This window comes from Beta vulgaris, chromosome 8 (genome assembly GCF_026745355.1).
Source record: "Beta vulgaris subsp. vulgaris cultivar EL10 chromosome 8, EL10.2, whole genome shotgun sequence".
Classification (NCBI taxonomy): Eukaryota; Viridiplantae; Streptophyta; class Magnoliopsida; order Caryophyllales; family Amaranthaceae; genus Beta; species Beta vulgaris.
Genome location: NC_079209.1, coordinates 3,247,358 through 3,319,446, shown reverse-complemented (window position 1 = coordinate 3,319,446; position 72,089 = coordinate 3,247,358). Strand labels below are relative to the sequence as shown.

The window sequence follows — 72,089 nt, the reverse complement described above, 5'->3', positions numbered from 1 at the left end:
CATGCAGGAATAGCACTACTTTCTCACCTGTACATGATATGAACAACACACTTATCAGAATATTATCACAGTAGAAGTATGTATATCTAACTTAAAGTTACATTCATTTGTTCACTATTTTGTAAACCTGTTCCGATCTCGGCTACGTGAAGCTTTAGATTTCCAACTTGTACATGTTTGTGCTGTATCTGCTCCATTGATTCCAGCCACAATAGTCACAGATTTTTATTTTTGATTGTTCAAATTTAGATGATAAGCCAAGTAGCTAGTAGAATAGGACTATTGAGCTACTGAACCACACTTCCTGTTGATCTTTCCTACTCTGATTATATTCGAGAGAGGTGGCTGTGAAGACTATTGCTAGTCGGTATTATTTTGCTTTCTTGTGGTAGTTGTCAAATGTATCTGGCTCAAAAACAAAGTTATCCTTGAAATTTGGTACATCTTTTTGGAAAATAGGAAAAACAGAAAAGAGGAAAAGGTATATGGAGCACATTGGCAATAACTTTGGATTTTTCTTGGTTGGTTGCTGACTCTTTGTAGATTCCGTGTATTACCAAACATGTGGGATACATGATTTGATGATTCTGATTCAATGGTAATTGATTTGATAAAATATTGGCTTACAATTTTGTCTAAATTCTTATTAAGGGGTTCTCAGTGAGGGTCCAAAAAAAAAAAAAAGTAAAGTATTTACAATTAGAGGCGGCAATGAATCTTGAACCCAATCCGATCCTTTTTTAGAATTAGATTCCTAAAAATTTAGATCCGACGGATTTATATCATGTGATCCAAACAAATTATTTTAGAAATAATGGCCTATGGGCCAAAAGTTCCATTCATCATCACAAAAAAAAAAAAATTCATTCACCAGGCTTTAAGTTCCAAACTCCTCAATACCATTTCCCATGTACATTAATAACTTGAAGTATTATAAAGTTGAATGATCTCGCTTCAAAACACAAATTAATACACACAATTAGACTTCTAGCATTTTAGAACCTTCAACAATAAATAATGAACTTCAATCTTGAACTTGCTACAAATAGGATATTGTCACCCATCGAGTTATAGGCCACAAAAATGACAAAACATACTCAAACACCAACAAAGCCAAGTACAAACCTATAAAACACATTTTAAACATGTTGTGTTGCTTCTTTACTTGAAAATTGTTCAATCACAATAAACTTCTCAGCCAATTCTCCTGGTGATTTCACGATTTCTTATAGAACAATCTTTGTTTCTTCCGTCTTTACATACATTCTACATTTTCCGTTCATTTAAACACAATTGTTTGGCAATAGGTAAGAGAATGAGGCAAAGGTGGCAACACTAGATCGCAGACATATCGCTTGTCGGAGGACGTCTTCCCGCTAAATAATAAAGATATACCAACTACAATAGTCTTTAGTTTATACATCCTTAAAGCAATCAACCAGAAATAATACTTTCAAAGCGACTCTCATAATAACTCATCATCACATGCTAAAATGCAAAATCGTAATATTTTTTTCGTTCCAAAAACATGTATTCTTTGCATAACTTTATAGTCAAAGTTCCTTAAGTCCAAACAACTAGTTGTGTCTTAAGAACTGTCTTAGAAACTAGTTTGTTCTGAACAACTATGTCTATGTTAATAGTAAATTGACCCTATTCTGAAACAGAAGCAAAGGATTATAAGTTTATCTTGCAAGAGACTGCCTATTTTAAAAGTAAAAATTAGACAATGATAAGCCAATATTAAAAAGAAAATTAACTCAATAGCGATTAAAATAATTTCTTTCGATGACTAGTTTAATCCATTTAGTAATTAGGTCTACTTTTATATTAAAATTATACGTTCTTTTAATAATTTTTGAAGGATTAGGAGCTGTATGACCCGAACGAGGGGCCCAAAGAAATGCACCACATATTATTATGTTGGGCAGAACCGCAAGTACTTATTTATGATATGGGCTCATAAAAACTACAGGCTCAGCTCAAACATCAAGATAACCAAAACCATAACAATTCAATTTTAATAAGTCCAAACATATGTGTTGACTGCTCAAACTCCTTATCCATAATAATCCACATCAATTTTACACGTGTCAATAACCCAATTCACGTGGCATGCAAAGGAGTTGCCACCTTCTTTCACCTCTTCCAACTCCAAACCCTTTATAGTTAACATCTTCATCAACCAATTTTTGATCTTACTAAACATTACTACACACCAATTCAAACAGAACAAAAAAAACGTTGAAACTTCATCAATTAAATCAGTAACCAAAGTTGTAACAATGGCATCTATGTTCATGGTGAAGAACACCTTTTTAAAGGTCTCAAAAGCGAGTTTTCCTCCTCAAGTTTCTCCTCTTTATCCTCGTAAAGTCTCACGAGTTTGCTTTACTTCTGCGTCCAAGTTTCATGAGGTAATTGTTCTTCAACTTCTCTATATTTTCTCTTAATTTCGTTTGAGTGTTAACTTAGTTTGTCACCAACAGTATGGCCAACAGGTTCCACCTTCGGTAACTACGTAGCCTTAGTAATATGGAGAACACGGAAGAGTTTTCGTATATAATGGTTATACCATGTGACAATACAATCCTTTCAAGATTCTTGATTATAAGAATTTGTTATATGATTCTTGATTATAAGAGGAATTTTAGGAAATCGAATTGGATTTTGAATAGTTTAAATCTTTTGTCCTATTTTTTGTACTCATTATATATGGTAAGTTTATCCCTCAAACTCAACACTACATTTCAGACTCTGCCACATCAGTTTTTTACTAACTCAAACTCACCTCAGACTCTTTATACTTTTAAATGTTTGTTTTCCAGAATCAATATGCTAGAGAGGATGCAGGGGGAGAAGAAGATGCAAAAGCAGCAGAAAGAATCAGGCAGGCACGCCAAGTTTACGAGAGCGACGAAGAAGCGAAAGAAGTAGAGAAGAGGTACTCAGAAATGAAGCAAAAAGCAAAACACACCGTCGACGAAATGAAAGACAAAGCCAAAGAAGGCACTCAACAAGCAAGCGATGCAATGCAAGAAGCCAAAGACAAAGCCAAAGAAAGCGCGGAGAAGGCTAAACAGAAGGTGCAAGAAGGCACAAACAAGGCAAGCGAAACAATGTACAAAACAAACGAGATGGCGAAAGACAAGGCGAAAGAAGGAGCTGAACGAGTAGGTAACACTGCGGAATGGACAGCCGATAAGGCGAAGGAAGGGGCCGGGAAAGTTGGCGAGGCGGTGCATAATGTAAACGAGAAGGTGAAGGAGACGGCGAAGGGAGCATGGGAGACGGCTAAGGGTGCTACACAAAAGGTGAAAGAAACGGTTGTTGGTAAAGATGAGGATGATAAGGTGGTTGATGATTATATGGAAGATCATTTGCCTAAACGTCCTGGGGATGGTAGGGATCAGAAAATGCACCGTGATAGGCCTTAGAAGTTTGGAATCATGTCATGTGTTGAAGAATGAAGAGTAAATTGTATTAAGCTTTTGTGTTTTGTGTTGTGGTAGACTTGATTGGGAGAAATGGTGTATACTCCCAAGTTAAATTGGTCTAAGCCGTTTGCTGACTTCGTATTTAACTAATAAAATTGGTTTATGATCTGGCCTTAATTGTATGTTGATTGGTATATGATCGTTTTAGTAAAATTTCATCATAAATTAATGAATGTTTGCTGCGAAGTGGTGATCAATGTTTAATCGTTAGATGCTTCTTTCTTTTGAGATGAAAGGCAGGCTATGATATTAAGCAAGTAAAGTCTAAGTAAGTAAAGTCTCTAATTATTGACTATGGTATAAATATCAGTTTGTTGAGTAAATAGATAAAAACTGATAGGTTTTTTTTTTTTTTTTTTTTTTTTTTTACATCAAGAAGGTGTGCATTAATAAAAAAAAAAATACAATTTATGCTTAATACAAACAAATGAATATAAAACTAAAATAAGCTTTAATCTTTCTTACACAATAACTACAAAAACATAAAGAACTTGAACAAGGATAAGATTGCTTGATCTGAAGGTCTGAATTGGTAGATAGTTGTAGTGAGCCTCTTCTTCAGGTGAATGACAAGCGCCAGAATCCTGATGTAAGGAGTGGGCAGAGAGGGCTAATTTCATAAGCGAGACAACCAAGTACCAACGAGAGTAGGATCTCGCAATAGGACTGTTTGGGCTTATTTCCTGGGTTGAGCTTACCAGGGATAATCCAGCCCAATACGGGTCTTAGAACCTCCAGTGGGTCCCACCTGTGATGGTGCACTCCAGCTGTCAGTGCCCCCAGCTGGCCTACAGTTGGGATATCCCCAGCACTATAAATACTCAACCCCCTCATCAATGAGAAGGTATGGAATTCTTACCTAACAAACCAGAGCATCTCTCTCTAGACTTTATCTCTCTAAGCTTGATCACTGACTTGAGCGTCGGAGAGGCGATCCCGGAATAACCCCCGGGGCAGTCTAACCGTTACTTTTGCAGGATTCCGGCGTACGGACTTTGAACTCAGGACATTCGAATCTGACCCGGTACTCCCTAGGCAAAGGAATCGGAACCCTTAATTTCTAGACAGAAACAGTTTGGCGCCGTCTGTGGGGATAGTACAAAAAGTTACTTCGCCACCACTCACTCAGATTTATTCATCCAGCTACTCAGCTCAGAACGCCAATTGACCCATGGCACCAACCAAAAACACTCGCGGCAAGCAGCCTCCGAGCAGGTCTCCGGCCAGAGAGAGGCCACTCGCCCGCACATAATCGGGATCCCCAATCCCTCGACCGGAGCGAGGCCATTCGCCTGCGCATAACCAGAGGCCGAGCGGACTCCCTCACCAGCTCGGAGGTCACCTACCGTCCAAACTTTGGACCCTCGGTCAGTATCCCAGCATATCCAGCATGTGGAGCCTCAGCCGCTCTTCGCGTCTGACCTGGCCCTTATCACGGCTCAGCTCCAGGAGACATTCCAAAAGGGTATGATGGACATGATGGCCATGCTCCGCAGAGGCAACCACAACAAGTCGTCCCGCTCAATCAGCATGAACCCAGGGAGCGCACGGTCGTCCGCTCTCAGAGGGACAACTCTCGTTCTAATCGAGACCGCAGCCTAGCCGGCCACGGTCCGATGCGAGAGACCCGAGCCACCGGGAAAGGAAAAGTCGCGCGACAGGGGTCGGCCCGTCAGCATGCGAGACCCATGTATCTAAATCCCCAAGGGGGGTGCGGGTCGGAAACCCCAAGATGCCCGGAATTCCTTAACAACAAGAAGCGCCTCAGCCAAGGCTATGACGCTCGGGAGTTCCTCAGGAAGAAAGCAAATGACCGAGAGGGCCAAGGGGACTCGGCTCATTCTCAGCCCCCTAGGCTAGCTGGAGGAGGGCTCAAGTTCCTGATCCCCTTCAGTCAGGAAATCCTAGGGACCCAACCTCCGGGTAAAATTAAAACCCCCCTGATCGAGCCATTTGCGGGCCTAACCGACCCAGATGATCATATGGCTAGTTACAAGGCTCAAATGAGCGTGCAGACAAGCTGCGAGGCCACTTGGTGCCGCTTCTTCCCTACCACCCTTAGAGGGTTGGCTCTGAATTGGTTCCAAGAACTGCCGGCGGGGGTCATCACTGACTTCGCCATATTGGAGCACCTCTTCATCCATCAGTTCGTAGCGGGAAAGAGGCAAAGAAAAACCAGCCTTCACCTCATGGGGGTGAAGCAAGACAAGAATGAATCCTTGTCGGACTACATCAAGAGGTTCAACGAAGAGTCTCTCAAAATAACCGACCTACAGGACGCTGTAGCCTTCGCTGCCCTCATGTCCGGCCTCCAACCGGGTCGGCTCAGATGGTCATTGCCGAGAATGAAGTCAAAACTTACTCGGAAGCCATGGCTCGGGCCAAAGATTCATCCAAGCAACGGATATCTGCCGTTACTCGGACGAGGTTGGCAAGAAAAGGAAGGATGAAGGGAGTCACGCGGGTCAGCCTAAGCATCAAAGAACAGGGGGCCGAGGGGATCGGCTCACTGATAATGGCAACGACCCCCGATTCAATAAAAACCGGAAGGAAATCTACTTTGGCATCCGGGACAAAAATTGGCTTCCCAGGCCAACGCCCATCCGGACGTCATCGTCTCGGAGGGACAAAAGTTTGTGGTGTGACTACCACAAGGAATGTGGTCACACCACCAATGACTGTCGGGAGCTCAAGAAATCCTTGAACGGTCTGGCCGACCAGGGCAAGCTCAACCACTACCTCAAGCCTTCGAGCGAGGAAAAGGGAAAGCAAAAGGTGGGTCAGTCGAACAGTGGGGACCCGAAGGCTTCATTGGTGTCATCGCTGGAGGATTTGCGTCGGGAGGCCTAACCGGCCGAGCGCGCAAGGCTCACCTCCAGAACCTTAAACATCAGGTGCTTGATGTTCAGCTCCCCCGAGCTAGCTGCCCCGTCATGACTTTGGGGAACCTAGTCGGACGTTGCGTGTCCGCACGACGACCCCCTTGTCATCGAGCTCAAGGTAGCGAATACAAAGGTGAAGAGGGTATTGGTGGATAGCGGCTCATCCGCTGATATAATCACCCTTGACTGCCTCAAAAAGCTGAAGTACACCGAACGGGATGTTACCCCATGGCTCAGCCGCTCATAGGCTTCGGGGGCAACTCTGTCCACCCGGTCGGATCAAAAAATTACCCACTCGGATGGGTGAAAAGGGTAAGGGGAGAAGCCTACCGATCGACTTCTTGGTGGTAGACATCCCTTTGCCTTACAACATAATAATGGGGAGGCCCATGCTAAACAAGGCCAAGGCCGCCATCTCCACCTACCAGCTCCTCTTGCAGTTTGAGACTGATGACGGGAAGGTAGGAAAAATTCAAGGCGACCAACAGGCCGCAAGAGAGTGCTATGTGAATAGCCTCAAAAATACCGACGTCCAAAAGGACTCGGACAACGACGTCCAAAAGGACTCGAAAAAAAGAAATATGAAGGGGGTCAGCCCTCAACGAGCCTCGGGGTGTACATAACTGAAAACCCCAAGCAATACGAACGCTCCTCACCAGCCGAGAGACGAAGAAGTCGCGATCGGCCAGGACCCCGGTCGGACTGTCAGGGTAGGCAAGGCCATGGACCCGCAAACAAGGCAAGATATCATCCAAGTGCTCACGGAGTACCAAGATGTCTTTGCCTATGAGGCCACAGAAATGCCGGGGCTCGACCCGAAAATCATGTGCCATGAGCTTAACATCAAAGAGGGGTTCAGACCTATCAAGCAGAAGCTCAGGCACCAAGGTCCCGAAAGAAATGCCGCGGCAGCAGCAGAAGTCAAGAAGCTGCTCGAAGCGGGTTTCATAGAAGAGTGTCAATACTCGGAATGGCTGCCAACGTGGTCTTGGTCAAAAAGCCGAGTGGGGCATGGCGAATGTGTGTCGACTTCACCGACTTAAACAAAGCCTGCCCAAAAGACAATCACCCTTGCCAAAGATCGATAGGCTGGTCGATTCAACGGCAGGGCACGCCCTTCTCAGCTTCATGGATGCAAATGCCGGCTATCATCAAATTCCCATGGCCGAGAAGGATAGGGTTCATACGCGTTCATCACTCCTCAGGGTGTCTACTGCTACAAAATGATGCCATTCGGCCTCAAAAATGCCGGGGCGACATATCAGCGTACCGTAACAAAATCTTCAGCGACCAATTGGGTCGGAACATTGAGGTATATGTTGACGATATGATAGTCAAAAGCAAGGCCCAGTCGGATCACCCTGCAGATCTGAAAGAAACGCTGAGCACCCTAAGGAAATACCGAATGATGCTCAACCCTAAAAAATGCGTCTTCGGAGTTAAAGGGGGAAAGTGCCTCGGATTTCTAGTAGATGAGAGAGGTATAGAGGCCAACCCGGACAAAATCAAAGCGGTCTTAGAAATGAAATCGCCTCGGAATGTTCGGGAAGTACAGCGCCTAACCGGCTGCTTAGCGGCACTCGGTCGGTTCCTCTCCCGGTCGGCCGATAAAAGCTTGTTGTTCTTCAAGGCCCTGAAGCGAAAAGAGTTCGCATGGGATGACGAAGCCGAGCAAGCCTTCGCTGACCTCAAGAATCACTTGGCATCTTTGCCCAAACTGATCTCCCCCTTCCGGGGGAACCCCTGTTTATCTACTTGGCTGTCTCGGACTACGCTCTTAGCGCCGTCCTGATAGCCGAGCGAGAAGGAAAGCAACATCCGTGTTACTTCATCAGCCACGCCTATAGGGGGGCCGAGGCGAAGTACAGCGATGTTGAGAAAATGGTCTTTGCCTTGGTGATGGCGAGCCGGAAGCTCAAGCCCTATTTTCAAGCACACCCATCAAAGTCCTAACCGGACAACCGCTCCGGAAGCTTATTGAGAATAGAAATCACTCGAGTCGGATGAGTGATTGGGCAGACCAGTTAGCAGATTTTGGGCTCGAGTTCGAGCCCCGAAGAGCCATCAAGGCCCAAGCACTCGCTGACTTCATCACTGAATGCGCAACTCGCCCCCGGTCGGTTCGCAAGAGGAGTGGGAATTGCTTGTTGATGGTCATCCACAAAGAGTGGTTGTGGAGCCGGTTGGTCATCAAACCCCGGTCGGAGAAAAAATTGAATATGCTGTTAAGTTCGAATTTCTCGGATCTAACAATGAAGCCGATATGAGGCCTCATCCTCGGAATCAGCTATGCATCCTAGCTGGGGCAACCTCAATCTAGCCAAGTCCGACTCACAACTCATAGTGGGTCAGATTTCGGAGACTATGAGGCCAAGGAGTAACATGAGGATGTACTTGGCCAAAGCCCGAGCTGTCATTGCAAGGTTGTCCGGATTCCGGATACCCACATTCCTCGCTCGGAAAATCAGCAGCTGATGCACTGGCTCGGATGGCTAGTTCTGCTGAGGGGTCGGCCCCCAGAACCATAACTTGGGAAGTGTTGAAGGACCTAGCATAAATGCTAAAGAGCAGCTCGTACTCAATCGATCCTCAAACTGGATGGGTGAAATTGTGGAGTACTTGCGAGACGGGACCTTACCCAGTGATCCAAAGAAGCCGACCGGATTAAGCATAAGTCTGGTTGGTTCCTTTGGCATGAAAGGCAGCTCTATAAAAAGTCTTTCACTCATCCCCTCCTCAAATGTATAACTCCCGAGGAAGGAAATTATGTCCTCCGGGAAATACACCAAGGAGCTTGCGGAAGCCATCAAGGGGTCGGAACTATAGCCGGAAAGGCGCTAAGAGCAGGGTACTATTGGCCTACTTAAAGCTGATGCCTCGGACTTAGTCCGACGGTGTCCCTCCTGCCAGATTCACTCGGACATACCAGGGCGCCGCCACTCCCCTACCACCATTCAAGCAGTCCTCCTTCGACAAGTGGGGCATGGACCTGCTCGGACCTTTTCCCCCGGCTTCTGGGCAAAGGAAGTTCCTAATTGTGGCATTGATTATTTCACCAAGTGGACCGAAGCCGAGCCACTGGCGTCAATTACTGACAAGCAGGTTCAGTTGTTCATATGGAGGAAATCATTACCCGGTTCGGAATTCCAAGAGCCTTGGTATCAGACAATGGCCGACAGTTCAACAGCGGGCCGACTCGAGTATTTTGCCCGGTTCGGCATTCAAACAAGGTTCTCGGCGTCTCCGCCCTCAGACCAACGGGCAAGCCGAGTCGGCTAATAAAATTGTCCTAAAGGTATCAAAAATCCCTTGATGCAGCTAAAGGGGCATGGGTAGACGACCTACCTGGAGTACTCTGGTCGGCTCGAACAACGGTAAAGAAGCCACGGGGCACTCCCTTTCGGCTTGGTCTATGGAAGCGAGGCTGTCCTTCCGGTCGAGGTGGGAATTCCTCCCCTCGGATGACATTCTATGAGTTCGACCAAAATGAAGAAGAAAAGCCCATCAACTTAGACCTATTGCCAGAAACCCGAGGCAATGCTTTGCTACAAGCCATCCGGTACAAGCAAAGAATCACAAGGCATTTACCGGCGAGTAAAGCCTCGGCCAATCAGTCTAGGCGACTGGGTCGTCCGAAAGGTCGAAGCCACTGGACTTTCCCATCTCAAAGGGAAGTTGGGGGCAAATTGGGACGGCCCTTACAAGGTTACAGAAATCATCAAGCCAGGGACATTCCGACTCGAATCTCCCGAAGGGGTCCCCCTGGCTCGGCCTTGGAACCTAGACAATCTCAAAAGATTCTATGTGTAACTTTTTTTTCTTACTTGCACTAGGGGCATGATGTAAGGCCAGCAGTACTTGGTCGGGTTAGCAAGCAAATCAAATTGTAACTCGGACTTAACCAGTCCATGTATCAAGTCGGATACCCCAGAAATGAAAGAGACTTAACCAGTCTAATTATTTTGAACAAAAAGGCAAGCAAAACTTAACCATTTATTGTCTATTGAATGTAATATTGCAAATAACGAAAAATATGCGACAAATGACGAGTTGCAAAATAGTAGTTGTATTCCAATTGATCAAAAAAAATACAACCAAAAGTTTACAAAAGCAGGGTCGAAAGCAGAAAAGCTAAAAGGCCGACAAGGCCAAAGCTAAGAAAATAAAAATCCTAAGGAAGCTAAGTAGAAGGACCAGGCAGGTTGCTCGGCAGGTGGCTCGGATGCTCTGCTACAGCATCTTCCTTCTTCATCATCAGAGTCGCTTCCGAGCTCATCTCTTCAGCCACTGGCCTTAATCCCGCGCGGCTCGGCCAACTCCTGGTAGCGAGACCAGACTGAATTCCAGTCGGCCTCGGGACAGGAATCAGCAAAGGCTACCTTAAGCCTAGCAAGCGCCTCGTCCTCGCCCATCTTATGGGAAGATTGGCCCACGTCGGCGCAGAAATCGGTACAGTCGTCCGACTTCTGCCAGGCGTTGAACCATTCCTCCTGAGAACGAGAAACGGCCGCTTGGGCTTCCTTCAGTTGAGCCTCGGCGAGAGAGTTTGAGCCGGACCTCTTCCAAGTCCTTCTCGGCCTGAGCCTGCTTGGTCTCGGCCGTAGCTTTGGCGGACTCAGCGTTGTCTTTGGCAAGAGTAAGGTTGGTCCTTTCGACCTGCCAGTCCTCCCTCTCTTGCTTCCAGGTCGCCTCGCCATCATCAATTTTCTTGTTGGCCTCCTCCAAGCGGAGCTCGGCCAGGCGCTTAGCTTCCTTGGCCTGGTAGACCTCATCGAAGTGCTTCCGAGCCGCCTCCTTCAGGCTCTGAACCTCCTGCACCAGTGTGAGCCGGTCCTCGGCTACCTTGGTCATCCGGATGGAAAACTGCAAAACAAAGACAAGTTAGAAAATAAAAATGAAAAAGTAAAAGGAGGAGTAAGGCTAAGGTACTTACATCCATCCAGGAGCGAAAAAGTTCGCTCGATTCGTTTCTCCCATTCACCGCGTTGATATGATCTCGGTCGGTTTGGGTAATCAGTATTTCCAGGGCACTGGCAATCCGTTCTTTCTTGTCCGTCTTGGACATTTGGTAAAGGGGACCGGCGCCTCGGATAAGGTCTGCTCGGTGTGCGAGGTCCCCTGTACGTGGTTTGGACTTCGCACCGGCTCGAAATCCTCTGGGTGAAGGGAAATGTGTGTCCCCTCGTCCCCAGAAGCCGGGCGGGGGCTGTTCACCTCAACAGAAGGCTCTTGCCTTGCCTTCTTGGCCGAGGCCTCCTTCTCGGCTCGGGCCTTCGCCAAAGCCTTCTCCGTCATCTCCACCCTCTCTTCAGTGCGCTCCTTGCGCTTTCTCGGCTTGGGATTGGAAGGATCCTGTAAAACGTATGAAAAGTTGGTGAGAACAAGGAAAGAAGGATTAAACCGGGTCGGATAGAGAAGTATCTTGCCTTCTGGTTAGAAGGCTTGTTAATTTTATTCGCCTTCATCTCGGCCCTAATCCGAGCAGCCTTCAGAGCGGCGGAGGTAGTCGTTCGGCCATGTCCGGGTCTGTTTCCTTTATGTAAGCAAGAGAAGCCTCTGAAAAAGACAAACAGTTAGCAAAATATAGCAAATAAAGCAAAAACAAGTCAACCGGACCCCCTTGTTGCCGAATTACCCTTGGGAAAAGCCGGGCTCAGACCAAACGCGGCCAGGAAGTGCTCATCTTTAAAGAACTTGCAGCTCGGGAGCCAGTTCCCCGCTACAAAAACTTCCCCGCCGTCCACTATTTTAGCCTCTAACTGCATGTATATAGCAGCCACGGCTTCGTCTTCCGACAACTCGGGCACTTTGAAATTGAGGCAGTGATTTGGGTCGTCAGATGGAGGCACGATCGGGATGCCCCATTCTCCCCCATAGTAGACGAAGGCAAAGCACCGGCGAAACCCCTTTTGAGAAGTGGGTAAGTCAAGAACGGTTCGGTAGCCACGCCGAGCTTGGAAACACCACCACCCAGGTCCGTGATCCCCCGCTGGCATTTCAAAAAGCTTGTACAAATAGCGCCAGAGCGTGAGGGTCGGCCTAACGCCGATGATATCACATATTACCTGAACCGCCAAGATTCCTCCCCATGAGTTTGGAGAAAGCTGACCCAGGCATAGGTTATAAGCATTCAAGATATCCTTCTCAAACGGGGTCAGCGGGAATCTTAAGCCCATCTCCATGGCCTTGTAATAAAAGGCGGTACATCCAGGGGGTGGGCTCAGAATAGTGTGACTAGCATCGGGTCGGACCAGTATGTAGGGGTCCTTTATTTGGAACTTCGCTGCTTGGCCTCGGGCATCCTCCAATAAGGCCTTTATTAAAGATGGAAGTGGAAATTTGGCCCCGGACCGCCTTTGGGTCGATCTCGGGATACGCGAGCCGACCCGATGTAGAAGCTTCGCCTTCCTCTCCTGGCATAGCTATCCTAACTACACCATCAGACAAATATTTGTCTAAGTAACTCCTCGAAGAAGGTAGGCCAGGGACACCTCCCAGGGTAGGGGGATGGTACCCTCGGCCTCCTCCTCCTCGGCTTGCGAAGGAGTACTTGGGAGGGAAAGCGCCTCAGGCACGCCGAGGGATCCGGGCAACTTATTAAAGTTGACACCAAAACCATTCCCATACCCTCACTTCCTCGGCTAAATTATAAGGAGGTGAGGGAGGGGGTGTCACTGACTCGGACGAGCTCCCCATTATTTATCAACAGAAGGGGTCGGCCGATTTTATTAAAAGAAAGAGAAGAAAAACTTAGTAAAAAAGCAAAACAAAGGCGTACCTGGTCGGACGAAGAAGATGGGGCTCGGACTTAGAAGAGAAAATGCTCTAAAGTAGAGAGAGAGAGAGCAGAAAACTCAAATTTAGAGAGAGAGAGAGAATTGTAAAAGTGACAAAAATCTCTCCCTCTCTCCTACTTATAGGCAGAATCCTCGATCTCCGCGTCCACGTCACAACTTGGACCGGGCCTTGTGTCTTCAGCACCTTAATGGGCCTCCCAACTGCCCAAAACTGTTCAAAAGGCACAACCCCTCGGAATATCAATCGTCACAAAAGTCATAAATAACCAGAAGTTGAATCGCCACCATGTTTTCAAGCACCCCAATAATCCACCGTTGCCACGTGGCATTTGGGTTCCCAAGAAACTATTAAGTTCACCAGCTCAATATTGCCAGTTCATCAGCTCAAGGTTACCCACTCGGTCACCTCAGCCAGTGGTCCAAAACCTTAGGCACCGGCTCGGACAAGCATGGGGCTCATTGGCCCCTCATCCGAGCCGCGTCCACCTAGCTCGGCCCTTGGAGGCACTCCTCCTTGGTTGAGTAAGTCTCCTAAGTCCCAGATTGACTTAGCGAGAGCAGGCACCGGCTCGGACAAGCATGGGGCTCATTGGCCCCTCATCCGAGCCGCGTCCCACCAGCCGCCCTTGGAGGCACTCCTCCTTGGTTGAGTAAGTCTCCTAAGTCCCAGATTGACTTAGCGAGAGCAGGCACCGGCTCGGACAAGCATGGGGCTCATTGGCCCCTCATCCGAGCCGCGTCCACCTAGCTCGGCCCTTGGAGGCACTCCTCCTTGGTTGAGTAAGTCTCCTAAGTCCCAGATTGACTTAGCGAGAGCAGGCACCGGCTCGGACAAGCATGGGGCTCATTGGCCCCTCATCCGAGCCGCGTCCACTAGCTCGGCCCTTGGAGGCACTCCTCCTTGGTTGAGTAAGTCTCCTAAGTCCCAGATTGACTTAGCGAGAGCAGGCACCGGCTCGGACAAGCATGGGGCTCATTGGCCCCTCATCCGAGCCGCGTCCACCTAGCTCGGCCCTTGGAGGCACTCCTCCTTGGTTGAGTAAGTCTCCTAAGTCCCAGATTGACTTAGCGAGAGCAGGCACCGGCTCGGACAAGCATGGGGCTCATTGGCCCCTCATCCGAGCCGCGTCCACCTAGCTCGGCCCTTGGAGGCACTCCTCCTTGGTTGAGTAAGTCTCCTAAGTCCCAGATTGACTTAGCGAGAGCAGGCACCGGCTCGGACAAGCATGGGGCTCATTGGCCCCTCATCCGAGCCGCGTCCACCTAGCTCGGCCCTTGGAGGCACTCCTCCTTGGTTGAGTAAGTCTCCTAGGTCCCAGATTGACTTAGCGAGAGCAGGCACCGGCTCGGACAACCCTGGGGCTCATTGGTCCCTAGGCCGAGCCGTAAACTAATCACACCTCTCCTAAGGGAGACCGGGTCGGCACTCAAGCCACCCCTCTCCTTGAGTAGACCAGGTCGGCACTCAAGCCACCCCTCTCCTAAGGGAGACCGGGTCGGCACTCAAGCCACCCCTCTCCTTGAGGAGACCGGGTCGGCCCTCAAGCCACCCCTCTCCTTGAGGAGACCGGGTCGGCACTTAAGCCACCCCTCTCCTTGAGGAGACCGGGTCGGCACTCAAGCCACCCCTCTCCTAAGGGAGACCGGGTCGGCACTCAAGCCATCCCTCTCTTTGAGGAGACCGGGTCGGCCCTCAAGCCACCCCTCTCCTTGAGGAGACCGGGTCGGCACTTAAGCCACCCCTCTCCTGTAGGAGACCGGGTCGGCACTCAAGCCACCCTTCTCCTCGAGGAGACCAGGTCGGCACTCTAGCCACCCCTCCTCCTTGAGGAGACTGGGTCGGCACGTGCCCTCCTTTCCTGCCTAAGAAGCAGGGCAACCTGGGTTCCAAACTGTCTAGGTTCCGCCACGAACGGGAAACATTTCAGCAAGGCCTCGATATTTCCCACTCCTGGCGTGGGGCTAATTGTTTGGGCTTATTTCCTGGGTTGGGCTTACCAGGGATAATCCAGCCCAATACGGGTCTTAGAACCTCCAGTGGGTCCCACCTGTGATGGTGCACTCCAGCTGTCAGTGCCCCCAGCTGGCCTACAGTTGGGATATCCCCAGCACTATAAATACTCAACCCCTCATCAATGAGAAGGTATGGAATTCTTACCTAACAAACCAGAGCATCTCTCTCTAGACTTTATCTCTCTAAGCTTGATCACTGACTTGAGCGTCGGAGAGGCGATCCCGGAATAACCCCCGGGGCAGTCTAACCGTTACTTTTGCAGGATTCCGGCGTACGGACTTTGAACTCAGGACATTCGAATCTGACCCGGTACTCCCTAGGCAAAGGAATCGGAACCCTTAATTTCTAGACAGAAACAAGGACCAAAACCAGTGACCTCCTGTCACATGGAATTCTATGGTCATGTTTTTTTGAAAGAGTCACATTTCTGAGTGACTTAATACTCTTTTGGAAGGGTATTTCTGGCTTCTCCTTAGCTTTAAGGAGAAACGCAAATTAGTTGACGCACTATAAACCCAATTAACAAATTAAGGAGCCGTCTTCAGATTTCGTTTTGTCAAGGCAATGATTGAAAAAATCATTACCAAGCGAGTTTGAGATATAACCAAAGTTAGAGCTCGAAGAACCGTTCGATTATTAAAATCGGATAAGACAAACTCCAAACATGAAATCATTTGCCACACAAACCCTAACCAATCACAAGAAGTAGAGCCGGCCTTTTGAAGACAAAGACTACCTACAAGTAACAAAAAAACCACGCATACTGAATTAACAAACAACAAGACCATACTAGTCCAACCAGGAACACAATAACGAAAACAAAAAAGTAAAGGACGCACCTCGAAGAACCACCGGAGTACAGACTACACAACACTAAGACGGAAGGGGGAGGGGATGCCCTGCAACTTTAATTACTGCCGACACAACACTAAGGGGGGAAGGGGAGGGGAAGCCCTACAACTTTCTTTGAACCTGACACAACACGAAAGGGGAGGGGGAGGGAAGCCCAAAACTAACAAGTAGGGGAAGGGGGAAACCACAAAAACGGGGGGAAGGGGAGGGGAAACCCAAACAAAATGACTCACGGTGGGCGGTGAAGGGAAGAAGCGTCCAGGAGGCGACGAGGCAGGTTGGGAAGCAGCGCCGGAAAATGAATCGAAACCGGTCAGTCGTGACGAAACTATGAAGGGGACGAGGATGGTGATGACGAACCGAACATAAAATAGGAAAACAGACTGAAAAGAGATAAAAAGCGAAGAAAAAAACATACGAGAACTCGCCGGAGACTTGCCGGAAACCTGCGCGGCGCCGGATCTCCGACGACCTCTAGGGTTAGGAGGGTTGTGTGTGTTGTATGTTTTTGTAGAGAGAAGACAGAGAAGTTATTTCCTAGAGAGAGAAGTTGTTTAAATTAAACTTGGTTAATTAAGAACTGATAGTTAAGGGCTCTTTGATTGTAGTTTTGTGTTTTAAGTTTTAATTTTTTTTTTAAATAATCAAAAATAATATGAAAACTAGGAAAAACGTGTTCAGTTTTCAACCAAAAATTTACGATGATGCTTGAAGACGCCCTAAATCTATGCACTTGATACATACTTCTTTTTTGGATTGCTTGCAACATTTTTGAACAAAAATGTGAGAATTTTTTGGTCAAAATGTTGCAATTATATGAACGGAGGAAGTAGGTTAGAATAACCTTAGAAAAATTGAAAACTAATCGAAATCGGATGTTGCAAAATAATCGAAATCGGATGTTGCAAAATCTGCATATACGTCTTGAGCGTATTTGACATTATAAAAAGTTTGTGATTTTCCAAAGCTTATATGAAGCATGTACACGCCCTCTACCTAACATCTTCGAGTTTATAAGAGACGACACGATCATATGTTTGGGGCTTTTCATTTATGGATCCAATCTCTATTATATAAGGGAATGGGGGAGATATGATGTTCCTATTTGAAGAGACTATTTACCCCTCTTTTCTTTCTAAATTACAAAATTAATTTCAACCAAAACGAGACTTCAAAAAAAAAAAAATACCGAAAATACAATTATAACAATCAGTCACCATTCAACTGAAATCAATAGAGTTGCAAACTTTACAATGCAAAAACAAGAAAATTCAATTACAAAGTATAACCCATTAGCAATTATATAATCCGTTCCCAAGAACCATTTACAATTTCATACTAAAAAAAAATACCGATAAACTACAACGTCAATACAAATTACAAACTAAGAAAAACGTACAATTTTGACGGGGAGGTTTACATTTGTCCATTAGCAATTTGTAAACTTCTAAAAAGGTACATAATTCCTTTTAATCTTGCAAGTTATTTCAAATTAGTTGGAAAAAGTAAACTAACAACTCTTATATTCGAATTACATTAATAATTTATGTTTGAATTGTATGGTATAAATTTTGAAATAGTTATTTGAAAAATCAGTACATGATTGTAGAAAAAAGCCATTATAAAATATAGATCAATTTTGAATATAATAACAATGACACAAAAATCAAACTAAAAATTAAAATACAGTTATTTGCCAAAACAAATAGTGTTTCAAAATTGATGGAAATGATTGATTTTACTGAAATTTCTATGAATAATTTAAAACCCATAAAAGGAGTAGAAGAAGCGAGAATGATTAAAAACCTAGAAAAAAGAGTAGAAGAAGTCTTAAAAAAAAAGGGAAGAAAAAGGAAAAGTGGATGAGTTCAAGACTTCAGTCACAAAATTGTTAAAAAAAACCTGTCTTCACCCATAAAAGTTCAAATGAAATGTAACCGGGTCTTTAAGAAATTTAGTTGACAATAACATTTTTGGGACGAAATCAGGATCATAAAACGTAAAGAATTACCTTCAAATTTGATGCCTCACATTAATTCGTCAACCAAATAAACTCCAATGTCAAACCCATTCTCATGAACGTTTTGAACATTACCACCCGATCAAAATGAAAACCTAAAAAGACCCACAAAAACAGAGACCAAAATCACTTTAAAAACTAATGGAGCGTTGATTGGTTAATTTTGATACTAGAATTGGCTTATTATTGTGGTGTTTGGTGTGAATACGAATACGAAATCTAAATCTTTTTGAGTGAGCGAGATATGAAAGATATATAGCGAGGATAAGGAGATGAGTCGTTCTAAATTTTTGAGGGAAGGGAAGATATAAGGTTGTAGGCGGGAAGATGAAAATGTGGAGGATTAGATGGAAAAAAGGTGAGATACATCAATCATATGGTATATGGGGTGGATAGTTATATGGTAGATGAGATTGATAGTCACATGGATAGATGCGTAAAATTATATGGGTTTGTTACTTGCATGTAGGTGCTTTTGTGGCTTTTAGCTACAAATATTTTTCCTATTAATAAACAACTAACGTTAATCATACTTAGTAAGTTATAAGTGAAAAACCAAATATTACATAAAATCATGAAAACAAATTATAGTTATCTTGGCTCCTTTGTACATGATTTGGCATGAACCTCAATCCATATGAATCTTGATTAGACGTATTTATCTCCTCTTACATGGTTTGTTTCGATACTGAGTGGAGGTGGGCATGGGCCGGGCTGGCACGTGGGCCGGTCCGGCCCACGACGAGCCCGCTCGAGGCCCAGTCCGGCCCGTTGTTTGCTACGTGGGCCGAGGGCCTGTCACGGTCAAAAAAAATTATTTCCGGCCCGCGTGGGCCGGCCCGCGAGCCGAACGCTCCTTTTCTTTGTTTTTTTACCCTAAAACTGTCAAAAATACAACATAAAACATGGGCCAGGCCGTGGACAATTTTTTAAAATTTCAAGCCCGCCACGGCCCACCACTCATGGGCCTGGGCCCGACCCGGCATGCCATTTACTCAAACCCGTGGGCCAGGCCCGGCCCATGCCCACCTCTAATACTGAGTAACACTTATGCCCAAAAATATCTCGCGTGCATAAAAAAAACTAGTATGATGATAAGTGAATCCTAAATTATACGGATTTTCAACCATATACCCCTACAATTTCATTCCCCATATACCCTCGATGTTTTCAAAATTCATCGTATACCCCTCAATTTCTTAATAATTCGCCATATGTCCTTTATGATTAACGATTATCAGCTTTTTTGATCATTAATCCTAATCCCGTACCAAATCTTAGCTTAATTAACCCCCTATTTGAGTCGTTAGCCTTAATTGAACACCATTGAAACATCACAAATGATCCCGTTTAGCTCTTTTCCTCCATAACTCTTTTTCTTCTTTTTTGGATTGAGGTGTTGTTTAAATGCTAATCTATTAGGGTAAATGAGTGAAATAGGGATTAAATAAGGTTTGTAATGGAATCAAGGGTTAATGATCAAAAAATTGATAATCGTGAATCATTAAGGGCACATGGCGAATTATCAAGAGATTGAGGGGTATACGGTGAATGTTGAAAACATCAAGGGTATATGGTGAATAAGAATTTTTGTCGAGGGTATATGGTGAAAAATCCATATAATTTAGAATTCCAAATGAGTAAAAAATAGTCTCATGTATATTACGTACTTTTTCTTTTAAATAAAGGAGAAGACACCCTAATCGATCGGACCATATAGTCAACGAGTCCGGGTTTACAGGCAAGGTCCCTTGAGAGTAGGGGAAGGGTAAGGGGAAATCCCCACTCCCCCAAAGTGTCTCTAGTAGGATTTGATCCTTCAAGATTATGAGATACAAACTAAATTACTAGACAAAATACTACTTGATATATATTATGCAGAATTGCACATATGATTGATATATCCGACTATTAGAGTGTATAATAAATACACTTTGTAAGTCGTACCGACATGAAGCAGGTTTTATCCAAAGTAATTTGAGTAAAACTAATAACTATATAAATTGGACCACATTAGTGGGCCCGAATATCTATTCACCAGTCTTTTGAGCTCGAGACTCTACACCATTCCCGTGCCAGCAAGTACTTTTGAAGTAGGACCACATCATGGGCCCAAGACTTACTACAAACGTAATACTTCTAACTAACATACACCACAAAATAAACATGGTACTACTACTTTTTCTTTTTCCTTTTTTTTGTAATGGTATGGTTATATGGTACTACACCTAAGTTACTAACCAATTCTAATAATGCCTACTAAAATATAAATATACATGTCGACCGAAAAATACTACAACATAAATATATGTCGACCAAGAAATGACTGGTTCTTATTCCTTTGAGAATGGACAATGTTCTTAAAGGAGTATTTTGGTAAATATTGTTCATAATCCAAATTCCCCCAAAGTAGCATACAGAATAGCAAAAAAAAAAAAAAAAAAAAAAAAAATCTATTGAATCAAAAAAAATAATGTGTTGATCTCATACCTATTTATAAAAATAATTTTACATTTAATCAAAAAATTAGTATATTGGTGCAGATGTCCAATAAATATACCAAATTAAGTCTTTTTTATCTGTCATGGTTTAAATTGCACGTGCTTGCCAATAGTACAATATTATTTGACAATTAATACCTATAATTATCTATAAGTAAGAATTACGAAAAGTTTATATCTTGAAAATATATATTGAAATGAGTCTAACAAGATTTCACTAGCTATATTTTTCTTTACATGTAAGTGATCTAAGATTGTACGTAAAAGTGAAGTATATATAAATAGTGCAAAAGTTAAACATTTGCATTAAAAAGAAAAACAATATTAAGTACTACTATTTTGATAGATTTACCACTTTTAATTTCATCGGAAACGATAAATATTCTAATTTTTGTGAATTGCGCACTACTCTATGGAGATTGATAAAGCTTTCTAATCCATATAATCGACAACAATTAATGAATGTTGTTTTACAGGTTATGTTAGGTCAGGTTCATGCTCAAGTTGATAATAAAAAAGTAGAGATTTAGGATCAACTCATATGATAAATGGGTTTAAAATACTCAACTTTAATCGGACCTATACATTTTTTCCTTATCAAAAATTTAATGTGTTACTCGTATAACTTGTCGAATTATATAAATGAATCACACTACAAAAAAGATGCACATTTTATAAGTTGATCAAAATAATAATTGATTTTATATTTACGGAGCTATATGTTTTTTAACCACATCATTTCACATAATGTATCAATATAATGTTTTAAATTATTATTTTTATAACAGGTCAATAAAAATCATCTTCAGATTTTAGTTTTCTATCTCAACCTAACCTCTTTAATTAAATAGGTAAATTGGATCATTCATTTTAATATAATGGATTAAAATCTCAACTTTAACTAATTTTTTTGGAGTTAGGTTGAGATCAAATTATGATGTCATATTAACTTTTTCAAGCCCTACCAAGCAATAGCCCACTTCACGTTGGCATGCAAAAATAAATATCAGTTGCCTGTTCAAACTCCATATTCCTTATAAATACTCACCAATACTTGATATCTTCCTCAACCAAAAGTTATCTAATAAAAACAGCAACTGAAAAAAAGAAAGTTGAACAGTACTTATCATTTCAACATTAAGCAAAGTTTAAGTAGCAATGGCATCCATGTCCATGATGAACAACACCATTTGTAAGGTCTCAAAACCGGGTTTCCCTACTCAAGTCTCTTCTCTTTATCCTCGCCAAGTCTCACGCGTTTGCTTTACTTCTGCATCCAAGTTTCACAAGGTAATAAACTAGCTCTTTAATTTGATCTAATTTCTGAGGTCTACCATTTTTTTTGTTTGGATTCAAATAAAAGAGGAAGCTTCACATGAAGAAACATATGAATTACCTTACCACCTGTTTGGTAGTTGTTCCGGTAATGAGAATGAATTTTAAGTGTAATTTTATTAGGGAAGCACATTTAAAATCTCCACGGAGATACATTTTTTCTCCATGGGCAAGCAATCTCACCCCAAACTTATGTCTTTGTATCCAATGGGAATCAATTTTCATTACCACCTACAAGGTGGTATTGGATGAGAATGAAAATTCAAGAATAAAAGTGACACTTTAGGATAAATTAGCATTACCATGAAAATGGACAATAATATTCTTTACAAATTTACACACAAATTCATTCACATCACTAGCATTTATAAACAACTACCAAACAGGCCGTATCAGTCCAATTTGTGTTAGTAATCAGTCCTCTAACTATTTATGTGTGAGTGGCCCTATAGAAGAGCAGCGCAGAAGAAATTCATCTTACCATGAGTTTTCAAATTAAAAGGGGCTCAAAAAAAAATTGTGCTTCTAACCTTTAATTTTTTTCTTAAAGTAATATAATTACTCATCATTAGTCTTCAATTGGTTTACTATTTCCTCCATTTCTTTTTATTCTTCCTATTTAAAATCTATTTTAGAGAAAAAAAAATCAAAAGTAGGAATAAAATCTGGAATCGGAGGTTGTACTTTGAGTTTTGACCATAGAAATTTTCGATTATGTATCAGTAAAGATTATAAACATTTGATATCTAAAAACTACTAGCCTATATTAAGATAAGTTTCCATATATATGACTATTTTTTTCTTAATATGATGGTGAATGAAAATATATGGTCAAAGTATAAAAAAATGAAAAAAAATGTAAAAAAAACCTTTTATAAGTTCAATTTTGCAAAAAAAAACTTTTTAAAGCATTCTTTGAAAAAAGAAAACCACAAACTTAATTTTCTTTACAAGATGAAATTAATCTATTCTCATTTTTTGGCGTGGTTTTGTGATGCATAGGGGTGATCTTTCTATTTTTTTGTCAACCCTTTATTTCCATTAATTGCAGCAGTATCCCTATGCATCTCAAAAACCACGCCATAAAATGGGAATATGTTTCGTCTGGCAAAAAATTTTATTTCTGGTTTTTTGTTTACAAATAATGCTCTAAAAGATTTTTTTCCGCAAAATTGAACTTTTTTTAAAAAAATTGGCAAATTTTCCTAAAAATATTAACCTTAAAATCGCAAGTATTATAAAACGGATAGTATTAGTCAATCTTTAATTTTTTTTCTTAAATTTTAGTTGTCTATGTTGAAATATGCATTGAATTATTTGGTGTTAGTAAGTTAATTAAAAAAATTACTACACAAATCATATAATTATAACTTATGCATGTCTCAATTATTCTGTAATTTGTACTCTCTATCCTGAACCTAAAAAAATCAGTTCTCCTGTTGTGTGGACGTACATAGCTAACATCCAATTAGTGAACCACGTTAAATTCTTGTGTAAATTGTTTTCACTATTTGTTTCACTAATTGCTTTTCTTAAGGGTAAATGGATGCATTAACTAAAGTCACAACATCTATGATTAACATTTGGTTTTCTTAGAATCAATTTGCCGGAGAAGATGCTAGGTTAACAAGAAGAATAAGACAGGCACCACTAGCTTACGAGAATGATGAAGAAGCTAAACAGGTAGGAAAGACGTACGCAGATATTAAGCAAAAAGGAAATGATACTATTGACAGTATCACAGAAGGTGTTGAAACAGCAACACAAAAGGCGCAAGAGGATATGAGTAAGGCAACTGATACATTCAACAAAACAAACGAGACAGTAAAAGATAAGGTGACTGAAGGAGCTGAAAGAGTTGGAGATACATTAAGCAATGCGAAAGAAAGTACCGATAAGACGACGGCGTGGGCAGCTGATCAGGCGAAGGAAGGGGCTGAAAGAGTAGGGGAGACACTAAGTGATGCTAAGAAAAGTAGCGACGACACGGCGGCGTGGACAGTCGATCAAGCGAAGGAAGGGGCTGGGAAGGTGGGAGAGACTATGAAGAGTGTAAATGAGACAGTGAATGAGAGTGTCAAGGGTGCGTGGGAGAGTGCTGTTGATGCTACACAAAAGATGAAAGAAACAGTTGTGGGAAATGAGGATAAGTAAATGAGGAAGTGAAGAGATGGCAAAAGATAAATTTGGTTTTTGTTAGTCTCATGTTATGTACTTAATCTTAGCCCTAAATCTATGTTAAATTGCTAACATATGTGGTAATAAAGTTTATATATATCTTTGAACATCAACGGTTCATTATACAAATTCATATTATTACTTTAAAGCCACAATTAAAGTGGTAAAGGCTAGTAATAAAATGTTATAAGAAAAAGAGGTACTTGAGAAGTGAGACGACAGTATAACACCTCGTCACTAATCTTAAACTCCTACACTCTATGACCTAGATTTACTTTATTTCTATCATTACTTTTACTTCCGTTCACGCGCCTATGGGTGGATGCGTTCCATCTCCCTAGCAAAGTCATCGGTATCAAATTAGTTCTAACTCCTTCTATATTATTTCGAGTGGAGCCAACTCTTTAATTCCTATGGTTTTTCTATACGCAGAAAAACAATCCTTACTATGTTCACACGAGTTTTCACATTCTCCATGCTACTCGGTCGTGTGAACTAGTGATGTTTTCTTACTTCCTCCTCCTTACCATTCGATCGTGCCATGAGAAGTGGTATCATGGACTAATACAAGCAAGGATGATTCTTAAAAAAATTACAATTAAATTTAGGAAAAAGTGTGAACAACTATCAAATATATAACACATTTAGAAAACGACAACGTAATATTATTTTTTTAATTAAAAACAACCTCATATTAAGTTCTGATTTAGTATCACTTCCGAAGACGAAAAATTGCGAAAGACACTCGAAAACATTACCTTCCCTTCCAAACTTGATTTATAAAACGACCCCAAATAATTTCCAAAAGAAAATGAAGTTACGTTGGGTAAAAAATAAGTTAATTTAACTATTAAATTCATCAAATATAAGTTCGGTAATAGAGACTCTAAGCAATCTAAACTATCTTGGCATCGAATTGAGGTACCTAGGATCTTTATATTCCTTTTATTGGAAAAAGCACCATGAAATTCTTTTTCTATATATGTTTATTCCAACTTAGAGTGTCATATATTATTATGAAAACAACATTGATTTAGGTTAGGGTTTCATTCGATGTATATTTACTTGCTTATCTACAAGCAGTTTTTTCGCTTGAAATGATATGATATTAACCCTAACCGAGAAAAGAAAGTTCTTTCATTTGAATTTGAAATTGAAGGTCAAATATTGAGGGGAAGAAGGAGATAATTCAAAGTGAAACGCGAGAAGGAAAAACAAGGAAAAAAAAGAAGTAGCAAATAATAAGAGAAATTCAAGTAATTTTTATTGGATTTATGCAATATTTTATGACTTTTTGCTAGTGGTAATAAATCAAAATGTATAAAAATTATATTACTAGATAGAATTGTTTTCTAAAGTGATATAGTAACGTTATTCACAAATTTTCTTATATTAAAATTTTATCATTATTATCACTATATTCATTACCACCTATATGGATCGTTTCAAGAGACTTCTCAGCAGTTGGATTTGCTAGCATGATGCGGATAACATAATGTTGTTTGTGTAGAGTTAGGATCCTATTGCCATTTTCTTCAATGGTCGGAAATTTTTGAAAGAGGAAAATAGTGGAGGTTTTGAATAGTAACTTTTCTTAACTTAGGCATCATCATCTTAAGATAGGAAATCCACGAAAATAAATAAAAAGGATCCTAATACATTTATATGATAATCCAAATACTGGACTATTGCACCACTTGTTCTTCATCTGTATACTATAAAAGAAATTAAAATTTCTTTCTTCTATTACTGGACATGATTTTCAATTTTCAATTCTTCATGGTATCAAAGTCCCACTTCCTAGTTAATTCCTACATTCAAAAAGAAGAAAAAACTCAAATAGTCAAATATAAGTAAGCCATAAACAAGCTTTTATCGCGCCAAGGTCACCCTCATTTTTGGACGCGACGACGTCCGCTGTCAACCATGTATTATGTGACTTATGTCAGTATGTGGACCTTCTTATTTTCGATAGACCACCCTCATGTTAGTTTTGGGGCTATTTTACTAAGCCCAACGTATTTTAAGTATTATAAAATATTAAAATGTGCCCCCATAATATGCTCTTTTAAGTTAAAAAAAATTGACATAAATAATCTCAATTTTCACCTGTCTTCTCAAAATAAGTTTAACTTCATATCATTTTAGAATAATTTTAATTTAAGGGGGTAACTTCTCAAAATAATCTGAATTATAATTTTTCTATATATTATGGACCTAAAATAGATTAATGTAGGCAAGAAAACTGGTAGTTTAGATTATTTTGACAAGGTCCCCTCATGAGTTGAGATTATCCGAGAATAATCTGAAGTTGGGATTATTTTGATAACATCGGTGCAATTGGGATCATTCATATCAATACGACTAGCATTGTTGTTAAAATCCCGATCCGAATCTTACGGCCCTACGATTTTACGATTCGAAAGTTGAAATAAATAATGAAATCTAAACCTACAAGGAAAAACATAATCAAATAAATCAAGGAAAGACACTAATAGAATTCATGAATTAAGGAAGAAGAATAAAAACTAGGGTTTACAATTAAATAAACTAGAGAGGAAGAGAAAACTAAACTAAACCTAGAAAAAAATAACGTGAGAGGGAGAAGAGAGAGAGAGTGAAAACCTATCTAAATAATATTCACCTAATATGACTAGGAAAGTAATTTTACAAGATAAGAAAATTCTTAAATAAATCATTAATAGGCGGACTAGTGATCCGCGCGTACGCGTGGCAGATTCCATCAGAAATAGTGCAATCTTCCGAAAGGCATAACTCCTTGACTAGAAGTCTCCTCGGGGCATGCCACCTATCGTTGGAAAGATCTTCAAGTCTAGTTTCCAGATCTAGTGGAATTACTCGATTCTAAGGATCACATCAAAAGTTATGATCAGAAGAGTAGACGTGACTCTTTTTTACATTTCTTCTAATGATTTTCCGCTTCGTTTTTGCTCAAACTCGTACTATGACATATCCATACGATCCTTATTCATTGTAGCTTCTTTCCAAGTGCTCCTAATCATTAAGCTAGCTATCATACTCCAAATAAGTGTTCAATGCCTGAAATTCATCAAAAACAAGAAAACATACCGAATAGGAGTAGAATAACATAACTTAAGAATGGGCTCGTAATGGTCGCGGTGCGGCGTTTTGCGGCTAGGTGGGAGGTACCTATGGCGGCTCGTTGTGGTGTGAAATGGGCTCGTAGAATGGGGTTCTCCAACATTGAGTTGGAGGTAGATGCGCTCAACCTGGCAAAGGCTATTGCTCGCAGGAAGTTTGGCAGATCTCCATTGGATGATGGAGGATATTTGTGTGTTTAGTGATGGTTTTCTCTCTTTTAATATTTATCATGTTAAACGGGAAGGCAATTGTGTAGTCCACCTTGTTGCTAGACTTGCTCCGCTGGTAGGTTTATAACAGGTATATGTGGATGATTTCCTGCAAGGTATCTTAACCTTGGCGGACATTGATATTTCTTAATAATATTATTGCCTGTTTCCCCTAAAAAAAAAACATAACTTAAGAATATGATGCAATAATGAACCTAGATATGAAACTAAATGCTCTAAAATGCAACCTAAATGCACCTAAAAACTATATATAAATATGACTTATCAAAAGTACCTCACCAATGTGGATCCTACATAAGATCTTAATTTGGTAGGATCTTTCGATCCCAACCACAAAAAAATCACATGATAGGATCTTAATACGATTATACGATCTTACGACTCTACAATCCGATCCTATAATAACAAATCATAAAGTAATTTCGCATATGATATTTCTCCTATTATAATTTAGTTGCATGTTACTTCAATCTTATAGTATTGAAAAACTATCACCATTTGCTAATGAAGAAATAAGTCATTATTAACATGTGTAAAATTTTAACACGATGTTCTCACAATTTTCTACCATGATTATTTCTATTTCACCGAATTGTAGGATCTTACTATCCTACGGTATTATCCCATCGATTCGATCCTACCAAACCTTACGATCCAAAGTAGGATCTCGATTGTGATGACATTGACAACTAACATATTAAAGTGAACCTACATTAAACAACTAAATGCGTTAATGCCATATTTGGTGTGGTATGGTCTGAAGCATTCTAGTCTGATTTGGTTTGACGATCATGTCTTGCAGTTTAACATAACTTTAATCATATTTCTACGTCAATTTATAATGAAAAATGTATTTATGTGGAATTTTGTTGGTTTTGTCTTTAACATATAGTTTTCAGAATTCTAAATTTTATGATTTTACTAATAAAAATTAAAAATATATAAAAGAAAAATAAGAATGCCTCATCTAATTTGATCGGAGGATATGATTATATTAAAATAAATAATAAGTTCTTGAAATAAGGGGAAGAGAATTACCTTTAATAGTAACTTTGTCATTTGCCAATAGTTTATGACAATGTTTAATTATTGTTTATCAGTCCTCGTAGCATTATTATGCCATTATCTCCTTTTTCAACTTTCTAAGACCAAAATGGCCAAAAGTGGCCATGGCATAAATTCTAAGTTTAATATAGTGGCTAGATTAACCAGGCCAAGTGTAGTCAGCATCTGCATTATATTTCCTGGTTTTCCACTCTATGACTACGAGAAAGGAAAACAAAGCTATAGCTTTGACTAGAAAATTGGAGCAGGATGAACTATTGACCGACACCAATGTGGATTATGCTTTACGTTCATCTCTTTATTCGGCTGTCATAATTATACCATGTCACATATCAGCTAATTAACAACGATATTGGGATTTTTTTTTTGTTAAAGAGCATTTTTACATAATTATGGTGTAACTTAGAATTAACCGTGGACCTGGGATGGGGCGGGCTTGTTCACGAGTTTGGCACGTGGGTTTTGGGCACCGACGGACCGTGCAGTGTCGGATTTGAAATTTTCAGATTTTGTCCACAGACCTGCGGGTCGAGCTCATGCTTTCCACGAGATTGACCTGTATTTTATGTTGTTTTATTGATTTTTTGGCAATTTTAGACTAAAAAACAAAAAAGGAGATTTGGCCCGTGGGTCAGCCCACGGATCATATGGGCGGACTCGTGTCGGATGAGCTGAAAATAAAATTTCTTGACCGTGGTAGTCCACGGCCCATGTAGGGGATAACAGGTCGGGCCCACGCGTCGACCCGCGTGCTGGCCCATGCCCACATCTCAATTAAGGTACATGTTGAATTATGCATTACCAAAAATCTTGGCCTTTCTATCATGTTCACCAATTTGACTATTTGAGCTTCGATAGATGAAAATTTCTAAAAGATATCAAATGATATGCCACTCGCAAGTGGCAACCACATTGTACTTGTACGACTAACAAATAGTTCCGACATTTTTTCACAAGTACAGTCTCATGCTAAAATTAAAGCTACAATATGCTTGTAAAAAAATCAGCCACAATATTCTTATTAGAAAACAAGAACATTAGCTACAATTACATTAGCATTTGTTGTTAGGAAAATATATACTTCTTCCATTTTAAAATAAATGAAACGCTTCTCTCTGTTATGGGAGAGCTCTTTTAGAAATTCATTTCATTATTTGAGAATGGAGAAAGTATGTAGTTCTTGTTTGAAACATTCGGAAAGTTAGAAATCTTTTATCTTTTATCTTTAAAAAAGGTAAAATTTATGTCAATTAAATATTTGCTAAACCTTAACATATAAACTCTGTATAATATAATATAAGTTGAATTGATCCAATACCATTCCTTTTCTACCATGGAATTAAAGGTGAAGACAATGAAATTAACTGACTCTTTATAGTAAGGTACTGCCAATTCACTTAAAAGAATAAGTATGGAGATTGGAGATGAAAGTCTACTTACTTTAACGATATTGGCCCATTCTATAGAAGAATCTCATGAGAACCCCACTTACCTCATGGCTGATTTCTCATTTGAGGCTATCTACTCGTCTTTCTCTTTAAGGAGATCGGTCTTCTAGAGCTTCACTTCAAAACATGTACCGATAAGACCCTGGGCTTAACCCACACCCGGGAATGCTGGTAATGTACGCCCGCTGGCCTCGTTCTTTCATTCAATAAATTGTGAGCCAATAGATCATCTTTCTTACGGATGAGGGATTTCATGGTCTAATACGGATGAGAACTCCTAGCCGATAGCCCAGAGATCTTTCCTAAGCGGATATCCCCGAATTCATTCATTACAGTAAGAAAGAGATTTTCTTTGACAAACTACGTACCAAACAAAGGTGGCGAAGTGGCCAGGGAAGAGCAGCCTTCCTGACACAGGCAATAAAATACGCGCTTGGACGCGATGAAGAATCCCTATTCTATCTATGAATAGAAAATAGAAGGAAGAATTCCACGTATAAATATAATGTGTTAAGCATGAGGAATATCCACCTATTCCAGGGATTTGAGCCTACCGCCTGATTTTCGAAAAACCTCCTCCAAAACCATGTCTGGAGAGCCCACCCAGTGGCCCAATATAAAAGACACCAAAAGGAGCAATCCGCAAACCAGCTAGTCAGTTATTAAGGCCAAGTAGCCAACCGCCTAGTCGAGCCCATATACCGATTATTCTCCCTTTGCCTATGAACATAACCTTTCTATAACCCTATACCCAGCATGCATGTGCATCTAGGCTCATTTTTTTGCGTTGGACTTGTTAGACTTTATACACTCACGACTCATTTGGTAGTCGTTAATAGATGGTGGTAATGTGAATGAATTTTAAATGTAATGTTACAAGGGAATAAGCACCTTTCAAATCTCCATGGGGAGACAATTTCAACTTCCAAGTTTGTATTTTTTTTCCATATTGAATTATTCTAACCCCTAAGTTTGTATTTTTTTTCTCCAAGAGTAAGGAATTTTCATTACCATTCATTACCATTTACAAGGTGGTAATGGATGGGAATGAAACTTTAAGAAGAAAAGCAGACACTTTAGGATAAACTTGTATTAACATGAAAATGGACAATGATTTTCCTAACAAATTTACATATAAAATCATTCTCATTACCACCATTTATAACCAACTATCAAACGGACTATCAACCCACAATAATAATCTCGAAGAACTTGAAAGCTTTAATTCGATCATCTCACCAGCAGCAATAAATGGAAAATCTTTATTTTGGAATTTGGAATTGGAACATCTGTTTGGATTTTGTCACCAAAAGGATATATTGACTAATTTCACATGTTCCCTTAATTATTTAGACGAATATGCAAAACTATAACTAACATAGATACAATTGGTGCCTTCATTCGAATAGATACCACCTTTACCCAAACCATGTATAAAGTTATGCATCATGGACAAATACATAACTCTAAATCTAACATTTTTATATATAGTACGCAATACCAATTGGCAACCGACCTCAATAGAGATATGTTGCAGGTAGTGGTGCAGATTGTAGTGAAAGCCACTATAAAAATTATGAGTGTCAATGATTTGAAGCAGCATTGAAGGTGACAACACATCCTCATGACACATTACGATCCATATGTCCATAACTATCTGTTAGTATAAATAATGCTATGCCATAAAAGGTTATATGATTCTCCTCAAATATAAAATAATAAAAAAGTCACATGTATGTACAATGTACTTATAATGTCACTCACTGATCAATCAGTACAATAAAATTATACTTCTATTAAAAGATTACACTACTATTATACAAATATAATTAATCAATTTACAAATTACTCCCTCAGTCCTCTATTAGTTTACCCCTTTTGATTTTTGACACTATTCACATACATGACTTTGACTATCTCTTGTAATTTGTATTTAAGGAAAAATATAGTCATGTAAGATCTTGTTGGATTCGTCTCAATGTGTATTATCCAAATATCAACTTTTTGTAATTTTTGCTTATCGAAAATTAGAGATATTAAGGTTCAAATTAGTATCTCGGCAAATGTGCCCCAAAGAAAGGGGTAAACTAATAGAGGACGGAGGGAGTACGTACTAATACTTACCAATAATTATTTCTATTATACTCACTTATCTAGGGGATACGTTATTTATATATTTTTAGTAAGGTGAGGAGAAGTTGCTCTAATAGGACTGGAACCTTGCTCAGGTCAATCCAGTCCAGGTTTGCAGGCAAGGCCTCTTGAGAGTAGGGGGAATGATAAGGGAATATCCTCACCCCCAAAGTTTCTCTAGTGAGGTTTGATCCCACAACCTCAAAGTTGTGAGATACAAATCAAATCACTAGACTAAGTAGTACTTGGTAGTCTAGAGGATAATTTGGTACCTTATATATTAGCCTGAATGAAGTAATAATTATGATCGGGTATGGAGGAGTAACTCCATTTGACTGATCTTTGAATATATAAGGATAAAAGAAAAAATTAATCATATAAAAATTAGCAATGATAAACATCTAACAGAAAGTTATATTTAGTAATAAATTTTTTTGTGTAACGAATTGTGTGTATTATTTGTGTTTGTAAAGTAGCAAAATAAGAAAAAAAAAAAATACAAACCCTATCTGTTAGTATATATACACAAACACATGCGATTTATTATCTACAAAAATATATTTGCCGGTTAGATGTACATCATTGCCCCATAAAAGTATTCCATGTCTCAAATTATTTTTTATACAAGCTTTTGGCACAAATGTTCAAGTAAGTATAAAAGTAATAATTGCTAAAGAAAAGTATGTGGTAAGTTCACCAAAAAAAAAAAAAAAAGAGTATGTGGTAAGTAATTTGGGACATTTAGAGAAAGAATATAGCAAGTAACTTGAATAGGAGATAGTATTATATGCACCAGCAATACTATCCCACTATTTCTAAAAATGGAAAGATGTTGCAAAGTGTAATGGAAGGATCTGCATGTGCAACATAAATGATGTGATAAGAATAGATCATGGGCACTAGAGTCGTCATTTGCGAATGCATATATCTTTTTTTGTATGTTAAAGGATCTACGTATTTTCGCATGCATCGCATGCATATAAAACTAGTCTTAAATATACTGTAACGTAATAGAAAAAGAAAATAGTGCTATTTAGAACTATATTTTTTTCTTTTACGAAATTAAAGCTATCTTGAACAACTTATTGGCAAATGGCATTGAAGTATATCTAATAGATGCCCATTTGGATCCATTAGAGAAAATTGGCACCAAATACCTATATATAGCAATATCTATTTTATTTAGTGTCATTTAAACTACTTTTTTTTTATTCATATATGAACCACGAAGGCACATTTATACTATATAATGTTATTGAAATCCTACTTTTTGGGAGAGGTTTGGAACTAAGTGATTTTTTATTTGAAAAACTTAAATCTTTATTTGTATTTTGGAGAGGTTTGGAACTAAGTGATTTTTTTATTTAAAAAACTTATATCTTTATTTGTATTTTTTCTTATACGTACTAATATAAACGTGTTACAGTCCTGGTTCGGTCTGGTCCCCCTGCGTCTGGCTTCTGCAAACTTAATTTTGATGGCTCCAAATTAAATAATGGTAATGTTGCTTTGGGTTTTGTGATCGGGGACTCTTAAGGTGATGCTCGGGATCGGAATTCCCACTAGAGAAGACGGGAATTGCTCTTATGGCTGGAGCTCGCTCACTTGGTCCTAACATTTCTAACCTGCAAGCTGAAGCTTGGGGTCTTAAGGAAGGTCTTAATGCGGCTTTGTTGCTTAATATTTCTAATCTAGAGAATGAAGGTCTCGATGTTATTAATGTTGTTAGGAAAATCTGGAAAGTCCTCTGGGAAATTAATAATATCATTTTAGATGTCAATACTAATCTGCTTAAATTTGATAATTTTCAGGTTCATCATTGTTTTCGGGAAGCAAACAAGATAGCGGACCTTATGGTGCATCGTGGATACTCTCACTCGGATCTCGTCTATAATTATCCTCCTTATGATATTGATTTTTTCTCTTTTCATCCGCAAGGATGTTTTAGGTTGGCCCCCTGATTAAAAGGTCTTCCTAAGTTTTCTCTCCTTATCGAAAAAAAAAAAAAACTAATCTCGCACACTACAATACAATACCAATTACCACAGCTTATATGATCGCTATGCCATTATTTGGCGGACCAGTAGTAAAGTCTTAGGTATGCCCTACAACTACAAGAGTACAAGGCTACAAATAATCACAGAAACTAACTAAACATTACTCATTAGTCTCATTTTCTATTCCATTGCTTGGGGTACGTGCCACCTTTAAAACGAGTGAGCATATATATGCCATCAAAATCATGAATCATGATGATAATGATGGAGTTACCATTACATTACTTGGATACTCTGGACGACTGGACTCCATACACTGTCAATGAAGCAAGCATACGCAATGATGATTATTGATCATTCTTATCCTTGCAGACGATATTCCCTTGTTTATAATCCCTGGTAAATGAGTGATTCATTAAGACCACTTTGGCATCATGAGTTCATGACATTTGAAGCGTATGAGTCTAGCCAATGCAACGAATCAATCCCAGTTCACGCGATTGACCTAACTCGGAGTATGCATGAGATACCTAATTCAGGTCCTATCTTGACCCGGAAACAATCCGGCACCGGTCCATTTATTGGCCGGGCTAGGTCAAATTTCCGGATTTAACCAGACCCAGTTTAACCTATACACATAGTCTAAAATTCCAAACTCACATTTTTCTTCCAATTTGCTAATATAGACTCTTAGGAACAAGTTTTTTTTAATATGGTGGTATTCGAACCATGCATAAGCGATTTTTTATGACTCAATATCTTTTACGTCTGGTGTAATAGTAAACTAAAATATGAACTTGATCTTGATCTTCGACCAATAATGAGTACGATTTCCCGTATCTTCGAAGCTCCCAGCTCTGCGAACCTGAGAGACTTAAAAATCCCTGACGATACTTACAACTCTCATAGATGAGGAGGTGACATCCACAGAAAACTCCTATAACAGGGAAAAGAAACTCTCACAAAAAGAGACTAACTTATTAACCAAGCCAAGAAAACAAACTAGCTAGAAACTGAAAACACTACAAAAAAAAGTCCATTTAGAGACAGACAAAATCCGTCTCTAAATAGGTCAATTCCGTCGCTATATGGGCTTAGAGATGGATACTGTCCCTCTCTAAAACCCTTATTGCTTTGAAAATCCATCTCTAAGCTTAGAGACGGATTTTGGAAATCCGTCTCTAAAGGATTTTCGAAATCCGTCTCTAAATTCACTGAAAAATAAAAAATAAACGAAATTAACAACAAGATAGTTCCTAATATTGTCGTGATTATATTTAATCACCTATTATTACCTACCTAGCTAGTTCAAGTCGATCCCATTACCAGTTCGGAATATCACTCAAGTAAACCCGGTTCAGCTCTACAAGGGAAAGGATAAGGGGAATCCACAGTCGCAAGAACCGTTGTTCGTAGGAATCGAAATTGTGACCTCAAAGAAACGAGAAGAAGCTCCAAACAACTACACCAAATACAACTTGTACACTTCTCTACGTAATATTGGTAATATGTAGAAGAAATAGAGACGGATTCAAAAATCCGTCCCTAAAGTCCGTCTCTAAATTAATGAAGTGCAATAAAATATAAATATTCATATTTAAATTAGAGACGGATTTTAAAATTCTGTCCTTAAATTAAAGAAGTGCAATAAAATATTCATATTTTAATTTAGAGACGGATTTAAAAATCCGTCCCTAAACAAAAATCCGTCTCTAAATTAAAGAAGTGCAATTAAATATTCATATTTAAATTTAGAGACGATTTTTTTTTAAATCCATCTCTAAATTTAGAGACAGATTTTGAAAATCCGTCCCTAAATTAGAGACGAATTTTAAATTCGTCTCTAAATTCAAGAAGTGAAATAAAATATTCAAATTTAAATTTAGAGACGAATTTTTAAAATCCGACCCTAAATTTAGAGACGGATATTGATAATCCGTCCCTAAATTTAGAGACAAATTATGAATTCGTCTCTAATTAAGAGACGGATTTAAAAACCCGTCTCTAAATAATTTTAGAGACATATTATCAATATTCCGTCTCTAAATTAGAAACGGATATATATCCGTCGTTATATGAGCTTTTTTTGTAGTGAAATAAGAGAAAAAGAGGGGCTTACCATGGACGCAAACATCCACAGCAGCCCCTCACACATAAGGTAGCTTGAAGAGGAAGAACAAGAAAAGGTGAGCGGCGAGAGAGATCGAAAACCCTGCCGAAGGGGAAAAGGTATTTTCCACACCCACTTTAACCCATTTATATATAACCCATCCTTTTACAAAAATAATAAATTTATTGCCAATTTTTACCTAACAAACCGACCAAGTGTCAACCCCGAAATCTCTATTATATAAAGGAAGGGAGGAGCTTTGGTGTCCTCTTTTGAACTGACTATTTTGCCCCCCTTCCCTTTCTAAATTACAAAAGGAATCTCAAAATTAAAATCGAGACTCAAAAAAACTACCGAAAATTAATTTAACACTCACTCACAAATCACTTAAAAGAAGAAACTTTACAAATCACTCATAATTAAGAAAATCATGTTATAAAAATGACGCAAATCACTCAAATAATCAGGAAACTTTATTAAAACTTAAAATTAACATACAAAGTAAAACTAATAACGTAGAATGTCAATACATACAAAAACATTTACTATAAAAATTTACTTACAAATCACTGTTCTCAAGAACCATTCACAATTACATACTCACAAAAGTTACCTATAAACACAAATTTGAGAAAAGCATAAGATTTTGACGGGATATCACACATTCATCCATCGGCAATTTGCGAACTTCGAAAAAGGTACATAATTCTTTTAACCTTCAAAATTATTTCACATAAGTTGAAATAAACAATAGCAAATTAGTTGACTGTTATGTAGTTAAAAAAATGGAGATGACAACAATGAGTTCAAAAGGGCTTTTATACAATCAGACTTAAATTTAATTCATTTTCATATAAAACAAATTTAGTTTTTTCTAAAAAAATGCCAATATTAAAAATTTTGCCCATAACTTTTGCAAAAAGTCCATGTTCAGAAATAAATTTTGAAAAACAAAACAATATCAAGTCCATATTCAGAAATAAATTTTGAAAAACAAAACAATATCAAACTTTTTGCGAACAATTTTTGCAAAAATCCATTTTCAGAAAAAAAAAACTAAATTAATTTGCGAAAAGTAACGATTTTTGTTTTTCTACAAAAAAAATCCAATATCAAATTGTGTATGAAAAAATCAAAATTTCATTTCAAATATAATTGAAGCTCAAAGTGTTAAAATTTAGAAAAGGACAAAAATTGAAAGATGAAAATTTTTAAATATCAATGTGTGCAAACCTAATTTAGAAGTTAGACAAGGAAAAAAAACCTGAGGTGTATTTGTAGTGAAATCATAATTTAGAAGTTAGACAAGGAAAAAAAATTATTTACTTTTTCATAGTGTTTCCTATATATAATGAAACTTTTACATATATTTGGACCTATCTCTTTCTATTATATAATAGCGATTAATTATCAAGGTAAAAAGGTTTATGTAAAATATCATTCAAGAATTAAAGTACAACATATCTCTATTATATAAGGAAGGGGGGCTATGGTGTCCCCGAATGAAGAGACTATTTTACCCTTTTCCTTTGTAAATTACAAATCCACTTACAAACCAAAGGGAGATTCAAATAAAAATACTGGAAATAAAATTATAACAATCACTCACAAGTCAACTTAAATCATAGAATTGCATAATTTACATTATACAAATCACTCAAATGATGAAACTTTACAAAAACCAAAAAATTAACTTACAAACTACAACCAATACACTACCACGTCAATAATACTCACAAAAATTTGACTTGAAATCCAAGTGTCCACTTTCTTCACAATATATGAAGTAGTGTACTTAATTTAAAAATCAACTAAATTATAACATTATAAATCATAGATAAATTCAATAAAATTTCTATTTTGTTCATAGAATTTTGACCTTGAAAATTAAAAAAAGAAAAGAGGCTGGTGAGAAACTTAAGTGACATAGACTAAAGCAATTAAATTTTGTAACTAAAAATAATTATACTTTGTATGTCTAATGTTCAAATTTTGACTTTTACATAAGTCGAAAAAAATCGAGTTTCTGTCTTGAAAAGAATTCAAGCACGCATCGCGTGCAAAAAATGCTAGTAGTCCATAACCCAACTGTTAGGGTTTTATTTTAATATTGCAAGTGAACGGTATCATATCACATATGTTCGAACTTAGAGAGGAGCAAGATTAAACACTAGCTGATTCTAGACTATGAGATAGTTACACAATTCGAAATCAAGATGGTTTTAAGTAACTAATAACAAAAGATGACCAATATAATGATAATAACTATGATAATTAAAACACTAAGATTGAGCATCACCACTAATTTGAATTGATCATATAAACATAATTCACATCCCAATTATTAAATTCTATCTCAAGTGAAATTGATATCATCCCTTCATAACTCCGTAATAAAGCACAACTACATACCAAAACTAATTAAATCCTTAATCATTCCTCAATACCCAAAGCTCACTTTGTGATGATAAAAGGAGTAACTAAGATGTATGTCTCCTATTTTCATGGCTTAACTTACACACACATTTACAAGCATTAATTAAGAACTAATGTCAAACAATTCTCAATTTTAGTTCTCACCTATTTTCATGGGAGAATTTCAATCAATGATACGACTATTCAAATTAAGACCTAATTTTCATTGATGAATTCAATTAATAAAATTACAATCAAGCAACAAATTAATCCTGATTTCAACTCCAACTCAATATAAAATTAGGGCTAAAGTATGATGCAAAAATTGACTATAAAAATAATCTTATCAAACTCTAAGCATATAATTCAATAACATAGAACTTAAAAGACATTCATATGATCAATCCATACTAGTATATATCAACTCAATCTTAGACAAAAATATTATTCAATAATCATGGCAATAACACAACAAACTTAAATATAAACATATTAATTAAAATAAACAAAGAGAAAGGAAAAAAAACTTGATTACCAATGCTTGAATGGAAGATATTAGTCTTGATAAAGACACAATCTTGAATATCTAAATAGTAATAGAGAATAAACTAGGGCTAGTATGGAAAGTTAGAGAAGAAAATCTAAGAACATACAAAACATAAAGCCTCCTTCAATAATGAAAAGATATCCTAACCTAATTAGAAAACATTCCATTAAAAATTGTATCTCCTAACACTAATAGGAAAGTAAGTTACAAGATAAGGATAGTCAATGTAATCATTAAGTGAGTCGAATCAACTAATCCACACAGGTATTAGAGGGCTTTAGCAAAAACAATGAGAACTTGCAAAACCCATATCTCCCAAAACATAATTCGCTTTGGGTCGTGCAACCTATTATTGGAAAGTCCTTCAAGCTTAGTTTTCAATGTTTAGTTTCCAATGATGTTGGAATCATTCAATTATCATTATCACATCAAAAGTTACGAACAAAAGGATAGATATGACTCAATTTTCACATTTTTTTAAATTAAATTTCAACCTCAATTTTACTCCAATCCGGGCTCAACGATTTCCATAACGATCCTTATGCAATGTGACTTCCTTCCAATTAATTGCTCATAAATACTCAAACTTGCCCAAATACTCCAAATATATTCTCAATACCTGAAATTAATCAAAGAACACCGAAAACACAGACAAAAAGACTAATATTTCGCAACTTCAGTAATTACATGCAATTAGGAATTAGAATCCACCTAAATGCACTCCTAAAATGTAACCTAAATGTATCTAAAAGCTATATGAAAATATGATATTACATCACCAAATTCTGCTTGCATAGCTTAATTTGTATGTTGGTGTTGTATCGATCTACCACACTTAATGGCCACCTCATAATTGGATATTTATTTCGGGTCGTGTCGCAAATATATTGGAAATTTCGTGAAATATAACATAATTATGAAGTATGATAAATTTTCTTTTTAACAATTCTTCCTCCATGCGTGAAGTATTCTCTATCAATATTATAGTTTTATCTACTCTAACTCGACTTTATTGGTGTTGTTTACAAGATTGAAGATATGGAAATTGATTTTTAATTTAGAGGCTGATGATTAAGAACATAAAGATGAAAGTCATAGTTTAGTTTATTATTACGGGAGCCAAAAAGATGTTCAGTCATCAATTTTCTTTCTGGTTGGAATATCATCAAAGAAGCAATACTAAAACTTTCATATTAGTAAAGGTCTATAAGGTTTAATATATCGTGTTTAAACATTTTTCAATCGGACCTTAGTTGTCAATTAGTGAATTGGCTAACTTGATTAGATCCACAATGTTTCCCTCTTATTAATAAAATCTCAAGCCCTATAAATAGATTTAGTTGTTTACTATCCATATTATTTGTGTCATTTCGTATGTAATCAAGGCTGACAATTTCATCCAAACTTGATAGATAACCACCTACTTGATTCAGATATATGGACAAAAACCTAAAGTTAAGCAAATGACAAACTAATGATGGATGTATCGAGTCGGATTCGGGTAAGAATCATTCAACCCATCCATCCACCCGTTAAATATAAATAAAATAAATTTTACATATATATATATTTATAAGTTTTTAATAGTTGATGTCTATTTGCAATGTTCGAGTTGAATTGTAATTTATTGTTAGTAGAAAAGAACAAATATTAGAAGGACGTATCAAAGTGTTAATATATCAATTACTTTATTCCTAAATCTTGAATTTAATTATGAAAGTGCGATAATACGTTTTATACTTTTATTTCACCTGATACAACACCTGATCAACACACTTCATCCACGGATAATGGGTAGATGTCGTAGATCAGATGTGGATGGTGGATGGATCGATGGTAGATTGAGCTCCACTTGACCCACCTCCGATCCATTCAACCTCTACATATAATGACTTTATTAGTATTAATGTCTTAATTCAATTAATTTTTAGCCAATAATAGGTTTGATTTCTATCTTGTAAAAAATAGGTTTAATTTGACTAAAAGGGGAACACATATGTTATTTGAAAATTTAGACTAATTTGGACTCGCAATTTTCAAGTCCAAAATAATTTGAGTCACTTGGACTGGAAAAATCTAACCAATTACACCCCTATTTATAACATTAAAATTTTAATTAATGATTATTTTCAAGTTATAGTAATATTTATACAAACCAGAATCACAAACCTACTTGTCCATGGTTAGGGTACTAAGATGTCAATTAACTTGAATCTTAGCCAAGATTTTATACCATTATTTTTGATACCTGCATGTTTTTCTATCTAGCTATCTATATATATTTTAGCAATTAATTAATCTAAGAGGAAGAATTCATAATTTTTTTGGGGGGTCAGAGAGCAACGAAGCTTAGCTTAGTGATGTAAATAGGATTTGATTTTAGGTTTTGGATACAACTCTCACTAGAGGACAAGCGCATATGGGTGTGATAAAAGCTTAACCTAAAAGCGCGCGATCAAATTTGAAAAAAATAATTTAATAGTATTTATGCCAATATAGGTATATTATCCCAAAGAACAGTAAAGATTCGAGAGATGAGAAACCAATCAAAACACGATTATCTACCATAAACTGCATTTGTTTCTGTTAATCTTAATGTTTTATGTTTTAATATATTTTAAATTAAATGAATTTTTTCACCAAATATCTAGAGTTTTTTTATCGCAAAATACCCTCAAACCTAGGGATGGTAACGCAGTCCGGATCCGACCCTAGTCCACCAAGATTCGAAGGAAAAAATCTGAGTCGACAAAGACAAAAAAAAAACTGACTCAGGTTAAAAAGTCCGACTCCGAGTCGGAGGAGGGTCGGAGTCGGATCTCAAGAAATAATCCGACTCCAACTTTGAGTTAATCAATCCTATTCTTATTTATGTTAATGTATTATTTATATATAACCTGACTTCGACTTTCAGCCAATTGATGTATCATATAGGATTTTCCCAAGGAAGAAATGATTGTTAAAAATGATAGTAATATTTAGATTATTTGTACTATATAAGATTTACATATGATTATTAGAATAAATTGTAATGATTAGATTATTGTATTATAGAAGGTATTTTATTATAAAAAATGGGCAGAAAAATAAGTCGAATCGGGTTCGGGGTCGGATGATCGGATTTTAAGTCAGATCGGATTCAGAGTCGGATGTTCAAATTTTAAGTCGAGTCGGATTTAGATTTTCGGAGTCGGATATTGGGGCCGGACTCGGATTTAAAATCCGACTTCTTGTAGGGTCGGAGTCGGATTATGCATAATCCGGTCCAAGTCCGACCCGTTGCCATCCCTACTCAAATCTTTCAAATTTTACCATACACCCATCAGTTTCTTTAACATTCACCAAATGCTCTTAATGTTAATGACCTTTAGTTTTCTTAGTCACTAATCTCTAATTACGTTATTAAATCCTAATTAAACCCTATTTGATCATTTTACCTTAATTTATAACTGCTGAAACACTTTTACGACCTTTTTGGGGTATTAATTTTTCTAAACTTGTCTTAATTATGTGAACATTTCTTAATTTTTTTTAAGTCCTTAAACTTTTTTAGAACATTTATAATTTTTTCTAAATTTTGAATAAACTTGCGAATATATTATAGTTGAATAGAACAGACCCTAAAAAGTACGACGTTGAAGTTTGAACTGACCAAAATTGTTGGGAGGGCATTGTGGTCCATTACATTTGTTGGAGGTGTATGGGGTGAAATATAATAAAACGAATTGGCTTTTAAAGTGAGTGGAATGATGTCACATTAGTAAAACACAACGATCCAAAAGAATAGAATAGAAACCTCAAGACACACACAACAAAAAAAAATACTAGTGGGATTGTGGGAATAGCCAGGAAAAAAAAAACAGCTAAAGCAAAGCAAATAGTACTTTCAGATAGATTGAGATTGAGATTGAGATTGAAAGAGAGAGGAAAACCACCACCATATACACCACTCACCACCCATTCTAACATCTTTACAACCACCAAAACCACCACTTTTCTTCTAGTTTCTTCCACCACCACCACCAAACAAACCCTTAACTTCTCTAATATTTTTATTACTTAACAATATAATTAATTAGTTATTTTTCAATCTCTCTGTGATTATTTTCCTTTTTAGTCCACCATTAAAACACACCCTAAATCACCTCTTGATTCTGTTTCTGACACCTTGCTTAATTACACTCTTAATATAGTTTTTGGGTTAATATCATTTGATTTAATTAGCACCTATAAAAAGGGGTTATCAACAAGTTAGAAACTCACTCCTTTTTCCTTACTGTCTTTTAATTAATCTGTGAAAACAAATATGATTTTGTATTTTCCTTAGTAAAGTAGTCAGCTTCATCTTCAAAAAAAAATTCTGGGTTTGTTTCACATAAATTTGATTCAAGATCCCTTAATTTAGTTTACATCAAAATTCATTTTTTAATGCAATTTTTTTGAGATTTAATCAAGATTTTGATGTAGTACTATTACTAGTATATAAGTGAACACTACTGTTTCAACCTTTGAACAAATCCACTCCGTTGATCACATGCAACAGAATTAGGTAACAGTTATCTTTCTCTCTCTACTCTCTTTACCTGCTTTTGTACTTCATATATATAATCTGCATGTATTCTTTTTTTTGTGATCATTTTTGTTTAACCAAAAAAAATTTCAGAAAAAATGGATCACCAGTTTATTGTTGTTGGACAAAATGGACAACACCAGCAACAGGAGAATAATCAGCAGAACAGACGCGGTGCAGGAGATGCACCCGGTGCTGGTGGTGGTGGTGATGGTGGTGATGGCGGTGATGGCGGTGGTGGTGGTGGGCAGAATAACAGCAGCCTACCACCACAGCCATGCCCTCGCTGCAATTCGAAGAACACCAAATTCTGCTATTACAACAACTATAGTTTATCTCAGCCTAGATTCTTTTGTAAGGGCTGTAGGAGGTACTGGACTCAAGGTGGAACTCTTCGTAATGTTCCAGTTGGTGGCGGTTGTCGTAAAAGCAAGCGCCCCAAACTCTCGGGTTCGAGTTCGGGTTCGGCTTCCAGCAGTATGGCGCTGCCATCTATAGGGCAACGTAATTTAAATCCTGCACAACATCATCAACATCAGAATCAGCATCAGCATCAGCATCAGTTGCCGGTGATCAGTAGTGCTGCTGCAACAACAGCTGCAGCTGCAGTTGTTGGTAATACTAATAACAATAACATGTTTTTTGGACGTGGAAATAGTGCAGGATACTTTATGTCTTCATTGGCAGCAATGCAACAAGGAGTGAATGTGAGTCAGCCGCTTACCTTTGGGCCTAACTTGGGATTACTGCATGGTTTTAGCCTTCCCAGTTTTCAGACACAGCAGAACAATCAACAGGATCAGTTGTTTCAGAATATGTACTCCATCAGAGATATTGCTGGTTCTTCGTCGTCGTCTGCCGGGGATTGGAACCTCGGCGTTCAGCCTTCTGCACCGCCTCCCCCGCTGCCATCGCTGTCGGAGACTAACAACAGCAACGGGGATGATAACATCAACACCAACAACAACATCAACACCAACAACAACACCAACAACAACAACAGCAGCAACAGCAACAGCAACACAAATAATGATCAGATTAATCAGTGGGCTGATTTTATGGGGAATACTGGACTTGATGATCCATAAATTGGGTACTAGGTAGACATTATTATGACTGCCCTTTTTTTAACTTATACCCTGCATAAACAAGTGCAGAAGTTAGCTTTGCCTTTTTTTTCTTTTTCCTGAAATCTTCAGTACTTTTAAAAGTAGATCACAGTAAGATTAAATATTGGACATGGGAATATGGGATACACATATAACAGGCTATATAGTGATAGTACTAATAGCGTGTTATCTTAGTTAATTTCATATAGTAATAGTATAGTTAAATTTTCATAAGATTATGTTCTCTCTCTATTTTTATTGTGGTGGGGTTAGGTTGTAAATTGTAATACAACTTTTCCTTGATATTATTGAAAAGAAAAACAAAGAGATGAACTATCAATAATTGTGTATTAATATTCTTAGTACTATATTGTCATGTTTTAATATATATTAATTAGCTTTTATGTATATTTGTACGTTGATGTTGCTAGTGAAAGTATATATATAGTTATTAGTTGTGGGATGACTTTTGTTTAAGTACGTAAGTAGTGGCGGTGGAAGTGGTGGGGTTGAATTGATAAAAACCACTGATGTTGTGTGGGGTTTGAAAATGAAGAAAGAGTGCGAATATTGGTGAAGTCAGAAATTCTCAAGGAAACAAATGCATGGCCATGGGGTAGGATTTAGGACTAGGAGAGAGAAAATAGGGCGACTCATGTCTCATTTCATTGCCGGGAGGTTTTTTTTAACCATCAATATATCCATCATCGATAGCAGTGATTAATTCCCTTGTTTTGGGTGCTTCACTAAAAGGTAAAGGGCTGACCAAGAATCTCTTTCCATTCCTAAAGTTTGAGGATTGAACCCTCGACCAATTGGTTGAGGGACAAAGTGAGTAACCATTATGCCAAGACCACTTGGTTAAAGCATTACCTATTGCCATTGGGAGGTTGATGGACAAGATTGTTATGTTTTGCTTGCATATGCTTTCAAATCTTCCTGACAATGGAACTGTTTTTATCTTTGGTTTTTGGACTTTGGTTAGACTTGGATTTTCTCTAATAGTTTTTGCTAATTAATAATAAATCTATAAGAATATTTGATAGTTGATAGTTGATAGTTGATGGTTGGTACTATTTGGTTCATATAAAGAGGACAATAACAACAAACAAAGATGTAAAACTACTATTTCTTCATTAGAGGAAGAGCCATGTTCTTTTCTATCATATTGAGTGGTTAAACTATTCTTCGTTACGATTTACGACTAATTTTGTAATTTAATTGAACTTTCGTACCTTTTTAACCCGTATAATTTTTCCATTTTATTTTGTTGTAAATGCTATATTATGTTACTTAAATTAAGACCGAAGCGATCGAGAAACATGTTAGGATGGGAGGTATAGTGATACATCCATCTCTAAGAGAGGCAACAATGTGTTCATAGCACACCTTCACACACAATGATAAACTATACATACACTATATTTTGAGGCTGTGACCTAGAAAAAAACTAACTATACATACACTATATTGTGAGGCTGTGAGCTAGAAAAAAAACTAATGTTTAACATATATAAAATGAAGAGAAACTCTAACAAAAAGAAAAAAGAACTTCATTAGATTTAATCAAATACCATTATATTTGTTTTAGAAAATAGGTCAAATTTTCGAATCAGTTATATATATATTTTTATCAGAGTTGATTTCAGAGCAATATTTGATACCAAAAAAGGATCGATTATTTCCCATAAATATTACGAATAACGACAATTTTGATTGTATATTACCTTCAGTGTAAGATCCTTTTTACCAAGGTTCATTATAATTAATTTAAATGGTTCTAAAACTAACCCGACCTAGATGTGATCATGGGCCGGGCCGGACCACGGCCAAAAAAATTTGTCCATTAAACGGGCCGGGCCTAAATTTGGGCCGAATTTTGTGCCCAAAGCCCACTATTTCGGGCCAAAAACGGACCATCCAAAAAATAGACTGAAAAGTCTTTTTCGGCTTGCCCAAAGGTAAAAAAATCGGCCCGGGCCCGATCGCGAGTCGAAAATTCTGCCCAAAAACGGGCCGAGCCAAAATAATCAGCTATAGCCCGACCCATTTTAAACTGTTTTGGATCTGGTGCTAGGGTAATTATATGATCAATTGCATAATAGGTATTTGACTTCCTTCATTATTGGCGGCAACTTTAAGTTCAAAATTAAACGAAAATGTGAAGACATGCAAGAGCAATATAATTAAAGACAAGGATATTTTCAAGAAATGGACAAGGAGAGTTTGCAATAAAATAGGCACGTTAAGTTCGTAATTGACAAAAAAAAAGTCGTTTGAGAATTTTTAACCGATAGTCACAACTACATGACGCTAAGACACGTTTGTCCTCTCAAGTCTAAGACCAAGCCAACTCGCTTCAAAGTCTAAATGAGCACCCACAAATGCGAAGAGAATGAAAACTTTCTTTCCCCACCAATGCGAGATATTGTCCTAAAATTATTAAAAAAAAGACGTTTTAATTTTAATATAAAAGTAAATCTAGTCACTAAATAGATTAAATTAGTCATCGAAAAAAATAACCTAGTCATAATGAGCTAATTCTCTTTTTAATATTGGGTTTATCATTGCCTAATTTTAATTTAAAAGTAGACGGTCTCTTACAAGACAAACTCAAAGGAGAGAGATATAACTCTCCCCAGCTCCAACTTGGAGCATATATATATATATATATATATATATATATATAGGAATTTGATCTTGTGAAAACCACTCCTAGGCTGAAAACTGAAAACATCCAATCTTGACCGTCCAATTTCGCTTGGTTTTATTAACCGTCAGATCTCGGTTAGCTTGGTCATCTAGAACTACTAGAAGCACATGACTTTCTCTCTCTTACCCCTCCTTTCTCACCGGCGATATTCCTCAACTTCCATAGCAGACATCATCTCAACTTCCATTCAAATCCTTTCTCACAAATATAACTCAACCTCAGTCAACAATGGCGTCGGCCGCCATGGGTTCACCTTTCTTGCACCTCCAAACTCCGTACTCTTCTCTCTCGACATGTCCAGTGATGCCTTTCACTCCCTTCACTTCCATGTCGTTCCTCTACGACTCACGTTTGCAGAGTTTCGCAATGTTTCTCTCTCCTCAAATCCTTACCTTGAGACTTGCGCCAAGCCATGTCATCTTCGTCACTTCTTCTGGTCGCCGATTCGTCGCCATTGATGGAGTTCGCGTCTCTTCTCGTGACCTCTACTTGAGGTCGACGTCGCCGTTCATGGCCTCGACGGAATTTTCGTTTCCTCAAACGAAGAAATATCTCTGTTTTGATTATTGATTGAGGTTGAATAATAATTTAAAATTTCTCTGTTTTCTTGTTTGAGAGTTATGTGATTTGATGAGTAATTGTTAATTTTCTGAAAATTTTGAGCTCATTTTGGTCATCATTATCAGATCTTCAATTGGATTTTTGAATCTAGTAATTTTCGATCGAAATTGCGAAGAGATCTTCATTTTTCATTCAAATTCGATCTGTTTTGTTTGCGATTTTCAAAGATCTATCACATTTTTCATAATTAATGTATTTATTTGAATTATTTGTAGCATATTTTGACTGCACTGGACAAAAATGGAAAGATATGTTTATATCAATGATGATGAATCCATGCGTGAACTTTTTTTTTGACAATCGCATATCGAACATGATGAATCCATACAGTGCTTAATTTCCTTCCGAAGAATTTATGGGAACAGTTCAGTTGCTTGTATTTTTTATTGATAGTTAATTTGCTTTTTCTTTATCAAGCATTTGTTGTTGTGAAATTCGTTGAATGTTATTGCAAGTGTTGATAAATTGAGTTATTGTTGTTTTGATATTTTTTTATAGTTACTCCCTCTGTTTTTTTTTATCCTTCCTACTTAGAATATTGCACAAATATTAAGGAAAGGGAAGATTCTTGCACATGGGTTGGAATCCGTTTTATATTAAATAATTTTAAAAGAAAAAAGTACAATGCAAGTGGGTCCTTTATAATTAAATATTATAAATCCAAAAAGGTTTAGTACTTTACAGAACTAGACAAAACAGCTGGAGTCTGTAATAATAGCTCTGTAATTACACAACTTTAAAATTGAAACAACTAAAAATTCCCTCCAACGAAATTTCAGAAACTACAAATTTCAGAACTTTATACAACCAAATTTCAGAAACTAAAAATTCCCTCCAAACTGAGGCAACAAAAAAATTTCAGAAACTAAAATTTTCCTCCAAACTTGAAATTTCAGATATCTCAACTATATATACTCCCCTGAACTCATTCCAACCACTTGCTGACTTAGAAAAAAAAACAGAAAGATTTGTTTTTAAAAAAATGGCATCATTGCCATTAGAGGCCTCAGGGCTTGATGATGAAAGTGTAGTAAATGAACAATCTACCCTTGTAGTATCTGATCAACAGCCACATCACGGGCCTAGGCTCAGCAACGAAAAGCGCCAAATCATAGCTGAATGGCTTCTAAGTCAGACAGTGGTTGGAAATCTTCCATGGGGGGCGAAGAAGAAAGCTGCACAGAAGTTCAACGTCACCACAAGGACCATTTACAGCATCTGGAAAAAAGCCATACATCAAGTAGCTCAAGGGCAGCCCATCAATGTCAGAAACAAAACACAAATGTGGAAGACGGAAGGCAAATGTCACTCTCCATCAGGTATCCTCTGTACCTTTATGCCAAAGGACAAGTTTAAGAGTATTAGCTCAAGCACTTGATTTGCATTACACAACATTATGGAGGATAGTTAAAAGGGGGGGATTAAGACCTCATACAAGCAAGTCCATTAAAACCAGATTTGGACATGAAGAAAAAACTAAGAAGGTGTATGTGGGTCATCAGTTTACTTCAAAGAAACACATTGTACACAAACCCCACTTACGTAGATATGAGAAATGTTGTTCACATAGATGAGAAATGGTTCTATATGACACAAAAAAGAGTCAGAGCATATCTACATCCAAAGGAAAAAACACCATGGAGGAAGATAAAAAACAAAAACTTCATCCCAAAAGCCATGTTCATGGCTGCAGTAGCAAGACCAAGGTGGAACCAAGATGGTTCTTGTGCATTTGACGGGAAGATTGGCATATGGCCTTTACAAAATAAGTTCCAGCACAAAGATCATCAGATAACAGGCCTAGGGGAACTCTAGAAACAAAGCCCATTGATGCAATAACAAAAGATGTTATTAGAGACATGTTGGTAAACAAAATTATGCCTGCCATCAGGGAGAAATGGCCAAATGACCTTAGCAAGGTCATATACATACAACAAGATAATGCACCATGTCACATAAACAATGATGATCTAGTTTTTCAACAACACAGACTACTACATGGATTTGATTTTAGGTTGATACAACAGCCACCAAACAGCCCAGACATGAATATTTTGGATTTAGGTTACTTTAGAGTACTTCAAACATTGCAATACAGAAAATCACCAAGGAAAATTGACCAACTAGTTGCTGCAGTTAATGAATCATGGGAAGAACTACATCCAAAGACTCTAAGTAATGTATGGATGTCACTTCAATTCTATCTAAATGAAGTTATAAAAGTTTGTGGAAATAATGAATATGATGAACCCCATGCAAAGAAGTCACAACTTGAAGATTTAGGCTTGCTGCCAGAAGAAGTTGGACCAGCTGTGGAAGATGTTCACAAGGCAGTTCAATTTATTGCTGAACATATGAATGGCAATTGAACATCTTACAACAAGAAGATGAAGGATATATACAAAGTTATTATGAAGAATAGGTAGAAAGCTTTTGTGAAGTTAGAAAGTTTTTGTGAAGAAAGAAAAGTTTTTGTAAAGTTACAAAGTTATTGAGAAGATAGGAAGTTAAATGGAAAACATACAAGTTTTTGTAAACATTTTGAAAGCTTATGCATATTATATATATTCTGTTTGGGCTGTCATATTATTCAAATGTCTGTATTTATTGAAATGAAGTCATCATGTTACGTTGAAATGGAAGCATATCAATGATAAAATGAACCTCTCACATAATTGATCATTGAGGTAGTCAAACGAGGTGGCAATAACACAAGCATAACCCACTTAGAATCAAGCTTCATGCTACTGTGGTGGCTATTATGAGCCGCATCACAGAGCTATCCATGATTCTAAGTATGATACACTTAGTTAGTCGCACTACGTTTGACTAAAACAATGGCCATATGCAACTCATCATCATCACAGGCACCAACATGACCCTAATCTAACACTAATAACACTAACACCAGCAGCAAAATCCAACATGAAAACCCTAATAACACTTACACTAATAACACTAACACCAGCAGCAAAATAGAGGAACAAAAATCAGAGGAACAAAAATCAGAGGAACAAAAATCACAAAAACCCTAAGATCATAAAAACATGAAAACACTAAGATCATAAAAACATAAAAACACTAAGATCATAAAAACATAAAAACATGAAAACCTTAAGATCATAAAAACATGAAAACACTAAGATCATAAAAACATAAAAACATGAAAACCTTAAGATCATAAAAACGTGAAAACACTAACTATCATAAAAACATGAAAACCCTAATAACACTTACACTAATAACACTAACACCAGCAGCAAAATAGAGGAACAAAAATCAGAGGAACAAAAATCAGAGGAACAAAAATCACAAAAACTCTAAGATCATAAAAACATGAAAACACTAAGATCATAAAAACATAAAAACACTAAGATCATAAAAACATAAAAACATGAAAACCTTAAGATCATAAAAACATGAAAACACTAAGATCATAAAAACATAAAAACATGAAAACCTTAAGATCATAAAAACATGAAAACACTAACTATCATAAAAACATGAAAACCCTAATAACACTTACACTAATAATACTAACACCAGCAGCAAAACAGAGGAACAAAAATCAGAGGAACAAAAATCACAAAAACCCTCATCATCATAAAAACATGAAAACACTAAGATCATAAAAACATAAAAACATGAAAACCTTAAGATCATAAAAACATGAAAACCCTAACTATCATAAAAACATGAAAACCCTAATAACACTTACACTAATAACACTAACACCAGCAGCAAAACAGAGGAACAGAAATCAGAGGAACAGAAATCAGAGGAACAAAAATCAGAGGAACAAAAATCACAAAAACCCTAAGATCATAAATCAGACGAACAAAAAAAAACAAACAAAAATTCAGTAGCAAAAAAATTTAGGGTAACAGACAACGCAAAAATCATAAAAACATGAAACCCTAAAAACAGAGGAACAAAAATCAGACGAACAAAAAAAAACAAACAAAAACTCAGTAGCAAAAGAATTTAGGGTAACAGACAACGCAAAAATCATAAAAACATGAAACCCTAAAAACAGAGGAACAAAAATCAGACGAACCAAAAAAAAACAAACAAAAACTCAGTACTCCAAAAAGTCTACAAACATGAAAATCCTAGAAACAGAGGAACAAAAATCAGACGAACAAAAAAAAAACAAACAAAAATTCAGTAGCAAAAAAAATTAGGGTAACAGACAACGCAAAAATCATAAAAACATGAAAACCCTAAGATCTACCAGCAGCAAAACCACATTCAATCATGCATAAAAATTAATTGGCAAAACACAAAAAAAAGGAAAGTTAAGGTAACTCCCTCGAAGGTTGACAATGTTTAAGTTTCACCGCCGGGAAATAGATTTTCAAATTGTTGTAAATTTCCTCCGGCGACGGTAATGGAAATTCTTCAAGTTCTACCTCAGATCTAACAACTTCTCTGTCAGGAGTATCTGGAACAATTAGCTCTTCGTCTTCTTCAATGTTGAAGGACTCGTTTGAAGGAGTTTCAGGGCTCTCTGAGTCTGGAACAAAGAGTTCTTCATCGTTCAAAGACTCGTTTGAAGGACTTTCAGGGATCTCTGAGTTTGGAACACTTTGAAATTCCTCACAAATCTCTAAATTCGACTTTTCAGCCATGATATTTATACAAAGCAAACCCAGAATATTTAGGTGTTTGAATTTTGTAAGAAATTGATAACCTTTAAAATTTGTGCGAGAGAGAAGATGAAGAACAGTTTTAGATCTAGGGTTTGAGAGAGAGTGAGAGTGAATTATGAGAGAGAGTGAATTATGAGAGAGAGAGAGAGAAACGTTGGGAGTATGAGGTTGAAGAACAGTTTTAGATCTAGGGTGAGAGAGAGAGAGAGAGATAGAGAGATGAAGGATCCAGAATATGAACATGAGATAAGAAGAAGATTTTTAGATCTAGGGTGGTTGACTGGTTGGACAATTCAATAAATGAGATAATTAATGGGTGGTTGAGAGTAAGGAAGGATCTAGAAAATAACGTGAGATAGAAGAGAGAGACTGAAAAGTCTGATTTTAATGGAGATATTGGGACCCACTATAGATTAATTTATTATTTTAGTTAGGGTATTAGATGTAAATATTAGGTAATATATGAGGGTAATATAGGAAGATTTTAATACCTTAAATAGATAGATTCAAAGTGAGAAGATTAAAAAAAAAACACACTAAAACGGAAAGTGAGAAAGATAAAAAAAAACAGAGGGAGTACCTTAGAAGTGGAAGAAGTTACTCTTATAGGATATAAAGTTACCCTAAAAGTGCTAAAAGTTACCCTTAAAATATATATAAAATTACCCTAAAATTGCTAAAAGTTACCCTAAAAATGGTAAAAGTTACCCTAAAAATGGTAATAGTTACTCTTATAATAAATAAAGTTATCCTTGAAATATATAGAACTACCCTTAATATTATAAAGTTACCCCAAAACTGGAAAAAGTTACCCTAAAAGTGTTAAAAGTTACCCTAAAGGGATTAAAAGTTACCCTTATTTTCAGTTTTCAGATTAAAAGTTGTTTTTAGCGGATCACACACACACACACACACACACACACAACACACACACACACACACACACACACACACACACACACACACACCAACACACACACACACACACACACACACACACCACACGATTTTTGAAGCCAATATATAGATGAACACACACCAACAATCCCCCACTTGGCCGAAACTTGATTTTTGAAGCCAATATATAGATTCATTCTCATCACATAGTCCTGTGACGCCTCCAAACTTCGTACTCTTCTCTCTCGACATGTCCAGTGACGCCTTTCACTCCCTTCGCTTCCATGTCGTTCCTCTACGACTCACGTTTGCAGAGCTTCACAATGTTTCTCTCTCCTCAAATCCTTACCTTGAGACTCTTGCGCCAAGCCATGTCATCTTCGTCACTTCTTCTGGTCGCCGATTCGTCGCCATTGATGGAGTTCGCGTCTCTTCTCGTGACCTCTACTTGAGGTCGACGTCGCTGTTCATGGCCTCGACGGAATTTTCGTTTCCTCAAACGAAGAAATATCTCTGTTTTGATTATTGATTGAGGTTGAATAATAATTTAAAATTTTTCTGTTTTCTTGTTTGAGAGTTATGTGATTTGATGAGTAATTGTTAATTTTCTGAAAATTTTGAGCTCATTTTGATCATCATCATCAGATCTTCAATTGAATTTTTGAATCTAGGAATTTTCGATCGAAATTGCGAAGAGATCTTCATTTTTCATTCAAATTCGATCTGTTTTGTTTGCGATTTTCAAAGATCTATCACATTTTTCATAATTAATGTATTTATTTGAATTATTTGTAGCATATTTTGACTGCACTGGACAAAAATGAAAAGATATGTTTATATCAATGATGATGAATCCATGCGTGAACTTTTTTTTTTGACAATCGCATATCGAACATGAAGAATCCATACAGTGCTTAATTTCCTTCCGAAGAATTTATGGGAACAGTTCAGTTGCTTGTATTTTTTATTGATAGTTAATTTGCTTTTTCTTTATCAAGCATTTGTTGTTGTGAAATTCGTTGAATGTTATTGCAAGTGTTGATAAATTGAGTTATTGTTGTTTTGATATTTTTTTATAGTTACCTTAGAAGTGGAAGAAGTTACTCTTATAGCATATAAAGTTACACTAAAAGTGCTAAAAGTTACCCTTGAAATATATGTATATAAAATTACCTTAAAATTGCTTAAAGTCACTCTAAAAATGGTAAAAGTTACCCTAAAAATGGTAATAGTTACTCTTATAATAAATAAAGTTATCCTTGAAATATATTGAACTACCCTTAATATTATAAAGTTACCCCAAAACTGAAAAAAGTTACCCTAAAAGTGTTAAAAAATTACCCTAAAAAGATTAAAAGTTACCCTTGTTTTCAGTTTTCAGATTAAAAGCTATTTTTAGCGGATCCCAACCCCCCCCCCCCCAAACACACACACACACCCAAAACTTGATTTTTGAAGCCAATATATAGATTCATTCTCATCACATAGTCCTGAGCAAAAGGTTTCTAAACAAACTCAGCTTTTTAAAACATATATGACTTTATCGCACCCTACTCTTATAATCACTCAAAAGAGTAAGCCTACATAGCTCATAAGAAATTACCAACCCCCCACAGTCACATGATAGGTGAATATATAAGTGCATGTGTAGTGTTTACACCACTCGGGTTTAATTTGGGCTATAGATCTCATCAAAGATATAAATTAAGTATCAACCTCGTCGACCTTAGTATATATATAGACGCTAAAGGAAGAAATATAACTAAAAGGTGGTCAATAATAAAACAAATATATGTACAACAAAAGTAATCTTTAGACGACCGTTTTGACATAGTGAGCTCGATATGCCAAGTCAGGTATTCATCGCTGGTTAAGTGGCTTCTATTATCCTTTTAGAATGTTCTGATAATAGTTTCTTAAGATAATTAAGAAATTACACATTTTTAAGAAGATACAAGTTATATATTCTGCCTCAATTTGATGTGCCTACTATATTGCAATTCTAGACCTTAAACTTTGTCTTATGAATGGTTGTTGTCGAGTCACAAATCACAATGAATACAATGGATGAAACAGGTTTCTCCCTAAGAGAAATGCCCCACAAGAAATTCTTTATTAACTATTCGACTTCTCGCCCATGCTGCTAGCTCCAAAGCAGTATATCTGACCCCAATATTGTTGATCTCACGGCACAAGTCTTCTTGGAGGATTTCTAAGAAATTCTGACTTTTGCCAAGGTAATTAAACTATAAATTCTGACTTAATTAGCATAACCTTGTTCTTAGTACTTGATGTTTTTGTACATTTTTTACATAATTTTTTATACAATCCCTTATTTTTTGTTCTTCTTGTAGACCTTCCGAACAGTTTTTTGGTTGTGAAAACCAAAGAGAATAATGACTTTGGGTTGTACCAAGTCTGAAACCAAGTGGATTTATTTTTGTCCCATATTACCCCATCATATTTACTTTAAAAAATTAACTATGTACGGTAGAACAAAGGCTTTATTTTATGCTTTTCCAGAAAACATCCATACAACATTTCTATACGTCTACCTTTAGGTATAGCCTTTAAGACAATTAGTAGCTTTCTTGGGCTGAAACTTTCTAAACGTTCGTTATATTGTTATCATGATTATTTTAAGGCCACTTTGTTATTAATAGCTGTGTCAAAAAATCCCTAGCAAAAATTTCATTATAATTACATGTAAAGTGAGAGCATCAACACGAGGTTCAAATCATATATAATTCGAGCTTTTACCAGTTTTCTATACATTTAAAATATGGTAAACATATTAAAATTCTACTCTCAATTGTACCCTAATTAATGTAAACTAACAAAGTAAAAAAAAATTATAATTAAGTGAGAATCGACGTCTATATAAATAATAGTTGTAGAGTGTAATAGAAAAGCAAGATAGTTGGCTTTTCGATAAATAAATATTGTTATATAATGATTAAGGAGTGCATGGGTTATATCGTACAAGAGACGAAATTTCCTTGGACATGCATTGGTGTATATCCTAGAAACTATGAGTAATAGGTAGAATTATCTCCTTAATTAAGAATGCAACGAGTTGGTTAACTTACGATCTTACATAATGCAATGAGTTTGCTAACTTACAATTTACATAATGCAATTCTAAAGTTAGCCAACTCATTGCATCAATCATTTATGGAAAAGAAGTCATAATCATGAATACTAAAGTAAATGTGTTCACCTTTACATTAAAAACCCTAAATTTGTAACTGAAAAAATTATTTTTTAAGGGAAAAATTGATTTAATCAGTTCCAACTTTGAGCAGCGACAAAAATAAACCTAATTTTTATTTTTTATTATTCAGTCCCAACTTTTGGGATACTTTACACACATGGACCTAACAGGTTACCGACCTGCTAATACAGGTAAACACTAGTCATGTGCCTCCATGTGACTTTTTTTATTTAACAAAACTCAGAATTTCCCTCCAATAACATATTCTCCTTCTACCTAACTTCTGCGAAAACTCCCCAAAAACTCCGACTTTGCAATTCTCCTCCCATGGCATCACGTTTCTTCTTGTTTTTTATTTACAACGTCGTTTGGAGACGATAACGGCGACGAGGTGGAAGGTAGTAGGGGGATTCGAAGACCTCGGGGTGGAAGGCTGCAAGGAGGTTGTGCAAAGGGTTGGGGGTGAAAGCTGGGGGTGAGGGCTGGCGATTGTTGGCGGCGGGAAGAAAAACAAAGGAAGAGTAATATAAATTCTTAATTTATTTTGAGTAAGTCAGATTTCTTGTTGTGGTTTTTGTGATGTAAAATTGAATTCAATCTCCCCTATTTATAGGATAACAGTATCTCAGTAACAATTTCCTCAGTTTAAAAATCTCAAAACCATTTGAATCCATGGAATTGGAAGAAATCAAGTGGCTTAATTCATGGGTTTAATAAAAATCCGGTGGGTTTAATGTTTTGTGAGAGCATGAATCAATGAGAGTAGATGATTCTTTTCTTGTTGTTCAATTTTCTATTGTTGTTTAATTTGTTCTTGAATGTTTATTGAGAATTTCTCGAGAATCTTATTAGTACTGGTTTTTTTTCTTTGTTTTCTCTTTCTCTCTCTTTTTATTTTGTTGGGTTTGTGAGATGTGAATCAAAAAAATGGGGTGGCGGGAGGAGGGGTGGCAGCTTGGCAAGGGAGAGGGATGGGACGATAGTGGCAGGGAAGGGGGGAGGGAGGTGGAGAGGGTGGTTGACATCCCAGAAGAAAAGTGGTGTCGGCAGAGGGTCAGCAAGGGATTAGGAGGGGTGGCAGGGAGTCGGCACTCAACAGGGGAAGGGGAGGAGGTGGATGGCTCGGGAGAAGGAAGAGGAGGTGGGAGGGGAAAAAGGAGGGATGAGAGAATTAAAACATAAATTATATAATTAAAAGAACAAAAACAAAGTAAAAAAATTATAAAAAAATATTTAACCTCTTAAAAACTAGTTACTAGTTAACCTGAACTGTTATTGTAAAGGATCCTCAAAAGTTGGGACTGAACAATAAAAGACGAAAGTTCTGACTGTTTTTGTCAGGACGCTCAAAATTGAAATTGATTAAATCTATTTTTCCTTTTCTAAATGGTAGGTTTCCTTTTAAATTGATAGCACCAAACCTAATTGCAATGTTCTAACCTTGTTCTTTATAAATTTGATTGTTGGATATAAGACTTGTGATTGTCGTTCTAGTTGTTTCAAAAAAATATTGCTAGTTAATTACGAGTCTTCTTAGAAGATACTAGTTTTGAACAACTGCGTTTATATCGGGGGTTGCTAAACGCAGCCTCACTTTACTAACGCAGCATTAAAAAAAACCCCAAAAAACCCTTATTATCATATTCTTTCTAAAAAATCCTTTCTCTCTCTAAAAAATATTCTCTCCTTCTCTCTAACTGTTAGATATAAAAAACTTCATTGAAGATCTAAAAATTTGAATTTGATATTCAATGGACCATAATTTTGACCCAATCGAGTCTCAATATGATGTAAGTTGTGAAATTTTTTTCGTAATTATGATTCAAGTTGTGAATTTTTTTTCGCAATTATAATTCAAGTTGTGAATTTTTTTTTCGTGCAAATTGCACGAAACAGATGATTCCGTTTCGCGCAACCTGCACGAAACAATTGAATCCGTTTCGTGCACCTTGCACAAACTGAAGGAAATTTGTAAGACGTGGGTTTTTCATAAAGTATTGTGTTCTCTGCTATTTTGCTTTTCAAAAACCATAACTTCAGTGTATATTTGATGGTTTCACAGTATCTTCATTATGCTTTCATGGGATAAAGTACATGCCAGACAAACCGACAAAGAATGATTTTCTTCTTCAATCATTTTCTTTATTTTCCCCGTAAATTCATTCAATTTGTAGTCATAAAAGAATCTGGAGAAGTTCGGTTAGTCTCTACCAAAATGCAAGGAGGGAAAATTAATTATCAGTATTGCTTCATACATAGATCATCAATATATATTGAATCAGAAACATCTTCAAGAGGACGAAGGAGGAAGAAGGAAGGAGAGAGAGGGGGAATGAAGAGAGGAGCAGTTAGAGAGAAATGGGTGAAATGGGTTTTAAGGCTAAGGGTATTTTAGATATTTTGTAGAGTTGTATTAGTAAAGTGAGGTTGTATTTAGCAACCATATTATGCTGTAATGATAGTTATCTCCAGATATTAGCGAAACTTGAACATGTAGTAGTCATATTATTTAATATATTGCCTCCTTTAACAAAAATAAATAAATTATGAGTCTTCGAAGAGTGTCGAGTGTCGACTACCACTTATCGATCATCAATATTAGCAATCATAGACTTTTGATCTCATATGTGCCATCTCAAGGATCTTAATTCAATCTTATACTTGAATAAAGGGAAAAAATATAGGAAAAGAAACTATTGCATTTGGTATTTAAAAAATTAAATATATATTTACAATTTTTGAAATAAATTAAATCTTAAATATTAATGAATCTCCTACAATCTTCCTTAATATAGTTTGTTATGTCCTTTATGCGTGCAGCTATATATGCTTATTCATCGTGCAATCAGCCGCACATAACTTGTTGAAAAAATTAATTTCAAGACAAACTTTAGTATAATATTATTGTTTAAGTCAATAAAAATGGTAAATATATAAATAATACAAAAGTCAATTAGAAAAAGTAAAAAAAGATGGAGCTTATATTATATGGAGTAGATAAATTCATAAAAACTAATGATTTTAAGCTTAATAAAATTACGCAATACTACTCCTTCCTTTGTTTAGTTATACATGGGGCTTTTCCTGTGCATATTCAAGAAGAGAAACTTCACGATACCTATTTTGCATGGCATACTAGTCCCTACTGTGCGCTTTGTTGGTATTCTTCACCTGAGCCACTTGTAATGAGCCTGGGCCTGATCACTTGTAATGAGCATGGGCCTGATCCATTTGTATCTTAAAGACCTACGGGGTTAAAGAAGTACGAAGGAGATGATAGATATTAATCTAGCCAATAGGAGAAGTGTCCTACTTTCCTTAGGATACACCCCACCACTATAAATACCCCATGATCTGAGTCATTAAGTTATGTTTACAATCATTAGCATATAGTATTTGAGAGCTATCGACTTTTACTTTACTGACGAGGTTAGTTTTACGTGTTATGTGTTGTAGGTTCAATACTGGCTTACTGACGTGAAGATACCGATTCACCACATAGCAGTTATTCGTACCGGAGCAAGTTCTAACTTCTACCATATTGAGTATTGATTTGGAAGTTCTAACTTCTACCATATTGAGTATTGATTTGGAAGTTAATATCTTTTTGAACTGTTAGTGTGCACTTGTGCATCCAACACTATTTTTTCGTCAATTGAAGTGGGGGAGTGAACTCTTGTTTACTTTCTTTGACCCTTTGTTTTTGGGAGGTTCAATATACTCCTTTCATAGTTAGTGTAACGATCCAAGCTCGATATATTAAGAAGAAAACATACCATCATTTTAAATATATTTATTAGTTTAATTCCTTTAATGATCCATTAAATTTATTAATTAATCACATTCTTTAATTTATTTAATGACTAATTTAATTCATTTGGCAACAAGCCTGACCATGAGCATGTGCATAATAGGCCTCGGCACAGGGTTTGGGAAAATGAGAGGCAAGTTTATACGTATGAATTGTTATAGTAAGTATGTGTAAAGTTATATTTGTTTGAGTGGTTAAGGAATTAGTTTGCATTATTGGCATCTTTTTTTAGTTAATATCACATGGTGCTATCTCTTAGTGTGTTTACTTTATATAAACACAAACCAAGTAATATTTAGTGTTATATTTATGAAGTAAAATGTTAATAAATGAAAATTGTAATTAGATGAGCAAGCCTAAAAACTAATTGTTATTAAATAGTAGTTCATGTTCACCGACTAAGGCCTCGTTTAATGGTAATCGTACAGGGCCTCCGTAACGCTTGGGACGGCCCTGTTCGGCAAAAATGTCAACATTATTTTTTAAAATTATCTGTTGTAATTCAAAATTCACAGGTAAAACATAGGAAGAAGAAGAGAATAAACAACTAGGTCTAGGTTGGTTGATGTCTAGGATTTAGGAATAGTGTTGAATTAGAGTAAGATGCAATGAGCTTATTAGGAAATTGTAGGCTTGGATTGGTCTAATTTTTTGTTCAGATTATACGACAATCTGTTCTAATAATTTTGATGTGAAAAGTGATGAATTCCATAATTATATCATGAACCATTAAGCAGATAATTTCATGAAATCAGGATTTTGATATGCCTACATAATCAACATGATAATAGGGCAAGTGAAGGATTTCTATTCTGTACAACAAGATTGCACAAGCACAAGAGAACACAGACACAATGCTATGGTTCAATCAGTCAGTATTTTATGCGGCCTGCAAAAGTCTTCATCAACAACATACTTCGTCTTCTCTTCATTCTTTTTTCACTGGCTTGACCTACACCTTGCGCAGATAACACATTGTTTACATCAGTAAAAGTATCGCGAAAGAGCAGAATTGCAGAAGTTTATCTGTTTATGACAGGTTGACAACAGACGGAAACTACTTGTGATTAAAAGAACATGAACCCACAAAGCGAAATAGATTTTTACATCAAGCAAGAGCTTACCACTAAACTTTCTTGAGGAAGATTCCTGCTGTATAAAGGTAACTCAAAGAGGAAAATCTTCTTGAACCACAAAGGCAGATTTCCATACACTTGTGGTGGCATTGGGATGAGAGGGCTGTAACAACATTATCACAATTACTCGCATATTTTCTGTTCGTTATGCATCAACATATAGTCAAAAAACCAACAGAGATTGCTTTTTAAAGTGATGTTTTCAGTTTGACATTTTGATTTATAATTCACCTGTGCTTCTGATTTCATAGTTAGATAATATTGTATATCTAAGTTTATAACAGAATAAAACTTCTAATATCTTGAGAAACGCGGAGTTGGGGTTCCAAGCTCACTAGGTCTCTACTTTAGAGTCCTTACTACTTTTCGAGATGAAATATTGAGAAGGTAATGGCATTAAATGTGTATGCAATTTTATACGAGTTAAGTGATTGTTCAATGTAAATTTGGATAGAACACCCAAATTTATATCTTCTGCAAATATTTCCATTATCATTCATACCTGCATCTCTCCATGCCAGTAATAAGGTAATGGCGATAGCCAATAGATGAAGTAAAACAAATATCCGTTAAAAGAGAAGCAGTACAATGGATATAAGCTTTAGAATTACAATTACATTAGCTTCAGTGTATCTATTGACTCATGCTCATGGATGTCACCAAGTTTTACGCTGGTTGTCACCTACCGCAAGTCCGCAACCCTCCTCCTTTAGCTGTGCTTGGGACGGCAGTTGGTGGATACTCAAAAGAATTTGGAACAAAATATTCAGAAGATGGTTATGGTGGTTTGGGAATGTGAGAAGGGACTTAATTACGCACCGGTATCCGGCTAATCAAGAGTTGGAAATTTAGTTTTATTAAGAAGACAGGAGTTTAGGAACGATAACAAGACATCAGGTTTTAGGAGCATATAACGCTTCATACAAGACTACAGACAGAGGATCTATGTAATGACCATCAGAGATGCAATCTTGACTAATAGAGCCTACCACAATCTTAAAAAATTAAGACTTTGGCATTTCTGTTATTGTTATTGTATCAACTTCACTGTTAATTCTTGGCCACATTGGTTGAAGGATATAAATATATAAACATGAGCACATGACCACATAGTATGGTTAAGCCAATCTTTCGAAAAGTCATTTGCAAGTTTTGACAAGAAGTCAACATTGCATAAGCAACTTTTTATGGTATACCTTGAGAGAAGTGCAATATAGCAAGATTTCCCAAGAATAGATCAATACCTGGTAACTTTCTTGTATAGCCTGTAGTCTTCCACACTGCCAAATTTCTTATCTGCTGAGTCCTGTATGCACATATTGGGAGAATTTGGTAAATGGTTTTCCTAAAATAAAACTAACAACAATGATGAGCCACAACCTCAAGCAATGGTATTCCACTGAGAAAAAGGAGCAGCAATGTGAGGAACACTGGACCGATGACAACAAGCCAATCAGCACCTTTTAGAACTGGTATCGAACTGATAAAAATACCCCACCATAGAAAAATCTGCCAACAATAAATTAGATTTGTTAACAAACGTGCATAAGCACAGTAAATGTGATCGACACTGCAGACTGCAGGAAGAAACAGCTCTCGAGTATAAATCTATTTGGGTTTTAATTCTCTTCTCCTTTTTCCTTGGCGGGTTCAATAAGCATACTAATGCATTTAACATATGTAATGAACTGGATATTTGGGACAGTAGAATAAAAGATGTAGATGATTTTGATTGATAATAATGGAAATAATTAAAAATAAAGGATAGTTATCAAGTTTTCGAGTGACTTGACACACTCCCAAAGCTAACACTAACATAAACTCTCCAATATATTCTTCATACCCCTTTCCTATCACTAATCCTCTATATTTATAGAGCTAACTTACTTACTTACTCCCCAAGCTAACCTAATTATATTGTACTACCTATATTACCCTCCCCTTAAACCAATCTATTACAACATATCATCCACAGAAGACGAATATGAGACGCACATATAAAGCTACAGCCAACTTAAAGCTCCACTTTGATCATAAAGCAGTAGCTATTATCTTTTCAATCTGAGTTTACTTTAACCGCTTTTATCGATGTGACTAAATAAACCTCCTTGCAATAGATATATCTCTTACTGTCAAATCCATGGTTGAAGAGGACTTAGGCATAAAACGTGAAGAGATTGGAGAGGATGAGATGAAAGGAAGCAAAAAGGTTGACCTTTGCACTCTAAAACTACAAACCGGCTTCATTACTACGTGTTCTATTCAGCTAACAGCATGTTTGGTAGGCAATGGTAATTGGTGGTAATGTAAAGATTTTATAGCTGAATTTTTGACGAAAGTGTCATCCCAATGTCATGGTAATACTCTCCATCTTCAAATACCTCTGATTCTTCAAATTTCCCAATAACATCCATTACCACGTCACAGGTGGTATTGAGTGATACTGAAGATTTGTGAAAAAAACCACTTGTTTTGAGATGTACTTTCATTACCATGGGTTTGACGTGATGCTTTCTCCAAAAAACACGTATAAATTTCTTACGGTAACCATCATCAATTACGGGGTACCAAACGAAGCGTAATGGTTTGACTGAGAACCTTCTTTGTAAAGTAAAACAAAAGTTTACGGAAATCCTTTAAGGTGACTGAATATCCGTAAACTTTCAACTAAAAAGTTGCTACAGAAGCTTATCTGCCTGCAACGATATCTTCAGCTAAATAAGGAGGCAAGGTACTAATAATTCCTGTAAATCCACACGTGAATAGATACTGGAAAAAAATTGGTTCACATTTTTTTCTGCCACCGGTATCAGCTCTCACTCTTCAACACATTCCACATAAGAACTCACTGAAGAACCCCCCCCACCCACCCACCCACCCACCAGCATGGTCTACCAAGAGGTTTGTGGTGTGATTTTACTCTTTCAGAAAGGATACAAGGTCTTTCCAGCGCAAACTGGACAGCTTGTTGCAGAGTAGCATATCTACACATGGCACCGTGAGAATGTTTATCACAGAATGTTTATCAGTGTAAATTGATCATGTATATATCCTAAGGGGCTCAGGAACTGCTTGGGACTTGTGCTCTAGACATAATTAGTTTATACAAAGTAGCCAACTGCGCATGGTGACAGAACACTGTCTTGAGTTGTGGTCTTTCGCGCTTGTAAGCTTTTAATGGTCCCTAGGGAATTATAGAATTCTTAACAAGGTTTGTATCCACAAGCACCTCTGCAATGTCAATCAGAAGAATCGAGAAACAGGTCCAGTATATAGGTATGCCAAAAAGGGAATGAGTGGGGCTGTGGGGATGGGGTGGGATGCTTCTAGTTTTTTGAAGTACCGAGATTTGAGGAGTGGTATTCACAGGGAATGTCAGCACATGACGGAGGGATAAAAATTGAAGAGAGGGAGAGAATTGAGGAATTGAGGAATTGAGGAAATGATAATATCTATTTCATTACCCTACTGATCACTGACGTTACATACTCCTTATGAACTTAAATACTAGTTTTCTAGGAACAGGACAGAGCAACATAATATCTAAATTATTACAGCTCATTGTTTAGGTGTCCAAGGACTAAGGCAAGGCATAAAATAGAATATACTGATTTACTATTCTAGCCTCATTAAGATTACACAAGTCATCCGCATCCTGCACATTAATTGCAACACTAACCTCTCCAAAGTAGTTTGGATGACGGGTGTATTTCCAAACTCCAACATTGCACCATTTGCCTCTACTACCTGGTGAGCTTTTGAATACAAGTTTCTGTTGATCAGCTGTAGCTTCAAGAGAAAAACCTATCGACCACATAATCCACCCTATTATATCCGATGCTTGTACAGATGGATTCTGGTCACTAGCATTGACAATTGTCACAGGTAAGCTCACAGTCCATACCCACACAGCCTGTCACCATTTGATAGTAGATTGACAATGAGATCGTGAAACTTCTCAAAATGGATATGAAGTATAAGATTTAGAGATGTCTCAAAGGTAACAGTAACAAACAAATAAAAGTCATCAAAACCTGAAAGATCCAAAACACTGCCAGCCTTCCCAGATTTCCACGCATATTATCAAATCGACGGTCCTCTCCCCACTGCAAAATCCTGATAAGAAAATACAGCAAATCAATGGAAGAATCATAACCATTGTTCTATAATCGAATAAGTAAATTTATCTTCTCAAAAAGAGATCATTAGATGTGGACGGAATGCTGTGAGGCAAACAGAAAAAAACTTGCTTGAGTTCAAGTTGCACTCAACATACAACGACACGGATAAACAGCTTTGATGTACATAAAGAAAATGCAACTTTTAATGTACTCAATGCATACTCTATAGAACATGAACCAGGATCCATCATACCTCATTAAAAGAAACAACCCCAAGCGTAGACCCCATATTACCACAAGCAGCGTCAAAACTACCTGCAGAACAGATGAAGTTGTACATCAGAAAAATCAATACAGAAAATATATTGACATGCTATAACTGAGCAAAAAACACACTAAAGGGGGGAGGGAGAATTGGTTGGCCCCTTCTTCCTGGATGAGATTCCCAGTTTATAACTTCGCAAATTTCCCCTCTCAAGACAGGAAATTAAATAAGAAGTAAACAATTAACTTACACTTAATAGGTAATGTACTACAGCTGACCTATTTCCTGGTGTTGTCTTTGGGTTCTTAACCATTTAACTACAATATAAGGGGCTTAATTTTACTCCGTGTTGGATGCGGTATTGCCATTTATGTTACAATATCTCAAATTATGCATCTGTAAGTTTAATGTCTATTTTCTGAATTGTTGGTAGTCTATTGTACAAGAGCAGTGACTTGATTCTGATAAGCTATAGAAATGAGTAACAACAACACAAAAGTTAAAATACCAAACAGGGGAAACTGCTATATCCCATAAAACCTTTTGAACACTTATAAAACTATTTTGTCAAGGAGACCTGGTAAACAAGAGACAGAAAACATTATAATGAGAGATCTATATGAGAAGATTAAGTACATAGCCAATGCAATAAAGGAAGTCGAGAAGAGTAAATTGTACCTGTCTAAAATGCCATGAAGCTTTGATGACTAGAGTCAATACAGCAAGAATGATAAAATTTGTGCTTCCTGAGACAAGCATAGCATTTAGTTACACAAATGGTAGCTAACAACTGGTGGTATAGATAAGAGCCCGCTAATAAGTATTCTATAAAAAACAAAATAACTCCTGAAAATTTAAAAAGCGTTGAACATAACATCAGATAGGATACTGATGAAACATCAGCTTTTAGTCAGCCATTCATTGTACAAAACTGTCCAGAGATTATTTGCAGGAAAAAAAAGCAAGTATTTATGTTGCCTCGAACCAGCGAGGAAAACAAGCAATTACTATTCTTACATAATACCACTATAATTAGTATAACAGGGTTAAGCATATCCTGCCTACATTTTTTTTTGGCTTCATAACCATAATCCTCGAGCCACTGCAAGAGATTAATCAGTGCCATAGCCCAACTGTCTATTAATTCCCTTTTCATAGTAACTTCGGTAATTTTTCCATCAATTGGCATTACTTATGTCACAAAAGATTTAAAATTTTTCAAGAAGAGAGAGACAGAAAGAGACTTGAAATTTACTTCACTTTTTTACTTTCCTGTTTTAAGCTGATATAAATTTTCTCAGTTCTCAATAGAAGATATGTGCAGTTCTCAATAGAAGATATGTGCATGAAAAAGGGTGGAAAATCAGTATATCTTCAAATATGTGCAAGCCAAAGACTTGTAAGTGTAAACAGCAAAAGAATTGAAGAAACGTAAGTAGCAGTGCATCCTAATGAGTAGTTTGGGTGTTCAAGATACTTGGCGCAAAAAATTCCATACCTAGATTCTCAATGATCAAAATTCAAAAAGTTGATTGAGCTCAAATGCAGATATAAATTAAAGAAGATAATTTTGGGACAACCAAAAATAGAAGGTTTAGAAAATGAGAAAAAAGGGAGTAGTCATGTATCTAGCTTGGAATGAGTTGAACTCCTATTTCTCACACTAAGATATGATATGTCCTCCACATATATAATATGTTGTCTGGTTGCTTAGAGTAAACATGAATATAATAAAGGGAGGTAAAGACACAGAATATTGTGAGTAAAGGTAAATTCTCACAATCATATGACATGTTGAGCCAGAGCATGAATCCTACACGCAGGCACACAAGCACACACATGAGATGAACTTCTACAGTTTTGTCAGTGTCAACTCTCTTTCCCCACCAAGATAGCAGAGTAAATTAACTTCCGAAATCCAGCCATGTCAAAAGTAGTATGGTAATTCCAAATATAAATGTTAACAAAATAGATGCATAAAGTAGCTAAATGGATCATTCTAGCTAGTACTTCCTTCAAGCCAGACGACCAAAGATAGGAAACCATCCTTCTGACATCTAAAACAACGCAATCAAAAGACAAGCAAGTAACTCTTACATTTTGTTTGGACGGGGATTTGGGGGGGAAAGAAAAAGAAGGGAATGATTCATCTTCCCTTGTTGGGATACAACATGGGGAAAGGGAAAGGATGAGAACAGGAAGGATTGAATTTCCTCCCAACTTTTAGCAAACCAAATCCCTATAGTGGTGGAAAGAGTTGGAAGGAAAATGCAAGTTCACTCTTCTCTCCCCTTCCTTTCGAGTTTCACCCCCCACCCACCCACCCCTTCCTCTCCTTTTCTCTCCCACTTTTACCTCGATCATTGTTATCTAAGCAAAGTGTTAATGCAATATATTGAAATCGTTTGACTCATCATACATACTTCCTCAATTTACTTATTCTACCATACTTACTACTGCACTATTCACATATCCACATTTATCATGTAAAATGTTATTGTATTTGTCTCAATACGTCTTTTCAAGATATCATTTTTTTAAGAATTGGTACAAATAGATGATTAAAGATATCACTAAAAACTTAAAACTCAAAATGTCAAAACTAAAAGAATACGGAGAAAGTACATCAAACCATATATAAGGATGTCAAATACTCAAGAGAGAGCCTAAACACAGATACTATCATTCCATTAGCTTCGTGTTCCATTACAATTGTCCAACTAACCAATGCATGAGCAAATTATAGCTTAAAAAGACCATCATGATGATGATGATGATGATGATGAAGAAACAAATTACAGTAACAGCAAAATGCACATTAGCATTTATAATATAGTTCCCATAAACATAAAGTATCAAAGTAATCAACTTAGAATTCATAAATCAATTCAACCCATGTCAAAAACAGCCTGACCCAAATAAAATTTCATTTATGTTTTTAAAGGGAACAAAAAAAAATCACCCAACAATTGAAATTTGACAAATAAAATTCTTTAAGAACAAAGAAAAGAATAGATTACCAGCAAAGTCGGTGACTTTATCGAATTTAAGAAGAGCAGTGACAACAAAGAAACTGAATTGATAAAACACCTGCAAAAAGAAATACAGATAAAACCCAGAAAAAAGAAATTCAAATACATTTAGAGATAAGAAAACACACGGAGAGAGAAAAAGAGGAGGAGGGTATACAGTGACAATGGCAGTTATGGCTAAGAAATGGGAGTCCAGAACTTTTGCCATGGTTAACTGTGTCTGTAACTGATATGGTAAGAGGCGAAATGAAGATCATTGTCTTGTTTTTGTGAAGATGACTTGGGTACATTCTAAGGTGTGGACTGTATTATGTGGGTGAAATTTGAACAGCATTACCTATATTCTTTTGTTCAACTTCAAGCATGAAGGCGGTCAAATTGGGATACTTCTATTTAGGCTATCTTCAGTTCACTTATTTTTGCTTATTTTAGATCTAATGAAATGAGATCATAAAAAATAAGTTCAGATCAGATCATGCTTATATTTAAAAATCATTACTATTATTAAATATCTTTCTTTACATATTAGTAAAAATTATAATAATTGAATATTAATAAAGTACTCATTAAGATGAATCAAACAAGACCCTACATGATTATATTTTTTCTTATATATTGAGAAAAATCTAAAAGATAAGATCTTGTAAATCAGATCAAATCAGTTCAAATCAGATCAGAAAATTTTAGGTGAACTAAACATAGCCTTAGCCAGTGTTGTGAAAAATCGCCTTTATATCTCTACTATAGATCGCAATAAGGGTGGCTGGATGGGATATCAAAAAATAGAAAAATGAAATGAAAAAGAGACGTAACTACCTCATTAAGTTAAAAAAAAAAGAGATAGATAACAAAGGCGGAATAAAAGGAAAATAGTGAAAGAATCTATACAAATTTTTGTAAAAAATTTAAAAATCGTTGATTTAGTGGAAAAAAACTGATTACAAATATAAAAATTTCTAATTTATTAGATGTAATTAGTAACTAATTTAAGTTTGTACATATATATGCATCACGTTAGGGGTGTTCAATGTCGGATATCGGATCGGATCCGATCCGAGAATTTCGGATCGGGGAAATTGTGATCCGGATCCGATCCGAAATTTTCGGATCGGGACTGTTGAAAATTTTTGAAAAATCTCGATCCGTATCCGATCCAAGAACCCGAAATTTTTTCAGGATACCCGATCCGAAATATATGAAATCTTAAAATCGGATCGGCAGATTTTCGGATCGGATATTTTTGCACACCCCTACATCACGTGCATATAATACTAGTAATAAAGTTATTAAAGCCTCCATAGTATTACTTGGTAACCTAAAACTCGGGATGTGCACTGGTCCAGTTGGACCAGAACCAGTTGGAGTAGTGGAACGGAATCTGAAATTCTTTTTTGGACTGGGACCAAACTATAATTTTTCCGTCAGATATGTTGGACAGGAATCTCTATTTTATTTTTTTTGATATTTAAATAAATTTATAAATTAGATACATTTAAATTTAATAATCCTAAAGGCAATAAAGAGTAGGTTTTAACTTTATAACTTTCAAACTTTTGAATATCTTCGAACCTTAAAACCTTTTTTTACTACAAAAACCGAAATTCTGGTCCACCGATCTGGACCGGAATTTTACAGGTTTGGACTGGGCATGATCAGAAACCCAGAATCGTGGTTTTCTGTGGACTGAGGTCCGGACCGAAATCTTTGATCCGGTCCGGTCCAAATTCTGGACCGTTCTTCCCGATCCTAGTCTTTGCACAACCCTACCTAAATCCATGTGTTGCCTCTCATATATGATTTGTTCATTTATATTTGCAAATTTACATCTTGTTAATTTGAGAAAAGTACCTAACAAATGTGTCAAAAATTGTGCTTGGGACTTCGGAGTACATAAGTCTACATGATGCTAAAAGCATTTACGAATTTGCATAAAATGATCCCTATTTACAATGGTTTATACATCAGAATTTGTAGTACTCTTCTTTTTTATATATGCTACATTGTTTTCACTAGTTTTTAGAAGATGTCCATTTTGATTTTTTTTTTTTTTTTACTTTATGACCCTTTTAGCATTAAATGATGCGGAAAAAGTAGTACTTTTGGGTGGAAAAAAAGAGAAACAAATATAATAGTATTACTTTTAATTGGAAAACGAGATAAACAAATATAATTATATTACTTTTTGGTAGGCCAAGTCTCCTAATAAGGAAAGTTGAAACAATGTAATAAGTAAAAAAAAGCAACCATTTAAAGAAAATGTACCAACTAAAAAAAAGCAGATGTATATATTTAGGCATATTATATCATATTTTTTTTTTTTTACTTTTTTAGAAAGGAAAGAAACAATTAGGGTGGATCTCAAGAATTGGGCCATCCTAAAGCATCCTTGCGGATGATTACGGTAATAGGGAAAACAGGAACATCAAACCAATAAGTAAGGTTAGTCGTTGTGTGACCGCGATGAGCTATCCCATCCGTTGCAGCATTAGCCTCCCGAAACGCATGACGAATTTGGACATCTTCAAAGTGCTTCAAATCTTCACCTGCATTAAAAATAATAGCATTAATAGTCCAAGGAATCTTCCAAATATTTCTAATAGAGTTGATAACAACCATGTTGTCACCCTCAATAATAAGTTTTCTGATTCCTAAAGAAATAGCCCCTCTAATACCTTCTTCTAAACCCCTAGCTTCAGCAACCAGAATAAAGTACGACGAATCTAAAGTACCAGCACCACATAATAAAACTTTAATTCCCTTCTGAATCAGATAACAAACCCAAAAGAGGCTTGACCATTTGAGAG

At 36.9% G+C, this 72,089-nt stretch overlaps 6 protein-coding genes and 1 long non-coding RNA gene across 8 annotated transcripts in view; 3 read left to right on the top strand and 4 right to left on the bottom strand.

Moving 5' to 3' along the window:
• LOC104900655 (uncharacterized) overlaps positions 1–450 on the bottom strand; it is a 2,056-nt gene extending 1,606 nt beyond the window's left edge. Inside the window, exons 1-2 of the mRNA XM_010688136.4 lie at positions 128–450; positions 1–27 (exon numbers count right to left, since the gene is read on the bottom strand). The exon at positions 1–27 is cut by the window's left edge and continues 188 nt beyond it. Coding sequence (XP_010686438.2) covers positions 1–27; positions 128–197 — 97 coding nt within the window. The 5' untranslated portion in view covers positions 198–450. The remainder of the gene's footprint in view (positions 28–127) is intronic.
• Positions 451–2,184: 1,734 nt separating this feature from the next.
• On the top strand, positions 2,185–3,614 carry LOC104900654 (hypothetical protein). The gene is made up of 2 exons (XM_010688135.4): positions 2,185–2,417; positions 2,829–3,614. Exons 1-2 carry the CDS (start codon positions 2,286–2,288, stop codon positions 3,435–3,437), a joined length of 741 nt encoding a protein of 246 aa, XP_010686437.2. The 5' UTR covers positions 2,185–2,285; the 3' UTR covers positions 3,438–3,614.
• Positions 3,615–10,792: 7,178 nt separating this feature from the next.
• On the bottom strand, positions 10,793–11,836 carry LOC130589700 (uncharacterized). Its single transcript, XM_057391195.1, has 2 exons — positions 11,313–11,836; positions 10,793–11,242 (listed from the first exon to the last, which is right to left on the bottom strand). The coding sequence occupies exons 1-2, from the start codon at positions 11,442–11,444 to the stop codon at positions 10,793–10,795; spliced, it is 582 nt and encodes a 193-aa protein (XP_057247178.1). The 5' UTR covers positions 11,445–11,836.
• A 9,784-nt stretch (positions 11,837–21,620) lies between these two features.
• Positions 21,621–24,185, top strand: LOC104900653 (hypothetical protein). The gene is made up of 2 exons (XM_010688134.4): positions 21,621–21,853; positions 23,495–24,185. Exons 1-2 carry the CDS (start codon positions 21,722–21,724, stop codon positions 24,050–24,052), a joined length of 690 nt encoding a protein of 229 aa, XP_010686436.2. The 5' UTR covers positions 21,621–21,721; the 3' UTR covers positions 24,053–24,185.
• Positions 24,186–43,008: 18,823 nt separating this feature from the next.
• On the bottom strand, positions 43,009–44,578 carry LOC125492420 (uncharacterized). The gene is made up of 2 exons (XR_007269026.2): positions 44,439–44,578; positions 43,009–44,230 (listed from the first exon to the last, which is right to left on the bottom strand). It is a non-coding gene; the product is annotated as an uncharacterized LOC125492420 (long non-coding RNA).
• Positions 43,554–45,191, top strand: LOC104900652 (dof zinc finger protein PBF). The gene is made up of 2 exons (XM_010688133.4): positions 43,554–43,693; positions 43,808–45,191. The coding sequence occupies exon 2, from the start codon at positions 43,813–43,815 to the stop codon at positions 44,800–44,802; it is 990 nt and encodes a 329-aa protein (XP_010686435.2). The 5' UTR covers positions 43,554–43,693; positions 43,808–43,812; the 3' UTR covers positions 44,803–45,191.
• A 16,281-nt stretch (positions 45,192–61,472) lies between these two features.
• On the bottom strand, positions 61,473–69,599 carry LOC104900651 (hypothetical protein). 2 transcript variants are annotated; one of them, XM_010688132.4, is made up of 10 exons: positions 69,443–69,599; positions 69,274–69,343; positions 66,932–66,999; positions 66,242–66,303; positions 65,902–65,983; positions 65,547–65,780; positions 63,248–63,376; positions 63,112–63,173; positions 61,856–61,970; positions 61,473–61,689 (listed from the first exon to the last, which is right to left on the bottom strand). In XM_010688132.4, exons 1-10 carry the CDS (start codon positions 69,491–69,493, stop codon positions 61,684–61,686), a joined length of 879 nt encoding a protein of 292 aa, XP_010686434.2. In that variant the 5' UTR covers positions 69,494–69,599; the 3' UTR covers positions 61,473–61,683. The 2 variants fall into 2 exon arrangements, with proteins under 2 accessions (XP_010686434.2, XP_010686433.2); XM_010688131.4 differs by having other exon boundaries at positions 61,473–61,683.
• Positions 69,600–72,089: the final 2,490 nt, after the last annotated feature.

Coding starts and splice junctions, on each gene's coding strand:
- LOC104900651 (XM_010688131.4), bottom strand. CDS start 69,493: ATGGCAAAAGTTCTGGACTCCCATTTCTTAGCCATAACTGCCATTGTC. Junction 67,000..69,273: donor TAAAGTCACCGACTTTGCTG/GTAATCTATTCT, acceptor TGCTTGTCTCAG/GAAGCACAAATTTTATCATT. Junction 66,304..66,931: donor CTTCATGGCATTTTAGACAG/GTACAATTTACT, acceptor TCTGTTCTGCAG/GTAGTTTTGACGCTGCTTGT.
- LOC104900653 (XM_010688134.4), top strand. CDS start 21,722: ATGGCATCCATGTCCATGATGAACAACACCATTTGTAAGGTCTCAAAA. Junction 21,854..23,494: donor CTGCATCCAAGTTTCACAAG/GTAATAAACTAG, acceptor TGGTTTTCTTAG/AATCAATTTGCCGGAGAAGA.
- LOC104900652 (XM_010688133.4), top strand. CDS start 43,813: ATGGATCACCAGTTTATTGTTGTTGGACAAAATGGACAACACCAGCAA.
- LOC104900654 (XM_010688135.4), top strand. CDS start 2,286: ATGGCATCTATGTTCATGGTGAAGAACACCTTTTTAAAGGTCTCAAAA. Junction 2,418..2,828: donor CTGCGTCCAAGTTTCATGAG/GTAATTGTTCTT, acceptor TTTGTTTTCCAG/AATCAATATGCTAGAGAGGA.
- LOC130589700 (XM_057391195.1), bottom strand. CDS start 11,444: ATGTCCAAGACGGACAAGAAAGAACGGATTGCCAGTGCCCTGGAAATA. Junction 11,243..11,312: donor TTTTTCGCTCCTGGATGGAT/GTAAGTACCTTA, acceptor TTTGTTTTGCAG/TTTTCCATCCGGATGACCAA.